The 72,089-nt window shown below is 43.7% G+C and overlaps 1 protein-coding gene across 1 annotated transcript; it reads left to right on the top strand.

Moving 5' to 3' along the window:
- Positions 1-46,773: 46,773 nt before the first annotated feature.
- On the top strand, positions 46,774-71,145 carry TXLNB (taxilin beta). The gene is made up of 9 exons (XM_056853584.1): positions 46,774-47,212; positions 48,896-48,987; positions 54,623-54,793; positions 55,212-55,406; positions 55,931-56,050; positions 62,612-62,686; positions 66,685-66,777; positions 68,438-68,533; positions 70,363-71,145. The coding sequence occupies exons 1-9, from the start codon at positions 46,777-46,779 to the stop codon at positions 70,945-70,947; spliced, it is 1,863 nt and encodes a 620-aa protein (XP_056709562.1). The 5' UTR covers positions 46,774-46,776; the 3' UTR covers positions 70,948-71,145.
- Positions 71,146-72,089: the final 944 nt, after the last annotated feature.

Below are 72,089 nucleotides of genomic sequence, written 5' to 3'. Positions count from 1 at the left end.
GTGGTGTAGTGGTTAAGAGTGGTGGTTTGGAGTGGTGGACTCTGATCTGGAAAGCTGGGTTTGATTCCCCACTCCTCCACATAAGTGGTGAACACTAATCTGGTGAACCGGGTTGGTTTCCCCACTCCTACACACAAGACCAGCTGGGTGACCTTGGGCTAGTCACACTGTCTCAGCCTCACCTACCCCACAGGGTGTCTGTTGTGGGGAGGGGAAGGTGATTGTAAGCTGGTTTGATTCTCCCTTAAGTGGTAGAGAAAGTCGGCATATAAAAACCGACTCTTCTTCTTCTTCACTTTCCACCAACATAGCACCTTATTTGCTATTAAAATAAAAATGGTCAAGTACACTACTGAGATGGGATTTAACCTGCCCCTTGTTTTTGGTTACTTGGTGTTGCCCTCAATCTGTGGTGTTCTAAATCACAGTATTTGGTTGAGAATATTATCTGGGAGACCCCATTTAATCCAGTAATCAACTGATGTTTTAAACTGTAGTTAGGATTGCAATAACTGTAGTTATTGTTGCTCTTGCTTTTCTATAGTTGCTTTTGTAATACAACACTTGTTTTCATTTTTTTGTCATTTGAGCACTATGGATTTAAAAATGTAGTCTAAATAATCATACAGATTTGTTAAGGAAACATTTGAACTTCTGGCCCACTGGCAGAGCAATCTGGAGCAGTTACACCCTTCTAAGGCTATTATTTTCAACAGATTTAGATGAGTATAACTGTTCATGGTTGCACTGTAAATCCTGCCTGTGTGGACGCAGGTCTGAGTTTGCATATTTCAAACAAAACAGAAATAATCTAATATGACAAAAGTAATGCCTATGGGGTGTTTAATGTATCCCTCGTACAGCCACTAGATGTAGCTAGCACTCTGCCCAGTTTGGATATTGGGTTATAGATTGATTTCTAAAAATGTTCTTCTATATTTGGTTTTTCATGTGCTTCTTAATTGTTATGTATGTGTTGAAGACAAGGTGGCAGTTTTAAAAGAACTTGTGTTGGGTTTCTACAGTGATTGATGGCCATAAAGGAAGTGGGACTTACGTTTCCAACTTTTGTGATTTTTTTGTCATCTGCAAGCAGAAATATTTTATTTGAAGTACATTTTAATGCCTCTGCCTCTCATTTTTTTCTGATTTAGGAATGTCTTTAAAAAAACATTTTAATCTCTTTTCCTTTGTATGGAAGGTCTCTTTGGTTAATATTAACATGTCCATTTTTAAAATTAGAAAATTGCACCGCTATGTTTTATTGGTAGGGTTGCCAGCTCCAATTCAGGAAATACCTGGAGATTTTGGGGGTGGGGCCCGAGGAGGGCAAGATTTGGGGAGGGGAGAGACTTCAATGGGGTATAATGCCATAGAGTCCACCTTCCAAGGTGGACATTGGTAAAATTATCTCTGTCACCTGGAGATCAGTTGTAATAGTGGGAGATCTCCAGCTACCACCTAGAGGTTGGCATCCCTAAACACTGCCCTCCACTGCAACCATTCTGTTTTACATTCATATAGTGGGAACAGACACAACAAGCTTTGAGGCCAAGGAAGAACAGGTTCAGAAGAAACCTGACCTGCTCCACTGGCACTGGCTTTCCTCCCCACAGGTTCTCTGTCATGTCATAAGGTACATTATATGAAGGCAAACAAATGCCCAGCTTTCTCCCATGGCTGTTTTTATGTAGTTGGACTCACTATTCTTTGTCTTTTTCCATCCTGCCTTCCTCAATGCCTCAAATCTGCAAGATTTTCTTGTTATTGTTTAAAAGTCATACACTAGCCCAGCACAGAACAGTAATAAGGCTGGGGTTTTTTAGAAACCGGCAAGGCCTTGTAGAACTGAGATTTACAAGAATGCTAGTATTGTATACATTTTGAAACCAGAAAAGAGAGTTTCCCCCTCACAAAGCTCTGCTCTGCTAGGCATAGGATTGCATCCCAGACAAGTTGTAAATCAGTATGTGCCAGATTATGGGGAAGACAAGTAAGTAAATGCCTTCTCCCTCTGTAGCTAGAAAAGCACAGTGATACTTGCACAAGGAAAAGAATAACTTTTGAATGGTGGTAATAAATCACTAACCAAAATCTCCCAAGTAAAAGTAAAAGAGTTTCAAAATGCAGGTGTGAATTCACCCTTGAAGTCTGAGATAGTGCTGAGCCAGAAGTACCACAAGCTACAGTCACACTCTCTGAAAAGGAGGTTGGCATCCACAACATTCAGCTACCAGGGTAGTGATTGCACACTGTTTACATGAGGCCACACTATGACTAGAGGGCATATGGTACACCAGCCCTACTGAAGTGAAGTGGCTCTGGTTCTGGTAAGTGACCGAATGGGAACCTTCTGTGCACTACCCTGAGTTATATGATGAATGAAGGGATGGACACAAATGTAATAAATAAATAAACAAGCACGCATTCACGTTATCAAAAGAGTTGTAATACAGTAGGAAGCCATATGAGAATGGTGTTTCTAGTCAGCCCAGCATAGTTACCATGTTACATGTTGTTATAAAAATATTCTTACTGTATAAACTAAGTGGAAAGCTCAGAGAGAATAGGTCCCAGAAGGGACCCCCCCCCCATGTGCAGGAAGCACATGCCTCACTGAAACTTCATGTGTAAATTAGGTTCTCCTGTGAATTTCTCAATCTAAATTTCAAAGCCCCTACAGATAGGAAAGACACCACCCACTGTTCTTCAGAGTCTTCCAGACATGAACATTCCCACCCCGAGGTAATTTCCACATCACTTACTTACAGCTGAGGTGTAAAGCCTTTGAAGTATACACCTAGTAATCCCTTAGGACTTCTAGAGAGTTTATGTTGGTATATTCACATTCACATTAGGACAAGCAATTGGATATGAGTAATTTCTCCACAGGTAAATGCTGCACAATTTACAGAATTTCCATTCACATTTTCATAGCACAATAAGTTGAAATATTGGCTGTCTCCAAGTCTACACACGCCTACGCCACTTCCCAGCTGTTTTCAGGGTAGACATATGGAGGCTAGCAACAAGTGAAAAGAGTCCAAAACCACCCTGACATAAGTGCTAACAGCTAATGCAAATAAAAAGCACAGTGGGGACACAAACACTCTACTCCCTCCCCACCTCTCTCTGCATGAAACCACTGAAATGCCATATCACAGGAAACCAACATTCCCACAGCATCAGTGACTTTTATTACCCCAGGTCCATAACGTGAGGTGGGATCCAATCCAGCTTTCTTATTTATTTATTCATGTATTATTTATTTAGGAAATGTGTATGCTGCCTGCTCCAGGTGGTTCACAATGAAACAAGCTCCAAGAAGAAAATAAAACAAGTTGATGAAACAAATCTCTCTCTCACACACACAAAACAAGTCAACAAAACAGCCAAACAATTAGAATAACAGAACAATAAAAACAAGCAGAGCCAATTAAAAAGCCAGAGCATAAAAGCACATAAACCAAACAGAACTGTCTAAAAGGATACTAATAAAACACTCCTTAGGCTGGGAGCAGCCAACAGCAAAAATGAAACTCCTTAGGGTAAAGAGATTTTATAGGGAATCCAACCCCATACATACCAATGACAGTGGTCTAGCCATTAATCTTTCCTTCCCCTCTATAAGGAGATCCGTTCGGCTTTTATTTTATTTTTTCCATTTATCCATCTGTTTGTAATCTTATTAATTAAAAGAAGAAGAGTTGGTTTTTATATTCCAACTTTCTCTTCCACGTAAGGGAGACTCAATCCTGTTTACAATTACCTTCCCTTCCCCTCCCCACAACAGACACCCTGTTTTTAAGATGATAATTTTAACCAGGGGTTGCTTTTATTGACCTTACACCTTTATATGTCGGGGCAGACTGTGATTCCGCGGTGCAAACCTATTGTGTCTGGAAATTTTGATGTGTTGCCACATGATTGGTCAGTCTACCGTATTAATAAACTTGACTACCAAATCATTGTCATGCACATCCTGTTTCTGTTTCAGTCTTGTGATACATTTCATTTTCTTTTCTCAGAGCTGCAAATGAAAGCTATGCTTGGAATGAATGCATTGCAGGTATTTCCAGTGCGGCCTCACATTCCAAAATGGAATGTGTCTTCATCCAAAAGTATGCTGTTCTTCCTTCTCCCAGAAGTCTAAAATTATCTGATTATATAGCATATCTAATAAAATGGGAAGGCACTGGCAAACCACCTCTGTTAGTCTCCTGCCATGAAAACCCCAAAAGGGGTCGCCATAAGTCGGCTGCGACTTGAAGGCACTTTACACACACACACACACACACACACACACACAAATATGGGTTCACAAAAAGAATATTTCATAATGTTTTTAAAACTCTGCTATGATATTATTAATTTATTTAATCATATTTCTATCCCGCCCTCCTCCCACCAAAGCAGGGCTGAGGGCAGGTCAAAACCCAGTAACAACAACATGATACAAATTTAGCAAACCAGCAACAATAATGCACTGTCCTAATAGTCAAAATTTGATCAAAATTCCAAATTCCATAAATCATGCATAACAATGATGCAGTTGGACACAATCTTCTCTTCCCTTGGTGGAGTGCACTATAAAATAGAATAACGAGCAAAGAACCCCAGATATCAGAGATGACCAAAGATGAGCTATGAGTGAAGATGATAATGGAATTAAAATGGAGATGGGAAAGGCAGGCTTCAGTGGTCAAGGGCCAGTGGTCAGATGATAACTGTTGCTGCCCTCAGCCATAAGTCTGGAGAAATATTTGTGTTACAGGCCCTGCAGAACTGAGCAAGGTCCCTCAGAGCCCGTGTCTCTTCAGACAGAGAATTACACCAGGTAGGGACCACAGCCAAAAAGGCCCTGGCCCCAGTCAAGGACAGCCGGATAGACTTTAGTCCAGGGATAACCATAGGGTTGCCAACCTCCAGGGACTAGCTGGAGTTCTCCTGCTATTACAACCGATCTCCAGCCTATAGAGATCGGTTCACCTGGTGAAAATGACTGCTTTGGCCATTGGATGCTATGGAGTTGAAGTCCCTCCCCTCCCCAAACCCCACTCTCCTCGGTCTCCACCTCAAAAACCTCCCGCTGGTGGCTAAGAGGGACCCGACAACCCTAGATTACCAGGAGATTGCTGTTGAGTACTATGCTGCCTATAAAGTCCATTACAATGGCACAATTGTTGCACAAAGGGAGAAATTTGACATAAGCCTGTTTGTATGAACTCATTTCCCATCATACAGTCTTGTTTGCCACAAACAGAAAACGATAATTTTCTAGATAATTCAAGAAATGGTTTAACAGCCAACATGGTTTTCCCATGACAAATTGGCAAAATGTGGTTTAGATCCTATTACTGTTAGGTGGCTCTGTAACTCATTGACAGATTGCACCCAAAGAGTACTTGTTAATGGTTCCTCATCTACTTGGAGAGGAGCGACTAGTGGAGTGCCTCAGGGATCTGTGCTGGGCCCTGCGTTGTTCAACATCTTTATAAATGATCTGGATGAAGGAATAGAGGGGATGCTTATTAAATTTGCAGATGATACTAAATTGGGAGGGGTAGCAAATACAGAGCCAGGATACAGGATGATCTTGACAGTCTGGAGAATTGGGCTAAAACTAATAAAATGCACTTCAACAAAGAAACATGTAAAGTTCTGCATTTGGGTAGGAAAAATCAAATACATAATTATAGGATGGGGGAGACTTGTCTTAGCAGTAGTGTGTGCAAAAAGGATCTTGGAGTCTTAGTAGACCAAATACTGAACATGAGTCACCAATGTGATGTGGTAGCTAAAAAGGCAAATGTGATCTTGGGCTGTATCAACAAAAGTATAGTGTCCAGATCACACGAAATGATGGTATCATTTTGCTCTGGCTAGACCTCACCTAGAGTATTGGGCATTGCAATTTAAGAAGGATGTAGAGAAGCTGGAATATATCCAGAGGAGAGTAACAAAGATGGTGAGGAGTCTGGAGACCAAGTTCTATGAGGAAAGGTTGAAGGAGCTGGGTATGTTTAGCCTGAAGAGGTGAATACTGAGAGGGGATATGATAACCATCTTCAAGTACTTGAAAGGCTGTCATATAGAGGAGGGTGCCAAGTTGTTTTCTGTTGCCCCAGAAGGTCGGACCAGAAATTAAATCCAAAGAGTTTCTGTCTAGACATTAGGAATAATTTTCTAACAGTTAGAGCGGTTCCTTAGTGGAACAGGCTTCCTCGGGAGGTGGTAAGCTCTCCTTCCCTGGAGATTTTTAAGCAGAGGCTAGATGGCCATCTCTCAGTAATGCTGATTCTATGACTTTAAGCAGATCATGAGAGGGAGGGCACCTTGGCCATCTTCTGGGCACGGAGTATGGGTCACTGGGGGTGTTGGGGGGAGGTAGTTGTGAATTTCTTGCATTGTGCAGGGGGTTGGACTAGATAATCCTGGTGGTCCCTTCCAACTCTATGATTCTATGGTGCAATGGTTAAAAGTGTCAAACTAGGATGAAGACCCAGGATTGAATCCTTACCCAGTCAGGGCAGTTCACCAGGTACCTTGAGCAAGTCATTCTCTCTGAGCCTAACCGCAAGTCATGACTCTCAGCAAGTCATTCTCTGTCAGCACAAGATAAGATAAAATGTTGTAAGATAAAATGGAAGCAGAGAGAATGATGTTGTAAGCTGTTTCATGTCCCCAGTGGGGAGAGAAGCAGTGCATAAATGTGTTTTTAAGTAAATAATAGAAACAAGTCAAGTCAGTAATACAGTCCAAACGTATCACAAGAAAATGTTTTTAAAATCTAACTATTATGACATGTAGGAACTACTTAAAGGGGTATTAGACAAGGATGCCCAATCTCTCCCTTACTCTATAACATCTATATAGAATGTTTAGCCCAAATGGTTAGACAAGATCCAACTATTAAAAGAATAAAAGGTCAAGTTCTGGTTAATACGATGGCATCTTATTTTCAGTGCCACCACTGCACAAATCATTGAAACCTTTAATGAATATCATAGGATATTAAAATCAGAAGATCAAAATAAATGTTTATGGGGTTTAATATGGGACAACAAGTTATGGCAGAAATATCTCAGATAACAGGATCTAATTGGGTTAATAAGTGCATTAAATACCTTGGATTAAGACTTTGGGATGGGTTAATATCACTGTTATTCTTCTTACTGTTTGTTTCACACTCCTGGCCCATGAACGCACTAGCAACTTACCTCGCAATTTAAACGTGTCCAGTACTCAAGCATCCAACATGACTTAAAATTTCTGTTCCCACAGCGACGCCTACCTCCGCTGTATTAGATAAAATCCGTATGTTTTCCCCTCGCGGCAGTATTCATGGGCCAGCTCGAAGGAGCATTGTGATTGGCTGAGGTGGTAGCCTGGCGAGAATGCCCACTCGGTGCTTGAAACAAGGACGGCAATTGGTCCAGTGTGGGCAGTGAGGTGGGGGGAGTGGGGGGAACAAGGACGGCGATTGGTCCAGCGTGGGTAGTGAGGCGGGGGGAGTGGATGGTGGGCTGGCAGCAGGAAGTGGATTGAAGACAGATTTTATGTTCGCACTTCAGGCTCCGGGTGAGGAAAACGTTTAATTTCTATTAATTCGCTGTATAAGCAAATGCTCTTAACACGGAGAAATTGTGCTCTGGAGACGTCTCCGGAATCCTTCAGAAGAGATGAAGTGTGAACATGCAAGGAAACCCCGTAGAAATCGGAGCTGCAAACGCAAAGTGCGGACATGGTCCTGGTTTGACTTATTTGTTCTCCTCCCCTCTCAATAAATGTTACTTATTTAAGTGTTCAAGTGTTTCAGGTTTTGAATGGGGACATCTAAAATCCTGTGGTCACTAACCTGGCCCTTTTTACAGCAAAAAGGGTTACAATAGTTTACATCAAATAAATCTTAACGTTGAAAAATAGTTGAAATGCTGTAAAAAAAACCTGAACGTATCATGTCTAGGCTGGATTGCTGCTTTAAAGATGAGGATACTCCCAAGGTAGCTGTTCTTGTTCTCTGCTATCTGAATTTTGATATCTAACCAACAGGCGGCAAAAGATTCAAAGAATGTTCAGCAAATATATTTTGAGACATAAAAGGATCAGGCTAAAGACAGACATTTTTCAAGGTTCTAGTGATAAAGGAGGATTATTTATTTAATTACATTTAATTATTATATTGCCTCCATGTTAAAGTTCATCATGGCATGGTTCAGGGATGAAAAGAGTAATGTGGTTTGGGACACAGCATGATATTAGTGTCTCATCAAGTCCTTGGATATGGTATACCTGGGGGTGGAAGGGGGCTATAATAAAATATTAATAATGTTAAGCTGGATCTGGCCTGGATGAGTTAAGCTTGTTGGTCTTCTTGCTTTATTCATGCTGGTGATACACAGTAAATATTTCTCCCCAGTTAACATTCCAGGAGTTTTAAAATCATGGATTGGGAAGATCAATTTTTTACAACAAGGCTGAATAAAACCTTGGGAACAGGATCAAAAAAGTGTTGACTCAACCACACTTAGACAATTTCAATATCTCTAGATCATAGGGTTGTCAATGTCCATGTGGCTCCTAGAGATCTCCTGCTATTACAGACAACCAAGATCAGTTCCCCTGGAGAAAATGGCTGCTTTAGAAGATGGACTCATTATCATTATACCTGCTGAGGTCCCTCCCCTCACCAAACCCTGCTCTCTCCAGGCTCCACCCCAAAAATCTCCAGGTATTTCCCAACACAGAGCTGGCAATCCTATAACGGCACAGATCACGATGGGTAGCTATACTAGTCTGTCAATAGCAGTAGAAAAGAGCAAGTACTCACTTCTGAAGAAGTGAGCTGTGACTCTCAAAAGTTCATACCCTGCCAGAAATTTTGTTAGTCTTTAAGGTGCTACTGGACTCTTGCTCTTTTCTCCTGCTATAATAGCACAGTAGGTAGAGTACAAGTTGTGTCTAGGCCATTTACGGTCATAGAAAAATGGCTATATAATCCCCCAGCACAAAATGGCTGGTTATCGGAACTGTATAATCTAATGCAATGAAACAAAAAAAAATTAAACATAGCTGCTGAACAAGCTAGTAGTTGGATATAAAATAAAAATTGTCCAAGAAAGTATGGAAGAATATATTTGCATATATTTCACAAATACCAAAAATGTGGAAATAAGAGAAAATGGGGAGTCAAACATACGGGAGTCAAACATACGGACCAGGGGCCAGATCCAGCCCCTTGAGAGCTCTTATCTGGCCAGCGAGCCAGCTGAGGCAGCCACCCCTCCAGTCCTGACCTGGGTTGGCAAGCCCACTGCAGGATTAGCGACTGAGGCAGTCACCCCACCCCACCCCAATCCCGATCTAAGCTGGCAAGGCATGGCCCGGCCTGGCCCAACCAAGTGACATTGATGTCATATAAATGTATGTAACAAATAAGTTCAACACTCCTGGTCTAAATGTAATTTTTAGATGGCATTATACACTAGTTAAGATAACAAAAATGTCTGTAAATATTTCAGATATGTACAGGAAATGTGGAAAGCGACAGGGTTCCTATTTTTATAGGTGGTGTTGGTGTTGCACTGTTTAGGAATTCTAGAAGGTTGTACGCATGCGCTAACTCAAGACGAACGCTGTGCTTCGAGCTCTCCTTTGAACTAAAGAATTTATAGCTCATAAAGAATCTAAATAAGGTAGTTCTAGCATACAAAACGAGATAAGTGGGGAGGAAAACAAAGAGAACCAGAAGAGATAAAAAGCTTGAAATTTCAACACCGGTAAGACCGCTTTATTTATAGCCTGACTGGGAGAACGCCTTGGGGCCACAAAAAGCCTACTCACTCTCCCCTAATTAGCTTCTAAGAATGGCAAAGAATATCAAGGAATTATCAGAACAAATATCTGCTCTTCACAACACGGTGTTAGCATTTCGAAATAAAATGACCGAAGAAATAAAGGCTATTAAGGATGATATTGCTAAAGTAGGAACAGAATTAGTAGTAATTAAGCAAATAGCTACTTCTGCAAAAGAACTGGCGACAGAAAACGAACAGAAAAATGGCCAATTAAACCCGCAAATGACAGAACTCTCTGACCGCAACAGAAGGGCTAATTTAATTATGGCAGGGATTTCTGAAGAACTTTCAGCCAAAAATTTAGAGGGGACTCTTAAGGAATGGCTGGCTGATAATGGTGTAAAGCTTCAATCAGATGAACTAGAACGTGCACATCGCTTGCAAAAAAGAGGGAAGGATGGAGCACCCCGTGATGTTATAATCAAATTCACGAGAGAAAAGCTTCAACAACAAGTATTTAAAGAACTGAAAAAGAAGAAGGACCTGAGCTTCAGAGGAAGAAGAGTGTGGGTGAGACAAGACTTTTGTCAAGAAACTCTCAAGAAAAAGAATTTAATGCGGCCCTATCCCCAAAAATTACATGCAAATAATGTAAAATTTACATGGGGCTATACATCCTCAATAATTATTTTTCAAGATGGAAAGAGGCTTATGGCACGAAACACCTCAGAAGCGATAGAACTTCTAAAACGGCTGGGAATTGATAGAGAAGATATGAGAGGGCAAGAAATGGAAGAAGAAGAAGAATCTGAAGAGGACCCTGAGGAAGGAGGATCAGGAAGAGCTGAAAAACGCCCTAGGACAGAACCACACAATGAAACTACCTAAAAGGGAAGTATACAAATATTAATTGAGTTAATGTGTGTTATGCAAGAGAGTCAGGGGAGGGAGGAGATGCGTGCACTCTAAGAAGTGGAGAGAGGTGATGCCTTTTTATCCCCAGTTGGCTTCTCTACCACAGGGTGGGAAGGGAAAGGGAAGGGGGGTCAGCAAATTATATAAAATATTCTCAGCCACGGAGCCATAAGACTCAAAGTAATAAGGAATATGGATAGGTTAATAAGATTACTTACACTGAATGTCAATGGGTTAACTTCGAATCTTAAGAGATATAGGATATCTAAACTCGCAAGAGACCAAAATGATGAAATATGTCTCCAGGAAGCACATAAGAAGAAAAATGATAAGAAGCCGCTTTTAAAAGATTCGGCCTGGGTGTCAATAGCAGAAGCTAGAAGTAATTCTAAGACAAAAGGGGTAGCAGAAGAAGAAATATAAAGCTGTGGAAGTAGAAAAAATAGTAGATAGGGATGGTAGATACTTATTAGTTAAATTTAAATTGGAAGGTAAATGGTATACAATATTAAATATTTACGCCCCGAATAAAGGACAAAAGAAATTTTTACATAGAATTAAAAAAAAAAAAAATTCAGAACGGGAAATTATTATAGCAGGAGATCTTAATATCAATATTACAAAAGATAAAACAATAAATTTGGGAGAATGGGGTCTGAAAGAAGTGCATGAACTTATGGGCTTACAACCCAAACCCAGTCACATATCTAGTAGACATAAAACGGCATCAAGCATAGATTACATAATCTTAGGAAAGAACAGCAATATGAATATAAAAGGAATTATAACTCACCCAATTCTGATATCTGACCATGCTCCAATAAGTATTGAAATAGCGATAAACTAAGAACAAAAAAAAAGTCACTGGAGGTACAATAATCTAATAATGGTTAGGGAAGAGGATAGACAATATATGAAAGAGCAGATAAAGCTGTATTTTGAGGAAAACAGAGGATCAGTCACTACTAATACCTTATGGGATGCGGCAAAGGCGGTGATAAGGGGATATTACATTAAAAAATAAAGAATTATAAAAAGAGAGTGGTATTCAAAAAGACAACTTAAAATTCAGGAGTTGGTAAGATTACAGAATAAACAAACAAACAGATATAACCCTAATATACAGAGACAAATTACGGAACTTAAAAAACAGATAGAGGCTTTAGATCTGACAACAATATGGAAAAGGGATGTTATGGTGAGGAATTAATACCAAAGAAATAGCATAAACTCAGCAAAAAGACTGGCTAATTATTTTAAAAATAGAAAGGAAAAACAAAGAATCAAAAGTATAAAAGTAAATAACCAATCATCACAAAACCCTAAAGTAATTATGGAGGTGTTTGAGTCCTAAATTTATATAAGAAAAGGGACACAGTAGGATTTGAAGAAAACATTAACTTAATATTGAAGGAGACAGAGATAGTTAAATTGGAAGAGGATATCACACTGCAAGAGATAAGAGATGTAATCAAAGACTTAAAAAAAGGCAAATCACCAGGTTTTGATGGGTTTACAAGTGAATTCTACAAGGAAATGGCAGAAATCCTAGTTCCAGAACTTCAGGAGGGGTTTAATGAAGTCTTGAAGGGCAAGAAAGCGCCAGACTCATGAAGTCAAGCAGAAATAATAGTGATTTTAAAACCACAGAAAGACCCAGAAGAGGTAGGTTCATACAGACCTATAAGTCTTCTTAACCAAGACTATAAGATATTCACAAAAATATTGGCAAATAGACTAAAGAGGGTTATCCCAAATATAATAAAAGAGGACCAGTATGGATTTGTAAAAGACAGGAATATAGCACACCCTATCAGAAATATAATTAATGTCCTGCAACATGGCCAACAAAAAAAATTGGCCCTCTTAAAACTAGATGTATTCAAAGCCTTTCACACTCTGTCCCAAGAATACCTGTGGAAGGTTTTGAGCAAAAACAGAATAGGGAATCATTATCTAAATGCAATACAAGAGTTATATAGGGATGGAACAGCTGTGGTTAAGGTTAACAATGATCACTTGAAAGTCTTTCAGATCCAGAGAGGTGTTCGTCAGGGATGCCCGCTTTCGCCACTCCTATTTATCATAGCGATAGAACAACTAGCAGAAAGGATAAGAAATAGCGCAAGGATAGAAGGCTATAAGACTAAGGAAGAAGAAATGAAAATTAATTTACTTGCTGATGATATCATGGTTATTATGACAAACCCTAAAGAAGGAATAAAAGAAATAAAGATTATATTAGAAGACTTTGAAAGGTGTTCAGGATTAAGAGTCAATGCGAATAGGGATGAAAAAAGAGATTAATAAAATTACAAATATAGGATTGGGAGCTAAAACATTTAAATACTTAGGTATAATATTACAAAAGAATATTAACAGAATAGCAGAGGTCAATTATAATAATGTATGGACAAAGATAGAGAAGGATATGAAAAGATGGAGAAATAAAACTTTAGGAATCTCCTCTAGAATTAGAAGTACTAAAATGTTCTGGGTGCCTAAGTTAACGTATTTATTTCAGACGATACCACTAGGAATTAGTACCAAAAAAAATAGAACATTGGAATAGAATGATAAGAGGGTGGCTAATCGATAGCAAAAAATGTAGAATTCAAAAAAGGTTGGTATATAGCCTTAGATCAGAACTGGGTTGGGGAGCCCCAGATTTGAATAGCTACTACGCCGCATTTCAATTAAAGTCATTATTAGAGATAGGAGAAGAAAGTGACCAGAAATGGGTTAGATTTGAAAATAAAATTAACAATGACATAGGAAGATTTGGCATTTTCTCAAAAGTCTTAAGTAAAGATTTAAAATTAACTATAGGACCCAGACGCACAGCATTAGAGGTATGGAATAAATGGCAACCTTTATGGCTAGGTTGGACTTCAAGATGGGCCCCGCTAGAGACTATACACACTGAAATGAGAGAAAGTAAATGGTGGGAAACCCTAGAGTCAAAAGGATATTATAGATTGGAGGAACCCTAAAACCTGTACAGGAGATAGTAGAAGAGGTAGGCAAACAACATTGGCTAAAAACAACAGGCCTTTATAGAAGGGTTAAAATGTTTAATGAAAAAGGGGAAATATGGTCAGAGGAACCAATGGAAGAAATATATAAAGAAATGCAAAAATCAAAACAAGGATTGGCAGGAAAAATTTACAGGAAAATGTTATCAAATAAAGACAAGACAATATCATATTTACAAAAAACTTGGTGTAAGGAAGGTCAGATATCAGAAAACACAGCAGGTAAAATTATGAAAGGTCTAGAGGAAATTAAAGTGATTAAATTCAATGAATTGGAACATAATTTTTTTACAAAATGGTACAAAACACCAGCACAATTAGCGAATATGTTCCCAGGACTAAGCCCCATGTGTTGGCACTGTAGACAATCTAAGGGATGGTTCTCCCACATGTGGTGGGAATGCCCAGAGGTTAGGGACTTTTGGACACAAATACTAAAAATTATAAGGAGAACATGTAAAGTATCCTTAACCATAGATTTTAAACTAATGTTAATGAGCACAACAGGGAACTCAGGGTAAACAAGAGGGATCAGGCCATATTCAAGGCAAGCAAAGCCATATTAGCAAGCAAAGCAGTAATAGCTCTGGGTTGGAAGGATAAAAGTAAATGGACTATAGAAATCTGGTACAACTATCTGTTTGAATTTATACAGTCGGATATCGTCGAGATGTTACGCCAGAAGACAAGAACAGGGAAATCACGAGTAGATGGAAGACCTACTTAGAGTGGGTATCAACGGAAGGAAGAAAAGACATTCGGTGGAAGATCCAGACTTTGTGCTCATGGCTGGGATCAAGAGACTAAAAATTATAAGAAGACGGCGTGGGGCTAGGGAGGGGATGGGAGGGATGGGAGGGAATGAGAAAAGTACAGTACACAAACAATGTATGTAGAATAAGGAATATGTACTTGAAACTTGTATAAAAAGAAACAATAAAAAAAGGAATTCTAGAAGGAAGTACAGAGAGGAATAAATGAGATCACGGGTACAGTTTTACCAAGATCACCATCATTCAATGCAGAACAACTTCCTAAGCCTCACTGGTATTTGATAATGTCTCTGTTGATGGCAGCCAAAATGATATTGGCCTAGAATTGGTAGCCACGCATACTACCACAATTGGAAGTATGGTATCGAAAACTGTGGTACATGATGTTAGTGGATTAAATCTCCATTCTTAAACAAGATTCATCCCAAAAATCACAAGTTCAGAATACTTTTGCACAACAACAGCTGCCTTTCATCACTTTTTAAGCAATACTTTTCTGCAAGAACTGGTAGAAAAGGAAGCATTAGATTGGATTTGAGAAATGGGTTCAGATGGACCAGGATATAATAGTATATGTAGTACATAATTATTTGTTCTGTAAGTATGTTTTTCCACGTTCCTACAAACATTTAAAAAAGCCAGATGGCTCTAGGGCTGTTGATTCGGTTCGGCCCGAACTGAAAAACAGCCGAATTTCCCCTGATTCGGCGGTTTTTAGCTCAGGACGAACCGAACTCAAAAATGGCGGGAAACCGGGGGAGCCAAATTCAGCGAGTTCGGGAGTTCACGAATAAATTTGGCAAATTCGGGGCGTCAGTAAGCAGCATAACCGTCAGTAAGCAGCATTCTCCTCCCGCAGCCAATTGGTGGCCAAGCTGAGTCTTCTTCTGGCCAATCAGTCAGGATTGAGTACTGGAGGAATCAGCTGCTGCGCGGCTGGGCCGGGGAGAGAGAGAGAGAGAGAGAAATCCTCATGGGGGGGTGCGTGTGCACATTCGCTCCTTTCCGTGGCTGCAGGGGGCGCATTTTTGGGGGTACAGACCCCAACTTTCAGCGGAGCTTCAGACGAGCCTTCTTAAGAAACCCCCCAAGTTTTGTAAAGATGGGTTCAGTGGGGGCAGAAATATGGGCTCCCCCCTTTTCTCTTTCCGTGGCTGCAGGGGGTGCATTTTTGGGGATGCAGCCCCCAAACATTCAGCATAGCTTCAGACGAGCCTTCGTAAGAGACCCCCCAAGTTTTGTAAACATTGGGTCAGGGGGTCCCGAGATATGGGCTTTCCCCTTTTCCCTATTGGGATGAATGGATCACCTGATACTGTATGCATCTCCAGAGCAAAACCTTCCGTGCTTAAATGGAATCATATTGGATTACCCAGTCCTCCCAGCCCCTCCTGATCGAACAGAAGACAGCCACAGTAAGACCCCCTTGGGGGCTTTAATTTATAATATTTCTCCTGTGTGTGGGGGGGAAGCAGAGTCTTTGTGTGTGTGTGTGTGTGGGGAGGGAGGGAGCAGTTTCTGTGGGTGGGGGGGAAGCCAAAGGGGGCTTTCGCCCATTCTGCCTGGGGTGTGTGTGCCCCCCGAGTCTCTCTCTCCCTGGTTTGAGGGGAGGCTTCAGTTGTGTGTCCTCAGGTTTTCCCTCATTCATAAGATCGGTTAGGTCTATTTCGATGCTTGCTCAAAACTGGTTTTCAAATGGTTACTTAAAGAATGCATTTGCCTGGTCCCGGGTCCGATGCAAAAGGGGAAATTCCACCCCCTCCTGCTCATTATGCATAGCTAGCTGCCTCTGTCCCTTTCCATGGTTTGCAAACTCCCAGGTGTCAGGTGTTGCTTTGCATGGTTGCAAAGGTGTTGCTTTGCAGTTGTGGGTGTTGCTTTGCATTTGTGTTGCTTTGCAGTGTTGCTTTGCAGTTCTGTTGCTTTGCAAACATCTTAGCACCTGCCCCACCCTTGCTCTCAGCTGTTTGTTGGGGCTGGGAGCTTTGTGCGTGGGCGGCAAGCTCTGCTCAGAGATGCACATTAAGGGTGGTGGCCCCCTTTCGGGGCCCATATCTCAGCCCCCCTGACCCAATCTTTAAAAAACTTGGGGGGTCTTGCAAGAAGGGTCCTTTGAAGCTCCGCTGAAAGTTTGGGACCTCTACCCCCAAAAATGCCCCCCCTGGAGCCACGGAAAGGCGCGGTTGTGTTTTTAATGGCTTTATTCGGCCAAATTTTTTCCCCGAACTTTGAATTTGCGCCGAATTGCACGGACCCGAAGCGGAGGAGTTCGGACTTTGGCATATCCCGAATCCAGACGGGCTGAATTCGGCTGAATCCGAACTATACCTATTTTTTTTTCAACAGCCCTAGATGGCTCAGGTAAGTGACACAGTCCAAATATATCACAAGACAATGTATAAAACATCTAATCATTATGACATGTAGAGCCTTCTGGCTTCAGCCATACTGATCAGTTAAATTATACATTGAGCTCATAACTACATTCCAAGTTATGTAAGGGAATCATTATTCCAAGTTATGTAAGGGAATCATTGTATGTAAGGGAATCACTGAAGAAAAGCAGTCCAAATTAGTCAAGCCAAACAAGCTGATCCACATACCACAAGGCATACAGAAGGGCAAGTGAGAACATCTGGCCAGGACATGTAGAACATAGGAACAAAAATGAATTTCTGTGGCCTCTCACTCTGACCCATATTCCCAGTGGCTTTAATTGAAACAATTAACGTATAAGGAGAGCCCTTCTGGATCAGACCAGTGCTCCATCTGGTCCAGCATCCCATTTCCAACCGTGGCCAGAAAGATGACACGGGGAAGCCCACAAGCAACCACCCTCACCTACTGACAGCCCCCTAGCACCTGGCAATCAGGAGCAGAATGTCTTTGAACCCAGAGTTTTCATTTGACTCTCATGACTGACAGCCAAAAATACATGAATCTGCACAGTGCCCTTTTAAATGCCTCAGTGGCCTTCACCACAACTCATGGCAGTGAATTCCACAAATCTCTTCTCACAAAGAGTTTTTCAAACAGCACCTTCCTATTTCCAGAGTAAATGTCAGGAGAGATGCTTAACTATGTCCCCAGTGGCCACTCCCAGTCACCCCTTCAGCAGCTTTTTTTCATGGAGTTCCAGTTGTATACTTGCAAGGATATACACATCTGGAACCCCATGAAGGGCAGACAATTGGGGATAGGAAAATGGCTAGTGGGAGAAGGATAAAACAACCCTCATTTCCTCCCCTTCCACTTCGCTGCTCAAAATTTCCAATAATTTTCTTCATAAATTGTGCCCCTGGTGCTTTGTTATATGCATGCTGTTTGCCCTGAGATAGCTGGCTGCTGAAAAATGACCCCCCCCCATTTGTTAGCTGCTTTGCATTGCCTCGCTTTTCAGAGGCAGCCCTTAAGTAGGCCAACCAGATGCTAACGAACACATGGGCTCTTCGATAACTACATGAAAGAAGGCATTTCAGGGGGTGCCGCTTTTTTCTAGGTGCACAGCAAGACTTCCTGAAAGTCTCCCTCCATCGTACACTACCATGAAAGGCACCAGAGTCCTGTTCTCTTTCCTTCTGCATCTGGTGCTGGGAAGCTGGCATCCACACTCCTGCTATGTCATCCACTCCTCCCCTCTCCCTGGTCAGGGAGTTCCTCCCCTTCGCTGTGGCAGGAACAGAGGACAAGTGTCCCATATCTGTTCTTTCTGCCTCTCTTGCTCTCATTAAGCCCTCCTCTTGCCATTTTCTTGCTCCCGTTCTTTCTCAGGTAAGTGTGAAAGTGGCCTTGCTATGGCCATTCAGTAGCATGGCTTGGCAATGACAGTAGTTGTTTTTAAAAGAAAAATTGTGGGTGCTGCTTGTTTCATTCCATGTGCTTTAAATACTTTGCATGGCAGCCTGTAGGGAAAGTGGAGCAGTAACAATATCACTGGTAATTCCATTTTTAAAAATGACAAATAGAGTTGACATTTTAAGGGGGGGAAGTCAAAAACAGATTTAGATGAAAGCAATCTTTGTGTGATATAATGATTTGTATTGCAAAAATAGTTAACTAGGGTTCAGATAAAACTCAAGACATGAGATAGGAGCTTAGCATGTCTTTTTTTAGAGATGGCTTCTTTCTGCTTTGGAGTAATTTTTCATTTTTATACTATGGATTTCACATATATGTTGAATTTGCAATTGATATGTCACATCTATGGTCCATTTTGCAATATGATTCCGTGGCTAGGAATTATAAATATCACACATTTGTAAAGAGACTGATCAGCATACAACACAGAGAATTGTGTTTTTTTTTTCCTATGAGATTATAATTTAGGCCTGGTTTTTATTTTTCACTATAACACATTTATTCAGCATTCAGGGCCTGCCATATTATTGTAATGGCCTAAACATAGAGCCCTTTTCTTGTTTGTTGCCAAATATCAATAATAAAGTCACTATCAAGGGCAAACACTACTACTCTTCCCAGTTGTGATTAAAATAACTTGTGACTTCAGAGCAGGTGCCATGTGTTTCTCTGCTGCATTCAGGGTGGGCAGCCGAACTCTAAAAATAGACATACATGGCAAATTCTTAAACTCTCCAACTAAAAGGGGGGATCTGTTCTTGTCACAAGGAAAGTAACACTTTTTGCAGTCCACCCCTGCAACAAACAGCAAGAACCAAAACTTATCTTTAAGTACAACTGTGTGGTTGGCCAGTTGTTCCAAAACTATAAGTACCGAGTATAATGAATTGGCAACAGAAGTAAACTGCGCGTGTGTGCTCTGCCACTGATGGAGAGAGAGAGAGAAATATCATGATTGTTAAATCAGGGTGCTTTTATCCTTTCAGGAATATTTTACACAGATGCTGCTTTATTTGTTGTAAACAAACCAGGCTCATCTACAAGATTCTTAAATGTGTCAAGTACCCACCAAGACCAGAGATTTCTTCACTCTGTCTAAATAAATTGTGGGATCAAATTCCCACAGCTGCACATGGGGTGTGATGCCATTAACTATGGTCAGAGAGTGGATGTGGGTGCATAGAATGGAAATGAACATCATTTATTTATCTGTTCCGTATCTAAGCCTTTTTAGCCTAAACATGTACCCAAGGTAATGTACAAACGGTAAGCAAGCTAAGCACCTCAAAGTTTTACAGGTGTGCAACTTTCACTTCTGTGGTAGTAGCTACAAGAGAAGTCTGACATCCTGTAAGGAGGCCGCAAACTTTTCTTTCAGGGCCCAACTATACATTATGTTTTCCTTGCATCCTCCCTGAGTCCATGTGATAAGGCATGTGGGAAGGATTGCCAGGTCCCACTTCACCACCGGTGGGAGGCTTTTGGGGCGGAGCCTGAGGAGGGTGGGGTTTGGGGAGGGGAGGGACTTCAATGCCATAGAGTCTAATTGTCAAAGCTGCCATTTTCTCCAAGTGAACTGATCTCTATCGGCTGGAGATCAGTTGTAATGGCAGAAGATCTCCTGCTAGTACCTGGAGGTTGGTAATGGTAATAAAGAAACAGTGCAGGCAACTATATCAAAAAATCTATTCAAACTATTGGAAACATGCAAACAGTCAACAAGCTATAACAGTGCAAAAACAACTAGTGCTAACACATATCTAATACTAATAAATATATACACATATATACACAAGTAGTCAAATTTGACCAACAACAATATAAGCAGCACAATGGCTATATCCAACGTCGTCAAAGAAAAAGTCCAAAGTTCTTTTAAGCCAGCGTCTGAAGAGTCAGATTCGCTTCTCCGTGTAAACTCGGGGACGAGTGAAGGAGGAAACGCTATTTCGGATATTCTTTTAGCGCTTTCACCATACGCTTGGCTTCATCAGCCTGAGTGTGAGGGTCTCTGTCTTTGTGTCTCTGCTTTCCATCACCTGCGGTGTTATCAGTGAACTCGTAAAAGCAGTTCACACCTTCTGGTCTCAGGCGCCAGGCCTGATGGCCCATGTATCTTCCCCCCCGCTGTTCTTCCTGCCAGTACTCCCTCAGGCCGGTGCGGCCTTGGAAGTGTGATAGCCGCACCAGACTTCCTGGGATCCGTCTGATGTTTTGTATTATGCCAAGCTTGTAACTTCCCATAACAATAAGTGTGAACCCCAGTGCCCCAGTGCCCTGGAGTCAATATATTCTGTAAACCCGTATAGCCCCTCACTTGCAACTTTCTACCTGTGCCTGTCTCATCTCCTGAAGGCTTCAATAAATCTATTGTTTCTGTATCAAAGTCTGAGCAACTGATTTGGAGAAGCAAACTCAGAGAGGGGGATCTCTCACATTAAGTTGCAAGTCCTTGCCTCTCGGACTGCAGCTGTACCGCTTTGGACAGAATGTCAGCCGACGAGGACACCACCCCTAACCCCGATGCCCCCAAGGAACCGGACGAGCCGGAGAAGCCGGACCCGAAGGAGGAGGGAGCCAAGCCAAAGAAACCGAAGGATCGCGCCCCCGACCAAGATCGGGACGGACGTCCCCGGGGGCTTACTTATTGGCTGGACTCTCCCAAGGGCTGGTCGCTCTCGCGGACTGCGGCGAAGGATCGCCGGTTGGCCTTCCCCAGCACGGGACTCGAAGGGGACCCGGCCCGCAAAGAGGCCCTCATGGAGGAGGAACGAAAGCAGTGGCAGGAAGACCGCCGGGCTATGCAGGAGCAGATGGAGACCATGCAACGCGTAATGGGTGAGATGGCCACGGCCCTAGATGCGCTGAAGTTGCAACCTCCAGCCGGTGCTCCCCCAGACGGGGCGCCGGTAGTTCCGCCCGCAACCCCTGCCCCCCCGGCCCGTCGGGACCTGAAAGTCACGTATGACGGGTCGGGAGACCAGTTGACCTTTTTTATGGTCCAAGTAGACATTTTTATGCGGGAACAAGGCCGAACCTTCGTTTCTGAGGAGTCCCGGGTGCAGTACGTGGCTTCCTTACTGCAAGGGGAGGCGGCTGCCTGGATGGTGTTGCAGTATGAACTCCGCTCGCCGGTGCTGCGAACCCTGGACGAGTTCATGGTAGCACTCCGAAACCGTTTTGAGGACCCGACTCTGGGTGAGCGGGCTAAAGCCTCCCTGATGCAACTGCGCCAAGGGACTAAGTCGGTGGCGCAGTATGCAAGTGAGTTCCAGTCACTGGCTAGCCGAATTCTGGACTGGAGTGAAGCTACCTTGGTACAATGTTTCAGGGAGGGTCTCAACCCAGACCTCCAACATTGGGCCTTCATGCAAGGGAACCCCCCGGATGTGGAAGGTTGGGTTCGCCATGCTGCTGACATCGAGAATCGCAAACAACTCCTGAATTTGTCCAAGCAACGGCTTGGGCGAGACCCCAGGCCCCGAGGTGACCGTGGCCGGGAACTCCGGCAAGGGGGTGGCGGGGGTCTCTCGGCCGCGGAACGCCGCAAGCGGTTCGAGGCCGGCGTCTGCCTGATCTGCGGGGGAAAGGGTCACTTTGCATCGCAATGCCCCTCTCGCTCAGGCCGTCCGACCCCCCCCCGCCAAACCCAGGCCGAGCCGACGAAACCAGCCGCCGACAGCCAGCCTCGCCGCAGAAGTGGACCACTGAGCCGGCGCTCCGGCGCACCCTCCGCTCTCCACGCGCGCCCCCAGGATGGGGCCTCCGACTCTACGGTCCCATCGGGGTCCCGGATTACAAATACCGTCTTTGATTCGGACGGCTCCCCGGAAGCCACCACCCCGTCCCCCTCTTCCAGCGAGGAGGAAGAGTGGGAACAGCCGGCAAAAAACGCCGTCGGTCTGCTGTAGAGGGGGCTCCGCAGCAGACCGTCCCTATCGTTGTGCAAGGAGCTCCACCGATGGTAAGCGCCCAAGAGGACAATGTATTTGTGCGTGTTCATTTGTCCCTACCCAAAGGGGGTCCCCCGTTAGAGGTCCCCGCGTTGGTCGACTCGGGGTGTGCCCGCACCATGATAAATGAGGAAACTGCCAAGAAGTTGGGTGTCCGGCGCAAGCGGCTTCCGGGACCCCTCCGTTTTTCCCAAATGGACGGGAGTGACTTTAAACGGGGCCCTGTGACCCACAGAACTGCAGCCGTGATTATGTCCGTGGGGGAACATTGGGAACGGTTGTATTTCACCATCGCCCCTATTGTAACCCCTGTGGTGTTAGGGATGAACTGGTTAAGGGGACACAATCCCTCCATTGATTGGGTTAAACGGGTGCTTTCCTTCCCCGAAAACCCCTGTGGGTTGCATGACAAGGAACGGGTACTCAGAACTCCAGCCGCCGCACTGGTAGGGTCCCCCGCCCCAGTCTCTCCTCAATTACCCTCTGAGTACTCGCAGTTTACTGATGTTTTCGATGTTAGAGAGTGCGACGAACTGCCTCCCCACAGAGAAACGGACTGTGCCATCGAGATTGTAGGGGAAGGCAAACTGTCTAAGGGAAAGGTTTACCCCATGAGCCCTAGTGAAAAGACTGTATTGCGAGACTATCTGGATGTCAATCTGGCGAGGGGTTTCATACGCCCCTCCAAGGCTCCTTATTCAGCCCCAGCTTTCTTTGTAAAGAAAAAGACGGGAGATTTAAGACTGTGTATTGACTTTCGCAGACTGAACGCAGTCACCCAGTCTAATGCTTACCCCCTCCCTCTTATTCCTGACCTTCTAGCACAATTAAAGGAGGGCCGAATCTTCACCAAACTGGACTTGGTAGAAGCCTACCACCGCATTCGCATCAAAGAAGGAGACGAACCCAAAACGGCCTTTTCCAGTTGTTTTGGGATGTTTGAGTACCTGGTCATGCCGTTCGGACTTTCGGGGGCTCCGAGTGTCTTTATGCAATTAATTAATGAAGTTTTGCATGATTTACTGTTTCGGGGGGTGGTGGTATTTCTCGATGACATTCTTATTTACTCTGAGACCATGGAAGAACATGTGCGCCTAGTGCGAGAAGTGCTCCAGCGGCTGCGGGAGCACAAACTGTATGCTAAGGTGTCCAAGTGTGAATTCCACCAACCTTCTATTACATTTCTGGGGTATGTGATTTCCCACCAAGGGTTGGAAATGGACCCCGCCAAGGTCCAGGCGGTGCGGGACTGGGAAACCCCCACTACTCGCCGCCAACTTCAACAGTTTTTGGGGTTTGCCAACTTTTACCGGAATTTCATTCCCAACTTTGCCCAAGTTGCGCTTCCCCTCACTGCCCTGTTGCGTACCAAGGACAGGGGGGCTAGCGCCGCACTCCCCTCAGCCCGTCTGCAATGGTCTCCCCAGTGCCAGCAAGCTTTTGAACGTTTAAAGCTACTTTTTTCATCCGAACCCGTTTTGGCCCACCCGGATTGCACCAAGCCCTTCGTGGTGCAGGTGGATGCCTCGGATGTAGCCATGGGCGGGGCCCTATTGCAGAGGGATGAGGGGGGACGGTTGAGGCCATGCGCCTACTTCTCCAAGAAGTTTTCCCAGTCCGAAATCAACTGGGCCATTTGGGAGAAGGAGGCAGCAGCGGTCAAACATGCCCTTACCATATGGAGACACTTCTTGGAGGGGGCCGAGCTGCCGTTCGAAGTGTGCACAGATCACAAGAATCTTGAGGCTCTCAAGGGAGCTAGAAAACTCAATGCCAAACAAATTCGGTGGGCCCAATTTTTTGCAAAATTCCGGTTCACCCTCAAACATGTCCCTGGCAAAGAAAATGCCCTAGCTGATGCTTTGTCACGACTTCCCCAGTATCGCAACGATTTCGATCGCCCCGTCGACTCCCTGTTCACTCCCGAACAGCGAGGGGAAGTCCCTGGCTTGGCCGTCACCACCCGATCCCAAGCCCGCCAACCGGAGACCCCCCCTACGCTCAAAGGTATCCCGGAAGCATTCCAACAGCGACTCCGGGACGCCTCCTTACAGGAGGAGGAGCACCATCTCCTCCCCACTGGCTTGGAACGAACCAACACTTGGTGGGTGCAAGGGGGGAAACTATATGTCCCATCTTCCCTTCGCAAAGAAGTATTGGGACTTGTACATGGGGCCAGGCTAGCGGGTCATTTTGGTTTCATAAAAACGCTTCACCTGGTTCGAAGGCAATTCTGGTGGCCCGGTATGAGATCTGATGTAGAGTTGTATGTGCGCAGCTGCCCCACCTGCGCCACAGCCAAGAAACGGATGGGAAAACCCCCGGGGCTTCTCAAACCGCTTGAGAACCCCTCCCGTCCCTGGGAAGTCATCGCCATGGATTTTATCACCGACCTACCTCCAAGTCGGGGGAAAACGGTTCTCTGGGTTATCACAGACCTCTTTTCCAAACAGGTTCATTTCGTTCCATGTGCAGGTCTTCCTTCAGCCCAGGGCTTAGCTAAACTGTTCATCACGCACGTCCTCAGGCTACACTCGATCCCGAGGAAGGTCCTCTCCGACCGGGGGGTCCAGTTTGTTGCCAAATTCTGGCGGGCTTTCTTAAAGTTAATGGGAGTGGAGGAACAGGGCCTTTCTTCCGCCTATCACCCCCAAACGGATGGTCAAACGGAACGAGTAAATGCGGTAGTAGAATGTTATTTGCGTTGCTATGTAAATTTCCACCAGGACGACTGGGTCGACCTGCTGCCATTTGCCGAATATGCGTACAACAATGCGCCTCATTCCTCTACCGGCTTTAGTCCCTTCCAAGTTATCTACGGGACGGATTTTGGCCCTTTCGGTTCTGCCCCCGTCTCGCCAGAGCTCCAGTCTACCCCTGATCTTCAGGAGTGGATTCAGGTGGTTAAATCCACCTGGCCATGGTTGCTCAAAAATCTGGAAAGGGCAAAAAGCAAGTACAAGGAACAAGCAGACAAACACCGGTCTCCGGGATGGGAACTCAAGGTGGGGGAGCAAGTCTATCTGTCCACCAAAAACCTCCGCTCTCTTCGCCCCTGCAAAAAACTGAGCGACCGTTATGTAGGACCTTTCCCCATTACCAGAGTAATCAACGAAGTTACCGTGGAACTGAGTCTCCCTAAGACTCTCAAGGGAGTTCATCCAGTCTTCCATATAAGCCTCCTCAAACCTTATGTAGCAGCTCCCCAGTTCCACCCCCCTCCCGCTCATGAGATTCCTACCGTAGTAGGAGGGGATACCCATTTGGAAATATCCAAGGTTTTAGATTCCAAATGGAAGAAAGGGAAACTGTTTTACTTTGTTCGCTGGAAAAACCTTGGCTCCGCTCATGACGAATGGGTGGCCGCACCCCACATGGCAGCTCCTCGCTTGGTCCGAGAATTCCACCTCGCTTATCCCGATAAGCCTCGTCCTCTCGGAGGGGGGCCTTAAGGGGGGCAGAATGTGAGGGTCTCTGTCTTTGTGTCTCTGCTTTCCATCACCTGCGGTGTTATCAGTGAACTCGTAAAAGCAGTTCACACCTTCTGGTCTCAGGCGCCAGGCCTGATGGCCCATGTATCTTCCCCCCCGCTGTTCTTCCTGCCAGTACTCCCTCAGGCCGGTGCGGCCTTGGAAGTGTGATAGCCGCACCAGACTTCCTGGGATCCGTCTGATGTTTTGTATTATGCCAAGCTTGTAACTTCCCATAACAATAAGTGTGAACCCCAGTGCCCCAGTGCCCTGGAGTCAATATATTCTGTAAACCCGTATAGCCCCTCACTTGCAACTTTCTACCTGTGCCTGTCTCATCTCCTGAAGGCTTCAATAAATCTATTGTTTCTGTATCAAAGTCTGAGCAACTGATTTGGAGAAGCAAACTCAGAGAGGGGGATCTCTCACACTGAGAATGTTATAAAATATAAATACTGTATCTATGTAACTAGAGTCAACAGAACGGAACGGAACAATTCCAAAATAATTTCAAAATAATTGTCTCCTTACCTCAGTTGTAGAGGTTAAAAGCCCACAGTTTAAACTTTCTGGGAGTTTTCTTCAGGTAAAGTATGTTTATTTTTATTTTTTTATTTTAATTTTATTTATGATTGATTTTAAGGCTCCCACATGGAGTGGGCTGCTCAAGTTTGTATGGAAGATTCAGCGTTCAGCACATATACTTCCTAGGATCAATCACATGTCTAAGAGGAGTATGGTACACGTTTCTCTTAAGGGGGACAGAGTTCATTTCAAGTCAGCTCGGATAGGAAAGGAAGGGGGGAATTACAGGAAACAGGATAAGTCAATTTCATTATTCAATTCATATGGTATTAAAGAATTGAACAAATGGATAAATCTCATTTCGTGTTGCAGAAGGATCTTTTGCGTATCATTAGTGTCATGAGGATGGTCCTTATACACCCATAGTACAAAGAATCTTAAATCATTTTCTGAGTGTTTTTGCTCGAGGAAATGGCTGGTGAGTGGGGCATCTAAATTGCCCGCCCATATTCTGGACCTATGTTCACCTATGCGTAATCTTATTTGGCGAACAGTACTTCCGATATAGTTTTGCACATTTGCATGTGACCGCATAAACAACATGGCTCGTAGAACAATTGGGGAAATGCTGTAGTTTGAACCTAAAATTTGAGGTGATAGAACTAAACTCCTTTACAGGGAGGCTTAAGGGACAGACAGAACACCGTCCACATTTAAAATGGCCGACTGCTGAGGGGTGTTGTGTAGGTCTGTATATATCTGAGTGAACAAGTCGATCACGAAAGGAGCTGGTTCTACGCATTCCAAAAATTGGTGGTGACTCGCAGCCTGGTATGTTTTGAATGACATGCCAGTGTCTTTTGATCACTCGCTGTATTTCATGTGAGTGTTTACTGTATATTAGAGAACAGAAGATCTTTCTATTGTTGCTTGATTTATCTTTGGTAAGACTACCAAATAATGTGGCATGGTCTCTGTTTCTGGCTCTCAGGCGAGACTCCTGTATAACTTCCAGAGGATAGTCCCGTTTGGTTAAAGCAACAGTCATTTTATCTGAGGCAGCTTCAAACTCAGCGTTGCAGGTTGCGTTGCGTTTAAGTCTAAGGAAATGGCTGAACGGCAAATTATTTTTCAAAAAGGTGGGAGGTTAGAACGATAATGTAGACCTGAGTCCTTAGCCATATTTTTTCGGTAAGGTTTTACTGCCAGTTTACCAGTAGACTGCACATAGAACGTCAGATGTTCATTGATGGTAGGGCTGTTGAATTAAAAAAAAATTCGGTATAGTTCGGATTTGGCTGAATTCGGCTCGTTTAGGTTCGGGATAGGCCGAAGTCCGAACTCCCCCGCTTCGGGTCCATGCAATTCAGCGGGAATTCAAATTTCGGGGGAAAAATTCGGCTGAATAAAGCCATTAAAAACACAACCGCGCCTTTCCGCGGCTCTGGGGGGCATTTTTGGGGGTAGAGGTCCCAAACTTTCAGCAGAGCTTCAAAGGACGTTTCTTGAAAGACCCCCCAAGTTTTGTAAAGATTGGGTCAGGGGGGGCTGAGATATGGGCCCCTAAAGAGGTTCCCCCACCCTTAATGTGCATCTCTGAGCAGAGCTTGCCGCCCACGCCCAAAGCTCCCAGCCCCGACAAACAGCTGAGAAGTTTTTTATGAATGAGGGAAAACCTGAAGACACACAACTGAAACCCCCCCTCAAACCAGGGAGAGAGAGACTCGAGGGGGAACACACACCCCAGGCAGAACCGGCAAAAGCCCCCTTTGGCTTCCCCCCCCCACCCACAGAAACTGCTCCCTCCCCACACACACACACACACACAGGAGAAAAATTATAGATTAAAGCCCCCAAAGGGGTCTTACTGTGGCTGTCTTCTGTTCCAGCAGGAGGGGCTGGGGAGGACTGGGTAATCCAAGACGTTTCCATTTAGGCACGGGACGTTTTGCTCTGGAGGAGATGCATACAGGATCCCATTCATCCCAATAGGGAAAAGGGGAAAGGGGAAAGCCCATATCTCGGGACCCCCTGACCCAATGTTTACAAAACTTGGGTGGTCTCTTAAGAAGGCTTGTCTGAAGCTCTGCTCAAAGTTTGGGATCTGCACCCCCAAAAATGCGCCCCCTGCAGCCACGGAAAGAGAAAAGGGGGAAGCCAATATTGCTGCCCCCACTGAACCCATCTTTACAAAGCGTGGGTGGTATCTTAAGAAGGATTGTCTGAAGCTATGCTGAAAGTTTGGGGGCTGTATCCCCAAAAAAGCGCCCCCTGGGGGAGGGAAAAGGGGTGGAGCCCATATCTCAAGACCCCCTGACCCAATGTTTACAAAACATGGGGGGTATCTTAAGAAGGCTCATCTGAAGCTCCACTGAATGTTTGGGGTCTGTACCCCCCAAAATGCGCCCCCTGCAGCCATGGAAAGAAAAAAGGGGGGAGCCCATATCTCGGGACCCCCTGACCCAATGTTTACAAAACTTGGGTAGTCTCTTAAAAAGGCTTGTCTGAATTTCTGCTGAAAGTTTGGGGCCTGTACTCCAAAAAATACGCCCTCTGCAGCCACAGAAAGGAGTGAATGTGCACAAGCACCCCCCCACACACACACACTAGGATTTCCCTCTCTCTCTCTCTCTCCCCGGCCGGGCCGCACATCAGCTGATTCTTCCAGTACTCAATCCTGACTGATTGGCCAGAAGAAGACCCAGCTTGGCCACTGATTGGCCGGGGGAGGAGAATGCTGCTTACTGACGGTTATGCTGCTTACTGCCGCCCCGAATTGGCCGGATGTATTCGTGAACTCCCGAACTCACTGAATTCGCCCCCCCCCCCCGGTTGCCCGCTATTTTTTAGTTCGGTTCATCCTGAACTAAAAACCACTGAATCGGGAAATTCGGCTGTTTTTCAGTTCGGGCCGAACCGAATCAACAGCCCTAATTGATGGTATTAAGCCATGCTGCAAATTCATCAAAGGCTCAGGCTGAATCAAAAATGAAAAATAAATCATCCACAAACTGTTTGAACAAAAGCATATGCCGAAGGAATGGATTATTTTGCAAAATATGTAAGGTCTCAAACTGGATCATGAATAAATTGGCTATTGCCAGGGTGCAAGCAGCGCCCATGGCTATGCCTTTAATTTGCAAAAAAAATTCGGACTCAAACCTAAAAAAATTGTATTCAAACAATAAGTCTGCCAGCTGTAAAAAAAATGGGTAGGAGGAGATAAATCTACTCGGGAATCAAGTGTTTCGGCAATAATAGTCCTAGCCTCCTCTAGCGGCACTCTACTCCTCTAGTACCTGGAGGTTGGAAACCCTACATGTAGGGCAAGTTAATTCCCAGGCACATGCCATCTGATTCAGATGGGGATCATGACATGTGGGGAGAAGGGACACAAGCCTCGCCCCACCCTGCACCAGCTTTCAGACCTGAAACCAGGCTGCTTCCAGGTTTTGGAGGGCCCTGGACAGAGAGTGCCCAGGGGCTGCCTCCTCTTTGATCCACCACCAGGCCCCCACTGGTATCTCCTTTCCCATCCACCTGCCTATCTTTCTTCTGCCCATGAGCCCTCCCACAAGCTCTTTCTCCAATGCAACTGGGCAGCATGTGGCTGGGGAGAGGGTGCTTGGGGAGAGGGTGCCTAAGCCTCCCCTCTGTACCATTTTTCACATCCTCAAATGTTAGGGAAACTTATGTACATGCAGTCCTGATCCAAACTGGGCCCACATATGCCTGGGAATTAAGTTTCCAACATGAAACTCTCAATGCAGGTCTACTGCGTAGACCCAGGGAGGATGTTAGGGAAACATAAGAAGAAGCTAGGCCCTCAGATTCACTAGACATCTGGCATTCAACTCGAGTCTAGACTACTATAACGGAACTCCAACCAAGGCTGCCCTGCCCTCAAGGACTGCTTGGAAACTGCAACTGTTGTAGAATATAGTGGTGTGCATCTTACCCCTTTATAACTTGGACCCTTTTTACTATAGAGATTCTCTTCTGCCTTCTTTGTCAGTCTAGACTATTGAGAAGTTGCCCTCAAAGATAAATTCTACAGCATGTAAAAACATTTTCAGTGATTTTAAGCAAATTATAGCTGATCTTTCCAGTGAAAGAATGAGATCTTACTGTGTTTAGATGCAAACTCCATTAGGGTTGCCAGCTCTGGGTTGGGAAATACCTCGAGATTTGGGGGGTGGATCCTGAGGAGGGTGGGGTTTGGGGAAGGGAGGGACTTCAATGGAGTCAAATACAGGAGTCCACCTTCTAAAGAGGCCATTTTCTCCAGGTGTACTGATGTCTGTTGCCTGGAGATCAGTTGTAATAGTGGGAGATCTCCAGCCACCATCTGGAGGTTGGCAACCCTAAACTCCACAATGCTTATAAGCTTTTCTTTCCCAACACCAACGTCTTGAACCAGCACCAGAGAACTACTGCAACAGTGAGTATTCAGCCACATTACTCAGGGTAGAGTGTCTGCTTGGGATGCAAGACACGAGATAGGAGCTTTGCATGTCTTTTTTTAGAGATGGCTTCTTTCTGCTTTGGAGTAATCTTTCATTTTTATACTATGGATTTCACATATATGTTGAATTTGCAACTGATATGTCACATCTATGGTCCATTTTGCAATATGATTCCCTGGCTAGGAATTATAAATATCACACATTGTAAACACAGAGAATTGTTGTTGTTGTTGTTTTTTTAGATTATAATTTAGGCCTGGTTTTTATTTTTCACTATAACACATTTAATCAGCATTCAGGGCCTGCCATATTATTGTAATGGCCTAAACATATGGGGTTACTGCATTATGTATTCCCAGCGATGTATTAAGAGTTTGAAAATGTTATTAAAAACATCGCTTTAAAAGGGTTTTTGGATGCCAAGGCTAAAAAATGGTTGGAAGACGTCTTCACAGCTAAAGGGGACAAACAAAGTGCGAACAGTATTTTTTATAACATTTTCAAACTCTTAATACATCACTGGGAATACATAATGCGGTAACCCCCATAGAGCCCTTTTCTTGTTTGTTGCCAAATATCAAGAATAAAGTCACTATCAAGGGCAAACAGCTGAAGGTGACTCTCCTTAGAAGTACCCCCAAGTATGGTAAGATTGGGTCAGGAGGTCCAATTTTATGGACCCCCACTGTTTCCAATGGAGGAAAAATGTGAACTCATAAAATTGGACCCCCCTGACTCAAACTTTACCAAACTTGGGGGTTCTTGTAAGGAGAGTCACCAGCAGATGTGTCTCTACCTTAAACAACAGCCCCCAGAGCCTTGCAAAGATTTCCCATAGGCCTTTAAATTTTAAATGCTTTCATTACACTGTATGGGGAATCTTTGGCCGTTAATAGTAGACGGCAAAAGCCAAAAAGCCAAAACAAGCCAAATTTTTCAGATTATTTGGATTCGGCTTTTCTGGCTATAGTTAAATGGCCCCTTTTCCAGTTCAGCATATTCAAATGCACACTCCTAGTATCAAGTCACCCAGAGGTTGCTTCCAGGCCTAGGATTGCCAACCTCCAGGTGGGACCTGGAGATCTCCTAGAATTACAGCTGATTTCCAGATGAAAGTGATCTGTCCCCCTGGAGAAAATGGCTGCTCTGGAGGGTGGACTCTATGGTATTATATCTGGTTGAGGCCTCTCCCCTCCCCAAACCCGCCCTCCACAGAATCCACCATAAATTCTCTAGGAATTTCTCAACCTGGAACTGGCAACGCTAGTCAAGCCTGGCCCCAACAATTCCTCCCTCAAAGGCTAAAATGGGCCTGTAAAAGGCCATGGCTCCCCCTGACTTTTACTGACAGAACCAAGCCTTGGAATGCTGTGGTTGCCTAGCGATGATCACTGTTGCTTAAAGATACAGGCGCTCTGTTTATCATTCAGGGGGTGTTAAAAAAAAAACATGTATTTTTATAGATTTCGGGTTTTTCTGCAAACCTGGGGCATTTTTCAAGTTTGTAGAAAGATCTTTCTTGCCCATTCACTGCTCCAGTCTCTGGATTTAAGTATCCTCAGATCTGGCTGACTTCACTATTTGTATTATAGACAAGTGGGAATTTGTAGAAGGCATCTAATTTCCCCCTCTAGAAGGCATCTAATTTCCCTCACTAGTTCCTCTTTCCCTTTCCTGAAAGCCTCCGTAGCCTTTCTCCTGCTTCCTTATCTCCTTCCCACCCAACAGCCATCCTATCTTTATCTGCCCTTCTGTCTTAAGCTTTCCCACCATGGTGGCCCAGAACCTCTCCCAGAGTCTGCAACTGCTGAGGCCGAGCCTGGAGCCTCTCTGGCGTCCACCACCACCACAACCAGGCGTCCACCACCACCAAGGCAGCCAAACTCAGAGCAGCCATTTTCTCAGAGCAGCATCCTCCACCATGGCTGCCAGGCCCAGAGTGGATTCCGGTGGTTCAACTGTTAAATGCATTGTCTGCACATGTGCAGACAACCCCCTTTTTTAATCGGGGGGGATTTAAACCCCCAATATATATTTTTTACTTTTCAGATTTGTCTACAAACCTGGGAAATACCCCAAGTTTGCAGGAAAATCTGTTTAGCATGATGGGGTCCTGTTCCACGGATTTAGGTATCTGTAGATGGGGGTCGCATGCCACTATTAGATATATGGATATATCTGGGAGATATATAATTTATTTGCTCTACAGAAGGTATATTTGGTTATTTATTATACTGAGTTATTTAATGAGATAACTGGTGTTGTTTTGCAGCTTTCAAAATCCACTTCCACAAACATATGTTGTGGGGGAAAGGCATCAGGTTCTTCACAGCTTTGAGAAACAGTTCTGGATACTCAGAACAAACATGCAGCCAGCAGTCAGTTAGGTGCTTTTAAACTCTCCTTTTAAGTGGTAAATTGGCTCCCAAAAGAGCTCACAGATATCAGAATCTAACACCAATAATTATTAAAGTGCAATGCAAAAAGATTCCTGTGGAGAGAACCTTTAATTGTGCTGGATAGAGGCACAATCAAGGATTGTCTGGCTGCTCCTCCCACCCCACTGGCCTTACTAGCATTTGGGTTGGAAGAAGGGGGGCCTCATCTACAAAACATGCTTTCAGATCTCTGGACATGTGTTGAGCTGCAGGTCCTTTCCACAGCTGATAATGCAGTGATTACTCATCTAGGTGGCAAAATAAAAATGAGATGTCCAATTGCACCTTAACAAGTAACAACATTTATTCCAGCATAAACTTTCTTGACTCAGAGCTCACTTCAGATGCATGAACTGCACATCCATTAGGCAGAATAAGTGGTTTATTTCTAATCAGAAGTTGCTGATAACATTTAAAAATGCTTTAACATGAGGGTGTGGTGCGACTGGAAAGAAAATATGGGAAGGAAAATATAGCAAGTCTGAATTCTAGTACTCCAAACGGGGTTAAGGCTGATTCCTGAAATCCCCGCCAGGAGCCAATATGCCCCACCCTAGTCTCTCACAAGGAGTAGTTTTCCTTGCAAGTTGGCAAGCAGACCTGACTGGGTCAGTGTACACTTGGGGGCTGGCCTGATGCTGCCTGCCTGGATGGGGGCACAGAGCAGGAAGACTCCTTTGGGGAGGCATCGCTACGCAGCAGCAAGTTGGCTGGCGGATGAAACCCGGCTGGCCTGGCACAGATTTGGGGGTCATGGCCATCATGGAAGTGTGCCTGGGAGAAAGGCAAGTGTGAGCAGAGGTGGAAACCTGCCCAAGCTGGATGGATATGTGGACTCCACAGTCCATGAGGTGTCCACAAGGCACAGGCTGGGAACCACTGATTTAAGGTGCTATTAATGCTGTAGTTGCTTCATGTCTGAAAAGCATATTTTGCAGTCTTTTTTTAGTACACCAAATATCTTTTCTAGTATGAAATGGACTGACAGCTTTGTGATCCTAGGAAATGGGATGCATTAGTAGTTGTCCATTAAGGTAGCATGGTTGATGTCCCTATGCCTCAGCTCAAGTATCAAGATCTCCACATGACTGGTCACCACAGCCCTCCTATCCGCCACAGAGCTCATTAACTTCCCTTTACTTTGTTGAATGCCTGGGGGGGGGGGGACTCAAGTTACCATTTTGCCCTCTAGCTTTCCATTTCTGTCTCAGCCAGTTAGCAGAGAGAATAGTATGGCCAGTGACTGCTTAAGCCAGAGTATTTGACGGGGATTAATGGCCTTTCTCTGGTGACAACAACAAAAAACTGTTGTTGTTTTCTGTGAATAGTACATTTTTATTAGTGAATACACAGTGCCAATATGAGAATAGACAGACACCACAAAATGAAGGGTACATAGCTTGCGTACAATCCCTGGCCTATCTAGAAAGACTCCTGTCTCCGGAGCTACAGTAGACAGCACTGGACCAGATGAACCAATAGTTTAGCATAAGGCTTTTGTCAATATTACATGAAGACTCAAGTGCTATAAGGGAGAAGAGTCTAGACTTCACAGAATTATTCTTCAACTAGAAAGAAAAATGGAAAGGGAAGCATTTCTGTGGAGGAGGAGATTGCCTTGGTGGTGATCTAGGGTTGCCAACTGCCAGGTAGTAGCAGGTGATCTCCTGCTAATTCAACTGATCTCCAGCCGATAGAGTTCAGTTCACCTGGAGAAAATGGCCGCTTCAGCCATTGAACTCTATGGCATTGAAGTCCCTCCCCTCCCAAACCCCGCTTTCCTCAGGCTCCGCCCCAAAAATATCCTGCTGATAGCAAAGGGGGACCTGGCAACCCTATGGTGATCCCTCCTATTTTCTAAGGGCTGCATTTGTGTTTCCACACTTAAGTGGCACGCTGCTGAAATTTAAAGGATAAACTTTTAAACGGCTCTGTCACATGGCACGCACACCGGGAAAGCAGTGTTGCCTGTGATTGTCAAATGAATGGCTTGGAGTTTACCCACAAATGCTAAGGAAGTAAATCTCTTCCCTCTAGCATTTATTCTCACTCTGAGGGAGGAGGGCGTCTTCAGCTCGGGTTCTTTTCCTCCTGTTGCTAGGGAAGGCAGGAATAAAATTCTTTAGATCTTCCTGTCTCCAGGAGGAAGTGACCCGCTCCTTCTTGAGAGCTCCAGTTAAATTTCCTGCCTAGTTAGGGAAGCAGTGCGGCAGCGTCTCGCTGCCTCTTTAGATTTACAGTTTACTAGAATTGGAATAGTTTTTACTTGTTATAGTTAGTTCGTTTGTTAGTATTTTCATTCAGTTGTCGTCTCCCCCTTGTCCGTCCTTCGTTCTTGTCCCTGTCTCCATGTAAGTAGATTCCCCTTTTTTCCCACCCCACCCCAAAAAATGGCGGAGTTCCCCACTGACAAGTTCATCTCGTCAAGGGATTTAGATCCTGGGCTCTGAGTGGCAGCAGATCAATCTGGGCAAACCCCTGATAAATTTACCACTTCGCCCATTGCTGAGGCGAAAAGAAAGAAGGTGCCGAACACTAAGATCAGGGGGGGGGAGAGGGGGAGGATCACTAGTGCAGGCTCTTCAAAAAAGGACAAGGGGGAAGGGAAGAGAAAGAACAAAAGCTCTGCGGGAGCTACTTCAAGTGCAGGCACGGCTTCTAGCCGGCCGCCTGGATCCACCGCCACAATCTCTGTGGTGGAGCGAGTCAAATTAGGCGTGGCTGCTAGCCGGACGCCAGTTGCAAGCGCCCCGTCCCCCAGGGACAAAGCAGAAGGCGGGAGAGCGGGCGTGGCTGCTAGCCGCCCGCCCGGGACGAGCGACGCAGTCTTCAACCAGCCCACTTCAGCGCCGCAGATGACCCCTCCACCACCTAGAGGAGCTCCCGTCCCGCAGCAGCAGCCCAGTATCAGGACTCAAAGTTCCAGTGGAAACGTACAGCCGCTCGCGTTACCTTCTCAAGGCTGGCTGCGCTAAGGGCTGAACTGACGGATCTGATCCGCAGCGTTTTTATTGAGGGCCTTCAAGCAGTGCAAGTTTCTCCTGCCCCCTCAGTCAGAGGTTCACATACTGATCCCTTAGAGGGAACAAGCCAGGACTACAGGGGTCCCCAGGTTAAAGAAAAGCACTGTAAGTCTCAGGAAACCCCTCACTTTCAGCCTACTGAGGATGACCTGTCTCAGGCTTCCACTGACGAGAAGGAAAGGGAAGAAGGCGAGTTCTCCCCAGACGAAGGGGAATTTCCTCCAGAGGAGAAACAGCTACGGCTTTTTTCACAGGAAGACTTCCCCTCCTTACTCTCCAAGACCTTGGCAGCCCTGGACCTCTCTGAGGCACAGGAAGCTCAGACTGCTGATAAACTGAAGGGGTCTGTTGAATTTTTTCATAGGCACAAGGTGCCAAATAGAGCCATCCCAGTCCCTGATTATTTCTCCACCATGATTACATCTGAGTGGGAGAAACCCCTTGGGAACAAACAGCTACCGGCTGGAGTTAAAAAGTTCTACTCTTTGACGCCCACCTCTACCCAACTTCTTCAAGTCCCAGTTGTTCAGGCCCCTGTTACCGCTCTTCACTCATTTTTTTATAAAATATTTTTTTATTTTTTTTATTTAAAATGTCAACATATAATACACTCATCCAATGTTAAAGAATGCTAATAATACTAAAAAGTCAAATAAAATTGCTAAATTAATCACAAGTTGACTTCCCCCTCTCCCTCTTCCGTCTAAAAATAAACTGTATAATCTTTTGCTAACGGAACTAATCCCAATACTATTTTAATTAATATATTCTTATCCTATCTAACATTATTAAATCACTACCTAATATAAAATTGATAAAAAAGTGTAGATAAGGGATTAGATCAAAGAATATCTTTTAAATGGTCCCATTAAGAATTACATTTTTCCAAAAATATTAATTACATAGTTTAACAATTGATAAAAACAATAAAAGATAAAAAGGAACCATTATTAAGAATTATTAAGAATATTTATATATAATCAATGGTATATTAATTTCCCCTACACCTCCCTCCATTTCCATTAAAAATTAATTATTCTGTAAGTCCTTCATTTCTCCCTAAATTCATTTAAATCATATTATGATTGTAGTAAATTAACATATATGGTTCTTCCATTAAAGCCAATCCTTTTAACCATTTCCTTTTAATCCTTTCCACACAAAAAATCTGAACTCTTTTAAATTAGTCCCTTAGCTCGAAATTTCCAACACTTCCTTATTTTCTCCATTAATAGTAAGCATCAAAGAACGCCCTTGGAGGTTAGTGGTATCTTCTCTTCCACAAATGGATGGTCTTCATAGTATATCCACGTTGCAGTGTCTTCCATCTCAAATTCAAAAAGAAGGATCCTGACAGCTCCAATTTCACTCCTCATTAAGTCCTCCAAGCAGGTGTTGAAAAGGTCGTCCGACAGGTTGAAGAAACAGAGGTCTAAGTCACTCACTTCCAGATCCAGTGTTGCCAGCTGGGTTATTGCAATTTGTTTGCTGTAAATCTCCATTTCCTCTGCAAAATTCTTCTGTTCTTCATCTTTCTTGTCAGCTAGAGGGACATTTTTAAAGTCTTCTGTTGTCATATTCATTTTTCGAATGATTGACTGGGTAAAAATGTTCATCATGGTAGTCATTTGTTCCATCTGTTTTGACGTCTGCTCTTGTTGTTTTGTTCATATTGTTTTGTAATTGTCTCACTTTGTATAGCAAGCATATCTTGGATTTTCTTTTCCATATTTACTTCATGCAAGGATCTTTAAATTTAAACAGTTTTGGCAGGTCTTGAGAAATGTTTCCAGAGTGTGGGTAGTTTAAGGTCTTATGCTGAGCAAAGTCGCTTAAATATTTAAGCACAAATCCTCCAAATCTTCCAAAGTGTAGGTAGTTTAAGAACTTATGGTAAGCTCAATCGCCAAGGTATTTAAGCTTAAAACCTCAAAAACAGCTTAAAAAGACACTTTTAAAATTTGAAGTACCGTCAAGTTTTCAGGACGCTCTAGGTAGGCAAGCATACAGGAAGTAGGAAGTCGGTCGGAAACGATGGAACCGCGGACCTTTTGTCATCCCCTTTCTGTAGTTTTTAGTAGCAAACCTTTCAATTGGTACACCAGGGGATTCACTTCCGGTCCTGCAGTGCCTCTGTCCTTCCTGTCTCCCTGTTGTCGACGGTCTTCTTGCAATGCAGTAGTGCTATTTCCTAGAGGTCTTCTGATACTTCAAAATAAATCTTGAAAACGTGGCTGGAGGACCTTCCCTGCCTGGAAAAGGTAACGCGACCAAGGGGTAGGAGGGTTTTATTTCGCCTTTCCCCTCAAACGTCACGGAGCCTGATTGGTAGTTGCCACATCAATCAAATAGTTCACTTGTTTAGTCTACCCACAGATCAACTTGATAGCGTCCTTGCCACTTTATCTGATGTCTTATCTTGGTGAAAAAGTATTTATGCGATGGGGGGGAGAATACGGGGTTCCCAGTTATTTTTGTTAGCCAGTTCAAACTTCTACTCCCAGTAAGATCAAAAGAATTCTTGTTACTCACTTAGATTTCGGAGGGTGAGGTTTTTCTTCTTTAAAGTAGTTCATAAGATGGTTATGGGTAATGGAGGTCTAAGCCTAATGCCAAAGAAACGCTTGTGGTGATGCAATCTCCCCTCAATTCCTAGTGGGACACCATCCACACCTCCGGGGGACTTAAAAAAGCTCCCTCAGAGAGTATGGGAGTCACACCGCTTTCTTCGGGCTGCAGAGGAATTCCTGTACCCCGGTCCACTATTTAGAACCGGGTTGGTGTGTTAAAAAACACTCCATTCAAAGCGTTTCTTGGATTCCCTTGGGAGCTTCCCCAAGAGACGAGTGCTGGGACCAGCTCAGTTACCGGAAGTCCACCGCTCTTCACTCATTTGATCTGGTGGCAAGAGACAGAATGGGCTCCATACGTGATCCACTAGATAGAAAGGCAGAGTTAGCCCTTAAGAGGGCTCACGAGGCATCAGCTCTAGCGGCTAGTGCCTCCATTACTTCGGCTCTAGTGTCCCGCACAGCCATCGTTTGGACCAGAAAGGTGCAGCAGTTGATTCCTGAAGGAGATAGGAATTCCCTGGAAGGCGCATCTAGGGTGCTAAAGGCTGTTACTTTCTTAGCCGATGCAACTCTAGACACCTTTTTATACAAGTTACTATATTAGTTTGAACTTTAAATACAATATCATGTTGTTATTTTTTTAAACAGTTCTACCTTTCAGCATCTGCATTTATACCTAACTATAACAAGACTACTGTTGAATATGTCTCATACATTATTTCAGTTCAATTACATGTCTTTGCTTACTTCATATATCCCCTTTGCCACTTGACAGATTCTCATTTTCTTAATATGATATTCATATTATAATATTATGCTGAGCACTTTTTAACCTTTTCATTCATTCACAATTCTTGTTAGTATAAGATTCCTATTACACTGATTTGGTCTTTGGTAAAGGCTGCCCTGCTTTTGAAATCATCCATGGAGGGAGGTAGTCTTTCACCCCTCAACCAATTACCAAGTTAAAGTACCTGCTGTTACTGAATCCCACTGGACTCAATTACTAGACTGCTTTTAAACCGACTCTTTCAGCTTAATTGAATCATGAATGCTGTAATTTGAACACATAAAGCTGCTTTATACCGAGTCACAGGGCCAAGCATTATTTGAGAGGGGCACAGTACAAACTTGTAATATGGGCCCACACACACACACCAACACACAATCCCTCCTCCCATGCATACAGTATCATGAGCCATGAAAAAAGTTTGTTTTATCTGAAGTTACTGTTACTGAAGTTACTGTTACATATTCTACATTTCTGAAAAATGCCTGCCTTTGCTATGTGTATGTAAAGTGCTGTAGAGGCACAGACAACTTATGGCAACCCCTCATGGGGTGTTCAAGGCGAGAGATGAACAGAGGTGGTTTGCCATTGTCTTCCTCTGCATAGTGACCCTAGACTTCCATGGTGGCCTCCCATCCAAGTAATAACCAGGGCCAACCCTGCTTAGCTTCTGAGATCTGATGAGATCTGGCTAGCCTGGGCCATCCTGGTTATAGGCCGTGTTTCCTACATTTGGTTCATAATAACCAGGTTGAGTGTCCTACAAGTAGGGCTTTTGAATTAAAAAAAATTCGGTATAGTTCGGATTCGGCTGCATTCGGCCCATTTAGATTTGGGATATGCCGAAGTCCGAACTCCCTCGCTTCGGGTCCATATAATTCAGCGCGAATTCAAAGTTCGGAGAAAAATTCGGCCGAATAAAGCCATTAAAAACACAACCGTGCCTTTCCGTGGCTCTGGGGGGGCATTTTTGGGGGTAGAGGTCCCAAACTTTCAGCGGAGCTTCAAAGGACGTTTCTTGAAAGACACCCCCCCCAAGTTTTGTAAAGATTGGGTCAGGGGGGGCTGAGATATGGGCCCCGAAAGGGGTCCCCCCACCCTTAATGTGCATCTCTGAGCAGAGCTTGCCGCCCAAGCACAAAGCGCCCAGCCCCGACAAACAGCTGAAAAGTTTGTAAAGCATTGCAACACAACTGCAAAGCAATACCACAGCAACACCTTTGCAACTGTGCAAAGCAACACCTGACACCTGGGAGTTTGCAAACCATGGAAAGGGACAGAGGCAGCTAGCTATGCATAATGAGCAGGAGGGGTGGAATTTCCCCTTTTGCATGGGACTCCAAATGCATTCTTTAAGTCACCATTTGAAAACCAGTTTTGAGCAAGCATCCAAATAGACCTAACCGCTCTTATGAATGAGGGAAAACCTGAAGAAACACAACTGAAACCCCCTCTCAAACCAAGGAGAGAGAGACTCGAGGGGGAACACACACCCCAGGCAGAACCGGCAAAAGCCCCCTTTGGCTTCCCCCCCACCCACAGAAACTGCTCCCTCCCCACACACACACAGACTCTGCTTCCCCCCCCACACACACACACACACACAGGAGAAAAATTATAGATTAAAGCCCCCAAAAGGGTCTTATTGTGGCTGTCTTCTGTTCCATCAGGAGGGGCTGGGGAGGACTGAGGTAATCCAAGACGATTCCATTTAGGCACGGGACATTTTGCTCTGGAGATGCATACAGGATCCCATTCATCCCAATAAGGAAAAGGGGAAAGGGGAAAGCCCATATCTCGGGACCCCCTGACCCAATGTTTACAAAACTTGGGTGGTCTCTTAAGAAGGCTTGTCTGAAGCTCCACTCAAAGTTTGAGATCTGCACCCCCAAAAATGCGCCCCCTGCAGCCACGGAAAGAGAAAAGGGGGGAGCCAATATTGCTGCCCCCACTGAACCCATCTTTACAAAACTTGGGTGGTATCTTAAGAAGGATTGTCTGAAGCTATGCTGAAAGTTTGGGGGCTGTATCCCCAAAAAAGCGCCCCCTGCAGCCACGGAAATGGAAAAGGGGGGAGGGAAAAGGGGTGGAGCCCATATCTCGAGACCCCTTGACCCAATGTTTACAAAACGTCTCATCTGAAGCTCCACTGAAAGTTTGGGATCTGTACCCAAAAAAATGTGCCCCCTGCCGCCATGGAAAGAAAAAAGGGGGAGCCCATATCTCGGGACCCCCTGACCCAATGTTTACAAAACTTGGACGGTCTCTTAAGAAGGCTTGTCTGAATCTCTGCTGAAAGTTTGGGGTCTGTATCCCAAAAAATACACCCCCTGCAGCCACAGAAAGGAGCGAATGTGCACAAGCGCACACACACACACACACGAGGATTTCCCCCTCTCTCTCTCTCCCCGGCCCGGCCGCCCATCAGCTGATTCCTCCAGTACTCAATCCTGACTGATTGGCCAGAAGAAGACCCAGCTTGGCCACCGATTGGTCGGGGGAGGAGAATGCAGCTTACTGATGGTTATGCTGCTTACTGACTTCCCCGAATTGGCCGGATTTATTCGTGAACTCCCAAACTCGCTGAATTCGGCTCCCCGGTTGCCCGCCATTTTTGAGCTCGGTTCGTCCGGAACTAAAAACCACAGAATCAGGGGAAATTCAGCTGTTTTTCAGTTCGGGCCGAACAGAATCAACAGCCCTACCTACAAGTTTAATTGTTTTGTGACATTTTGGTCATTAAAAAGGGCTTTCAATGGCTTGATTTTTCTTTTTTTATTATAACTGACCAATGTGGCTGCAACATTAAGCCAATTAACTTTAAAGCTTTGTTTTTCTGGCATTTTTCATTGCAAAATCATGAATTAACCTCCAAAGTCAATTTATCTTGCATGCTGTCAAAAGATAAGATGGCTAGGCAATTTAACTGTTCTTGCCCCATTGTAGAATGCCTGCAGTTTTTAATGAGTGCCAGTTTGCTGAAATGTCTTTCAGCTTCTGCCAGTCACTGGCAGTGAACAAAAAAATATTTAGGGCTATGTATATTTCAATGAAAATTAGTTGCCACAGACTCAGTCTCTATATGGAAATCATTTTCATCTTGATTTTGTTTTTTTAACTGCACAAGCACAGTCTCTCTGTTCTAGAGAAAGCCCTTAGGTGGGGCAATTCAGAACATTGCTTGAAATCGTTGCTCTGATACTGCTTCAGATGAGTCCAGTAAATCTCACAAGAGATCTGGACAATAAATAGATAGAAGGAAATAAGTTTCTATAAATATCCTCAGATATGAATGTAAGCACTTGTCCCGTGGTAATCCCACAAACAGCATCCAGAGACAAAGATTCCAAAAATGAGCTGATTTAATGGAAAACATACAGGTATGCAGAGCTTACAGGTACATTGGCATGAATGGCAATTGGGAGTGCAGGGTAGGCATATAAGGGAAAGTATCAGTCACAACAGGTCAAGGCGCCCCCCCTCTACTGAGGAGCCATTCCCACGGGAAATAGCACTGGAATATGAATTCAGCGGTTAGCCAGTTCGGCCTTGAGAGGCACCTGGTGGAATCGAAACTAAAACAGTCAGAGTCTGACAGGCTGCTTAGAGCTGTGGAAAGCAGGCCTGACATCCTGCCCTCCTTTAGGCCCCCTCCCCACCGGTCCATGTGGAGGCGCAGGCTTGTCAGGGTAGGCAGTGTGGAATTGGCGGACCAAACGGGGTGCAGACACGTCACGTGCACGTACCCATTCATCGTGGGCGGGACCAAAATGTTTCCAATGGACCAGGTAGTGGAGAGACCCATGACGGATGCGAGAGTCCAAGATTTTTGCAACCTCAAAATGTTCCTCCCCCCCCCCAACCATCACTGGTACATCAGGAAGAGGTTCAGGATGCCACTCAGGGGAAGGCACGTGTGGCTTTAGCAAACTGACATGAAAGACAGGATGGATTCTCCTGAGTGATTTTGGGAGTGAAAGTTCCACAGTGACTGGGTTGATGATACGAGCAATGGGGAAGGGACCCACGTACTTGGCACTGAGTTTGTTACACGGGCGGTTGGACCGTAGATTCTTGGTGGACAAATAAACCATGTCTCCCACTGAGTAGTCCTTGCCCGGTGAGCGATGCTTATCAACTTGACCTTTGTATTTACGTTTAGCTCGCTCCAGGTTACGTACCAGCCAAGACCAGGTTGTCTGAATCGTGTGCACCCAGTAAGCAACACTTTCTCCCCCCTCCACCCTGGAGACATCGTTATGGCTTATGGGACCAAAGTCCTGCCCATAAACGGCCCGAAAGGGGCCAAATCCAGTTGACTGATGCACAGCATTATTGTACGCATATTCAGCAAAGGGTAACAATTCAACCCAATCATCCTGATGATAGTTAACATAACAGCGCAAGTAGCATTCCAACACAGCATTCATCGTTCGGTTTGGCCATCAGTTTGGGGGTGGAAAGCACTTGAGAGACCTTGTTCCACCCCCACTAATTTTAAGAAAGCTTTCCAAAATTTAGCCACATAGTTGCTTCCGCGGTCGCTGATCACCTTGCGCGGAAAGGAATGTAGGCGGAAGACATGTGACACAAAGAGGCAGGCCAGTTTTGGGGCGGATGGGATACCTGCACAAGGGACGAGATGCACCTGTTTAGAGAACAGGTCCGTGATTACCCAAAGTACAGTTTTTCCCTCGCTGAGGGGGAGGTCAGTCATAAAATCCATAGCAATAACCTCCCAAGGTCGAGTGGGGGTCTCTAACGGCTGCAACAATCTGGGAGGCTTCCCTTGGGCCCTTTTTACCGTAGCGCAGACTGGGCAACTGCGAATGAAGGAATCCACGTCAGTCCGCATTCCCGCCCACCAAAACTGCCTCCGTAATAAGTGAAATGTTTTTAGAAATCCAAAGTGTCCCACGGTCTTGGCTCCATGGACCAGCTGTAGGACTTCTTTTCGGAGCTCTTTACGCATATACAGCTTAGAATCTTTGTACCATAAACCTCTACATTCAATTAGAGCGGAGGGGAGGGTCTGCTTAGAGAGTTCGGCTTGGCACGCGGAACGAAGTGAGGCTAAAAAAGAGTCTGTGAGATCCAACCCATCTGGCGGTGTGGGCTCTGTGGTGGAGGGAGGGAAAGTCCCTGAGGGGGGTTGGACGGCTGGATTGTCCGAGTGACTGGGCGCCGATGGAGCTGGCGAAGGAGGCGAGGGGGGTGGCGCGATCGGGCTGACCGGTGTGGTTGGGTTTGAAGTGCCCCCCCTTGTGGGGGTTGCGGTGGGAGCCAGGTTTGCGCTCGGGTTTTGACTGCTAGAGTGGGTAGCAAACCCCTTTGAGCAGGAGTGAACAGGGACTCCGTGGGGCGTTCAACCTTGGTTGGATATTGTGGAAGTCTGGATAGAGCATCAGCCAGGACATTTTGTTTCCCGGGTACATGTTTCAAAATGAAACAGAACTGAGCAAAGAAGTCCGCCCAGCGAACTTGTTTCGCGGACAGTTTCCAGGCCCCCGTGAGCGCCTCCAGGTTCTTGTGATCGCTCTGCACCTCAAAAGGGACTTTGGACCCTTCCAAAAATTGTCTCCACACCGTAAGGGCATGGTGGACGGCAGCCGCTTCCTTTTCCCAGATTGGCCAGTTGAGCTGAGATTGGGCAAACTTCTTAGAGAAGTAAGCGCATGGATGCAGAAGACCATCCCTCCCCCGCTGTAAGAGTGCCCCCATAGCCACGTCTGAGGCGTCAACCTGCACTATAAACATTTGATCAGGATCGGGATGCGTTAACACTGGTTCAGAGGTAAACAGTCGTTTGAGAGTATTAAAGGCGGTTGGGCACTGGGGGGGTCCAGTTGATTTTGGCTGAGGGCAACGTGGCAGCGGTGCCCTTCCCCTTAGTCTTAAGGAGATCCATGATGGGGAGTGCGATTTGAGCGAAGTTGGGGATGAACCCCCTGTAGAAGTTAACGAACCCAAGAAATTGCTGAACCTGCTTACCGGTGGAGGGTGGTTCCCAATCGGTTACCGATTGCACCTTGTCAGGATCCATGGTAAGTCCATGGTGCGAAATTATATAGCCTAGGAAGGTCAACTGTTTTTGGTGAAATTCACATTTAGACACCTTAGCATAGAGCAGATTGTCTCTGAGGCGTTGAAATACTTCTCTCACCAAGGCAACGTGTTCGTCCATTGTTTTAGAGTAAATAAGAATATCATCCAAATAAACCACCACGTCCCTATACAACAAGTCATGTAGGATCTCATTAATGAATTGCATGAAGACCCCCGGGGCCCCTTTTAATCCAAAAGGCATCACTAAGAATTCATACATGCCAAAGCAAGTGGAAAAGGCAGTGAGAGGCACATTGCTCTCTCGAATCCTGATTCTGTAGTAGGTTTCTACCAAGTCAAGTTTTGTAAAAATGCGCCCTTCATTTAATTGTCCCAAGAGGTCCGAGATCAGAGGGATGGGATAGGCATTGGATTGGGTGACTGCATTGAGTTTTCGAAAGTCGATGCATAAGCGCAAGTCACCCGTCTTTTTGCGCACAAAGAAGGCAGGGGCCGAAGAAGGGGCGGTAGATGGCCGAATGAAACCCCTCGCTAAATTCTTGTCCAAGAATTCACGTAACATAGTACGTTCGGTAGCGCTCATGGGGTAAATCTTACTTTTGGGCAGTCTTTCATTTCCCACCACTTCGATAGCACAGTCTGTCTGGCGGTGGGGGGGGGGGCAGTACATCACATCCTGTACATAAGTCACAGCTGACTTATGGCAACCCTATAGGGTTTTCAAGGCAAGAGATGTTTGGAGGGGGTTTGCCATTGCTTGCCTCCGGATGGACTGAGATTCTCAGAGAACTGTGACTGCCCCAAGGTCACCCAGCAGGCTTCATATGTAGGAGCAGGGATTAGAACTTGGTTAAGAGTCCGCTGCTCTTAACCACTACACTACATTGGTTCTCTTCTTGTTCTTTTACCAACAGAGAAACTTCTTGGAAAGAATGTGGGGGCTTTGTAGCCCAAAGAGAGCACTTCTCCACTGGCTGTCCAAGAATAAATTGCCAATTTTCTTGTACTGATACAATGCTGATCTTTATTCTTGATTACCAAAGTGTTTGTCTAAAACCCAGCTTTCATTGTTGACAGGTACAACTTTTTAAAAAATGGAGAATAACCAACCTACCAGTCACCAACCTGAACAACAATTGCAAGTTCCTATAAACTGCTCTGAAATTTTACCTACTCAGAATGGCTTGGAGAAACTAAATGAAGAATCAACTTCTGTGCCTCCATCCCCTGAGAATGCAGCACATTCTCTGCCCGAAATAAAACTCTGCGATATATCTGAGGAGCTGAACCGACAGCTGGAGGACATTATTAAAACTTACGGGTCAGCTGCCAGTCTGATCGAGGAAAGAAATACTAAAGGAACAGACAAGCCTGAAAAGAGAGAATCGTTTAATAATGATGATGGAGAATATGAAGATGCCCATGATGAGGCCGAGAAAGAACAGGCAGCTTCTGGGGATGCCTCTGGATCAAAGGAATCCAGTATTCATAAGGAACAGAAACTAGAAAAGAAAATGCTGAAGGGACTAGGCAAGTAGCTGCTTGTGTATCTGGAATGCAGAACTGAATATGATTCACTGGCTATATCTGGAAAGGCACTGCTGTGGACTGTTAGCCTTGCAATGCTTGACAGAGATAGCACAAATTCTTATCTGGTCAGCGGCGAAAAGTCATGACTGTTAATAACAGGGCTTTCTTTGAATAGCTAAATGCCTAAAAAATGGAAGTAACTCAAGACTGAATCAGGGAATACATGGCAATTGACTGTTCTGGATTACACCAGTCTGTACATATCAAAGCCCGATTTTTGTATGTTGCAAATGCAGCTGGCTGGTCTGGGATATATAAGAATTCTCCCATAGCCAAACTACAGCTGGAATAAATAGTTATTTCATCGGTTCTTGTAGGTTATCCGGGCTGTGTAACCGTGGTCTTGGTATTTTCTTTCCTGACGTTTCGCCAGCAGCTGTGGTAGGCATCTTCAGAGGAGTAACACTGAAGGACAGTGTCTCTCAGTGTCAAGTGTGTAGGAAGAGTAATATATAGTCAGAAAGGGGTTGGGTTTGAGCTGAATCATTGTCCTGCAAAAAGTAACAAAGGTAATGTGCTAATCATTGTCCTGTAAGTATCCAGATAATGTGCTAATGAGGGTGTGGTATGTTAATATGGAACCATTATATCCTGAAGTGATCTGTTAATGTGTGAAATCCAAAGCTAATCTGCATGGCTATTGTTGACTGTAGTCTTTGTTAGTCTGGAGGTTTTCAAGACAGGAAGCCAAGCCTTATTCATTCTTAAACTCTCTAAGAAAATACCAAGACCACGGTTACACAGCCCGGATAACCTACAAGAACCAATGAACTCTGACCGTGAAAGCCTTCGACAGTTATTTCATCATTCCTCCAGCTTGTCCTTACACAAAACATCACATCAATTTTAAAAATGCATGAACAGAACCTCTGCAACAATGTAGAACAACCCATTAAAATAGGTACTACATAATCCCTCCGGCGTAGATTTTTAAAAGAAATTTTGCATGCAAAATGTTGTTTGCCTTTCAAAGTACAGAAACAAAAACAATGATCAACTTGAAGTTATGCCTAACGTGTGTATTCACATGAAGGAGACTGAGGTGGCAGAACCATGAGGGGAAAGAATGGACTGTACCACTTTAGACTGCTCATGGAAGGCTCATACAAGAGGGGCCGTGGCTCAGTGGTAGAGTATCTGCTTGGCATGCAGAAGATCCCAGGATCAATCCCTGGCACCTCCAGTTAAAAAGAGCAGGTAATAGGTGATGTGAAAGACTTCACCTTGAGACTCTGGAGAGCTGCTGCCAGTCTGAGTAGACAATACTGACCTTGAGGGACCAAGAGTCTGATTCAGTGTAAGACAGCTTCTTGTATTTGCATGTGTGCACATTTCAAACACTGTCTTACATTAAAAATTCCCCACGCAGAGAAAATCAGCTCAGCAATGAAAGAGAGAGGGTAGGAGTTTTCTCTCTGCTGTGCTTGTTTTCAATTTGCGCTGAATTGTTTTATGCAAAGGAATATTCAGAGCTGGAATCCTCCACCTGCACTTTATTCTGCCACCACAGGGCTCTGCCATCTCATTACTACCATTCTCCTGCAAGTATGACCCAAGATGGTTACAGTCCAAAGTACAGTCTGTAAGGTGACCTTTTTTTCTTTCCTTTGTTACTTGCTTCAGGGAAAGAAGCTACCCTGCTGATGCAACATCTGAATAAGCTTAATACACCAGAAGAGAAGCTGGAGATTTTATTTAAGAAGTATGCTGAGCTGGTTAGTATAGCACTTATGGAAATCTGGGGGTGGGGAGGTGAACCCTTGGCTTGAAAAGATGTAGCAGAGATTAATGCTGTACTTTTAAGATCCTACTTAAGTGACAGAAGAGGAAACCGTAGTCTCTTTGATCCAGTTCTGTTATTCATTCTCCTCTCTTGCCTGATATGGAGACACCTGAAAGTCTTCACCTGGAAAAGAAGGGAAGGATGGACCGTAGAAATTGCAGCTCATCCTTCACAAGCGACCTGCAGTAGAAAGCACTAAACTCTGGGTTGCTATCTAACAGCTTTAGCTGCAACTCTTGAATATAGCTGCATACATAACAAGATTAACATACTGATGATGAGCCTGTATATTCTGGGGTAGGGGTAGAGTGCACAATAACAAATGGGGAAAATGTTTCGGTGCATTTTGGAAAGTCTGAGTCTTATATCTGCATGTGTGACCCTTGCTCCTCATGACTGCTTAAATCTGACTGGGTCTAAAAGGTAGTAAATGCCTCCTTGTCATCCCTGCCTTGAAACTCGTGGTGGTGCACCCACTCCTAAAGAAATCTTCTCTGGGATCCAGGAGATTTGTATAACTATCATCCAGTCTCATAAATACCATTCAGTAAAGTGACTGAACAAGTGGTGGTGGAACAGCTGCAAGGATTCCTGGATAAAACAGATCCTTCCCAATGCAGGCAGGCCGTGGTCACCCTGGTGGACGACCTGCACTAGGAGAGTTATTGGGAGGAACGCAACCCAGTTAAACCTCTCGGTGCCTTTCAGTACCATCAATCATGGTATCCTTCTGGATCACCTTTTTGGGTTAGGACTAGGAGAACTGTTTTGCGGTGGTTTTGTCCTACCTTGAAGGAAGGTTCTAGAGTGTGGTGTTGGGGGACTGCTGCTAAGCCCCTTGATCTCTGGCCTAGGGAGTCCTACAAAGTTCCATCTTGTCCCCCATGCTTTTTAATATCTACATGAAGACTTTGGGAGACGTCATCCAGTAATTTGGGCTATGTTGTCACCAGTATGCGGATGATACTTAGCTCTGTCTTGCACTTCCAGCAGGTTCCAGGGAGGCTGTGGAAAATGAACTAGTGCCTACAGGTGGTTTTGGAAAGGATGAGGGCTAATAAGACAAAATTTAATACTGACAAAACGAGATGCAACAAGTGGGCAGAAGGACTGACCCTGTTCTGAATAGGATTGCACTCCCCCTAAAGGAGTAGGTTTCATAGGTGTAAACTATGGGGGGGCTGAGGGGCTCGAAAGCACAGTCAAGTCATAATTCAGCTGAATTATGGCAACCCCATAGTTTAGCCTCACAAATAGCTGCTTGTGCCCCTCCCCCCAACCATAGTTGTCAACCACAGGCATAAACGATGGGGCAGCTGAGGGGCTTGAGACCCCCCCCCCAAACTTGGCCTGGGGGCTGAACCCCCCGGGCAACCAGTGCCTACATGAGGGGCTCAGTTACAAGGGCAGCTGAAGCACAGTCCTGTCCTACCTTCCTGTTGTATCATATTACAATTTCCATGATTCTTTGGGGCTTTGTTCCTGTTTGCTAGTATGTATTTGTGTATTTATTATACAATTTATACACTGCCTTAAAAAACCTGTTCCTATGGCCCAAACAAAGGATCTTGCCACTGAACTCTGCAGGTTTGTTCCCATCCACAACTACTTCAGGTTTGGTGAGGAGTTATACCTTCAAATCAGCGGCACAGCTGTGGATACCCGCATGGCTCCACAGTATGCCAATATTTTCATGGCGGATCTAGAACAGCATTTTCTGAACTCCTATCCATTGACACCTCTCCTCTACCTGATATTAATTGATGACAATTTCTTTGTCTGGACTCATGGCAAAGAAGCCCTCAAAAGATTTCACCGGGCTTTCAAAAACTTCCACTTCACAATCAATCTATGAATTTGTCTGAACAAGAAATAAGTTTCCTAGACACCACAGTATGGATACACAAGGGACACACAAGCACCACATTATACTAGAAATCAACAGATCAGCAAACATATCTACATGCCTCCAGGTACCACCCCAACCATATCCAACAGTCCATTGTATATAGCCAAGCCCTACACTATAGTCATATGTGCTCCTACCCCTCAGAGATACTCACTTGAAGGAGCTACAGCAAGCATTTTTGCCACTACAGTATCCTGATGATATAGTAAAAAAGTTGATTGGAAAGGCCACAATGATACCCAGGCACAGCTTGCTACTAGACAAACCCAAAGAAAATGACCATAGAACACCTCTGGTGGTCACATACAGCTCACAACTCAAACCAGTCCAACCTATTGTTATTAACGACCTACAACCAATTCTGCATTGTGACACTTCCGTCTTCAGAGAAGAGAGCTTCTAATGTGAAGCAAAAGCCAGGCCGACAGTACCAAGATACTTGGAAAAGAACCTATGAATGCCTCTCTTATGATGTGGCAACGGAAAAAGCATATTGTGACATCTGTCGCTTAGCAGCAAATGACATGAATGTTCCTCTTCCAAACACATCAAGAGACAAGGATGTGCATGAAACTTTTGTTCAAAATGGCTTCTCGAACTGGAAGAAGTCACTGTTTAGATTTCTGAACCATCCTACTTCTAATTTGCACCGTGCAGCTGTCCAAGCTATAATCTCTATTAAAGCAGGAATAAACGTACAGAGCAATTTTTCAGAAGGCCACCAGAAGCAAATGCAAGAAAGGCACTGCTGACAATTTTAGCATCAGTAAGGTACCTTGCCTGTCAGGGCATTGCAATATGCAGCCACGAGGAGGAAGAGTCAAACCTGAAACAGCTCTTGCTACTACGTGCTGCAGACGTTCCATAGCTGAAATCATGGTTGAATCGTACAAACTACAAATGGATTTCACCTACTATCATAAATGAAATGCTTGAGATCATGGCTCACAATGTTCTATGTACACCAGTGAGAGAGATTAAAGCAGCTGTTTATTACAATGTAATTGTTGATGAGACCACAGATATCACCACACAAGAACAGCCCCGCGCAATCCAGGGGCCTTCTTTCCTCTCCTTCCCCCCCCCACCGCCATTCCCACTTTCAGCTAAACACTTCTCTGGGCACATGGATGCAATTCCTCCCCCCCCCATCCTGTCTATCATTAAAGGGCAATGGGTTCCACACCTATAGAAAATAGAGGGAAGCTTTGAGGAAAGCGCTGCCTTGCCCCCCCCCCCCCAATTTGGAATCTGACTGTTCCAAAAGCAGAACAGAGCAAGGGTGGAAGAAAAATGGAGGAGACCAGAGGGACTGGGGGTTGTTTTTTGCACTGGGGCTGGTGAACCGCACGAGGTAATCTGGAGTTGGGGCGGAGCTGGGGGCAGGCATAAACAATGAGCCTGTTGGAAGGGGAGGCCTCCTGCAAAAGGGACAGACCAAACCGTTGTCAAATACAGCGTGCTTTGTTCCCATGAAAAACCAAAACTACAGATAATTGACGGGGATAAATCGCGGCCATGAAAAAAACATTTAAAGCATGTTTTTTTTTAGTCCGTGGCAAAACAGAAGCAAAATCTACCGTGAAAAATGCCCCTTTGATTTAGAGAGTTCTACTGTTCCTAGTGCAGAAAGCCTGCACAATGTGATCCTCATCAGTTTCAATCTCCTAAGGATTTCTACAGGAAAATCTTTTATGAAGTCATTGATAATAACTAGAGCAGTTTACACAATCACTTTTCTTCAGAAGTGAAGCAAAATTGAAAAGTTTGCCATAGGAGAGGATGATAGTACATACATTCTAAACTTTTACAAAACTGCCTTGGATGCTGCCCGACTACAGCTTCATTTGCATATGTTTTTGGATATTGCAAGGGAGAATATTTGATTTTACTTTAATTTTAAAAATGTAAATAAAGAAACAGTTTGCATTGTTAATTAAAAGTTAAAGTTGTATTTCAGCTGTCTTAAGAACATTTGTTGAAGCCCCCCAAAATTTCTGGGGAGCCCCTCCCTAACTCCCCCATAGCCCCTCCCTGTGATGTCACTGGCTCCTCCCCATGATGTCATAGCAATGTCTCTTTCCCAGCCCCAGCCCCCCCCCCCCCCGGGAAATTGGAAAGTCTATACCCCTGGCCTGAGTTTTTTAAAAAGTCGCAATTAAAGAGCTCCCTGAAATGTGAGGCAAGGGCGATCCGACTTGGACTTGACTTCTAAAGTGGGAGGTTATCATGAAGCCAAAAAAAGTGGGCCACTTCAGACTGGAACACGTGGGTAATGACCAAGCACAAAAGACCAGAATTTCCCGACAGAGTGGTTCCTCAGTGGAACAGGCTTCCTTGGGAGTTGGTGGGCTCTCCTTTGGAGGTTTTTAATCAAAGACTTGATGGCCATCTGACAGCAATGCTGATTCTGTGAACTTAGGCAGACCATGAGAGGGAGGGCAGGAAGGGATGCGTCAGTGCTTGGTTCTCGTGGCCCTTTTTTTACATGCCTAAGTTAATGCCGATTATTACTTTGGGGTCAAGAAGCAATTTTCCTCCAGGTCAGATTGGCCAGGGATTCTGGAGGGTTTTTGTTGTTGTTGTCATCTTCTGGGTGTGGAGCAGAGGTCACTGGGGGTGTGGGGGGGAGGTAGTTGTGAATTTCCTCCATTGTGCAGAGGGTTGGACTAGATGACCCTGGAGATCCCTTCCAACTCTGTGATTCTGTGATTCAAGATGGACTAGTAGTCTTACTCAACATGACAGATGGTGATATGCAAACATTAGCATATGTTAATACTAATCTCTGTGACATGAAAAGGTTCACTTGCTGATTTGTGGCTACCAAACTGTTGTTAGAGACACAGGACCAGGTCAGGCCACATTTTCTGGCTAACTGGAGACACAATTCATGGGGGCACCAACCGGTAGTGGAACCCCCAGCACAGACATGTGTGGCTCTGATATACATGTATCAGAGAGGAAAACTTAAAACAATAATGCTTTCTAGAGGCAAAAATTACTGTTTGCCAACAAGAATAATGGCTAGATTGAAGCACAACAATGGTTTAACTGGAGCACTTGCTATGACATCATCATCTAGGTAGATGCATGAGATCCGATTGATCCACATGGGAGAAGAATGTCTGGAAATGCCTTAAATTATACCCTAAATGCCACTTTTTTTATTCTGAAAATATTTAGGCATGAATAAAGATGTGCATCTTTTTTACAAAGGTATCTGGCTGGATCTTATGATTCAGTTCCACTAACAGAGGAATGCCCTGGCCTGGATGGCAGAGGCAAGCCTGATCTTGTCAAATCTCAGAAGCTAAGCAGGGTCAGCCCTGGTTAGTAATTGGATTGGAGATCACAAAGGAATTCCAGGGTTGTTGTGCAGAGGAAGGCAATGGTAAAACCACTTCTGTGAGTTTCTTGCCTTGAAAACCCTACAGGTTTGCCATAATTTGACTGTGACTAGATGGCACTTTATACACACAACAGTGGAACCTTTTTTTCATTCAAGGAGCCTTCCAGTTCCATCATCTGAATGTGTTTCTTCTGTCGACACAAAAATAAAATGTTCTCTCTTGCAAATCAGAGCTCATTTTCTTTTAAATAAACCACTGTTGCTGTTTTGCTTGTTTATGATTGTTGTTGTTGTCTGATTGCGTAGTTGGAAGAACATCGTACTGAGCAGAAAAAGCTGAAGTGTCTGCAGAAGAAGCAGGCACAGCTTATAAAAGAAAAAGACCAGTTGCAGAGTGAACATAGCAAAGCCATCCTCGCCCGGAGCAAACTGGAGAGTCTCTGTAGGGAGCTCCAAAGACACAACAAAACCCTGAAGGTGAGTCAAAAAAGAACATGTTGATAATACTAACTTGTTTAAACTGTCCTGGCTCTCAGTTGAGGAATCCTTGGAGTTGTGTGGTCCTTTGATACAGTTAAGAATTCCAAGAAGTCTTAAGAAAACATGAAACTCAATGGTCTCTCGTATGACCCATGTCTCTTGTCTTTAAAACCCAGTGGGGTCTCCATGAGTCAGCTGTGACTTTACTGCAAAATATATATAGAATGACATCATACAACTATCATATGCATCAGATTCAAACACAAGCACCCTTTCAATGTTACAGTGACCTACTGGAGCTACTCTTCCTCGCTGCATCTGCTCTAGCATTAATCCGGTACAATAAAATAATGTGGGTGCTAAATATTCTAGAAATTACTAATATTCACGTGGTTTTTCCCCCCTCTCGATATAGGAGGAGACTCTTCAGCGGGCAAGGGAGGAAGAGGAGAAAAGGAAGGAAATCACCAATCACTTCCAGGGCACGCTGAACGATATCCAGGCACAGATTGAGCAGCAAAGTGAGCGAAACATGAAACTGTGCCAGGAGAACACGGAGCTGGCAGAGAAATTGAAAAGCATCATCGACCAGTATGAAGTCAGAGAGGAGGTGAGAGCACCGTGACTCTCAACACACGCGACACACAAGGGTGAACTTGATTTGGGTCTCTTGCCATGATCTCCAATGCTGATTTCCCTTGCCAGCCATAGGCTACTCTAAAGCAGCAGAGAGAGCACAGGCAATGTATCTATTCAAATAACACTTCTCATTTCACTACATATTTGCATAGCAGCTGCAAAAAAATATTAAAGTATACACAGCAAAACCAATTTGCTTGTGTCACAAATGTAGGCTTATTACTTTGATGGTTAATTGTGTGGATTGCAGAATGTAGCATAGTTAGAAATGTATTCATAGATAATTTTTAAATCTTTGTCAAGTGTTTTCTACTTTTACTGCCTGTATGTAAGATTAATATTCAGTCATCATTTTGAAACATTTTCAGTAATATATGTCATTATGTCCTGTGGTAAAAGGGATATTTTCCCCACACACGCACACTCACTTGACTCTATAGGTGCCAGCATTGCTGAATTTAAAAATAAAGTGCATGATTATCTGTTTTCTTCTAGCACCTTGATAAGATATTTAAGCACCGAGAGCTTCAGCAGAAACTGGTGGATGCCAAGCTGGAACAGTCACAGGAACTGATGAAAGAAGCAGAGGAGCGGCACCACCGAGAGAAGGAATATGTACTTACCTGTTTCATTTTTTTATGCATCGGTCCGCTCAAATAGCCACTTGACATTTTAATTAGTCGTCCCTGGTAAGCTGAGGCAGGCTTATGTGGGACTCTCAGTGGTCTTCCGTACAGCCACTCTCAGGCCCACGTTGGGTTAGCTGCATTGGTGTGGATATATGACACTGCTTTCCCAGAACTGTCCACTCTTGGTGGTGGTGGTGGTCTTCTCTATCTCCCAGCCATGCTTTCTGAGATCCCTTAAAGGGAGGCATGAGAGACTGAACTGGGACCAAGGCATATGCTCTACCACTGACTAATGATTACTCTCCTAATTAAAAGATTAGATGCTCCCTTGAAGAATCCCATATACATATCTCCTATCCTTCCTCCAAGGTGCTCAGGGCATACCTGACATTATCCAATTTTATCTCCACAACAACCCGTGATGTCAGTTAGGCTGGGAAAAAGTGATTCGCCCAGGGTCACTTCGTGAGTTTCATGGCTAGGAAAGAATTTGAAGCCCCAGCCCCAGTCAATAGGCCTCTGACCCTGCTGTAGGCGTGGGCCCTGGGACATTCAGAAATAACAGCCACCCAAACATTAATTTACCAAAGGACGAAAAACATTGGGCAGTGTTTTAATGTCTCTCATTCCATATAGACAGACATTAAGGTGGTCTCTGATTCTTCTTCCCAGAGTATCTGCTGTCCCAACCATTAGTATAAAGTACAGTTATGATTTCTAGAATCCTGGCTAGGACCAAGGATTGGATCCATCACAAACATTGCAGGCTACTTTTTTGTTATGTGTTTGTCATGAAAATGTTTTAGTGTGCCATAATTTTCAAGAACTCACCTGCACCCTAAGCAGATTCTGCATCCTCCCTAGCACTTTGCAAATCGCATGCACTTTTCCTCTCTTTCTTTAGAAGAGCTAAAGCAAGAGCCATCGGCAACAGAAGAGCTCTGCTGCCTCCCAGTGGCCTGCTTCCTCTCTACACACTCCCCTTAAATATTTCTGTGCAGTTCATCATTGAGAAAGCAATGAGAGTCACATTACTAAAATGAATGTACAGGGCAATGCACTTATCCTTATAACCTAAACATCCTTTGGCACACATTTCCAGTGATTCACATCTCTTGCTTTTAGATGGTTTTCCTGGACTCCTAGCATATGACACATATTAATTTCCAACTTCCCAACTGTAAGTTGCTGCTAGCTGGTGAACAGACCTGCCTCAAATTTCCTTGGTATGCCAAGATTCAGTTTAGCATCAGTGCTGAGAGAATATGAAGTAACATAAACCAATCATTTCAGGAAGCAGATTCCTAGGATCAGCTCCAGGTTTTTACTTGTGAGAGCGCATACACGTGCACACTCAGATAGAGAGCGGGCTGATCCCAGAATATTAGCCACCAGACCAGTTCAAGCCTCACCCAAGGCTGCCAAGAGTCACCATAGGACCTCAGTCAAAGATTCCCACTTGAACCCCCCCAACACATACACATGCCCCATCCAGAATCAACCAAGGCATGACATGAAAGCATAATTCTCCATGAACCCCCAGAGTGACCAGGACTCCCAGGAACTTGTTCCCCCTCTCTCAGGGACTATAGCCTTGTCATGAAGCTACACAAGCCTTTAGGCACCATGACTAGTCGTTACTGATGGACCAGGGTACTTTAATGATATTGTTCATGTGGCCGATTCGGCCCTGAACAATATCACACTGAGACCAAAATAAAGAAAAGAATCTAAATAACCCACAAGGAAATTCGTATTTTTTAATCTTAATTGATTGGGAAAGAAATTTGGCGACTGCCAATGTAGTGTTAAAATCCACACCTGCTAAAAGAACCCTCAGATTATCCAGGTAAGAGACAGATTCCTGAATAAAAGGCTTTATCTATCTGTCTGTCGCCTTGTTGAGCAAGTCACAGCTAAACAAGAAATGCTGAAGAGTGTCTATTTGGCCAGAACCACATTGACATACTCTCTCACAGTACAGTACCCTGTTTAAATGACCTATTAACTCCCCTGATGGGATGGCATTCAGTCTAGCCAACATAAATAATCGTCTGTATTGCGGGATTGTCAGGAAATCAAAGTACATTGGGAAGGATTGCGGCAAGTTTAGACCTAGGTAAGAACACCCTACATGCTCTTATTATACTACTTCCAGAATCCAGTTTTTGCAAGCAGCTCAAGATGGAAGAAAGAGCTGACGATGACCCATGCTCTTTTAGGTCAGAAAGAGATTCCTAAAGGCTGGATATGACTTTCAACCAGTTTACTCCACGGGGCTTGATAGGAATCAACTTGAAGGAGATGTAAATATCCATTCAACTCCGTGGAGAAGTAAATCTTAACCCAGAATCTAAAGGTCGCAGCCCAAATCCAAGCTTCAAGAGAGCTAAGGCCCAGTTCAGCATGCAGTGATACCCTAGCAATACAGTTAGGAGCACCAGTAATTTTACAAAGAAAATAATTCAGAAGGGAATCAATAGATTCTCCACAAGCTTCAACCCAGATAGATGCATTGTATCAAAACTGTGATCCTATTTTATTGTTGAATACTGTGATGGCAGCTGGAATGTATTGGCCACCTTTAGAGTAGAAGAAGCTGATTATTGCCTTTATGGCAGTGAGCGCTTTGATCCTTGCATTTCTGATATGAGTTGTCCAGAACATATTGGACTGGAAATAAACTCCAAGATATTTAAACTGAGTGATCTGATCAATAAGGTTACCATTAACACGTCAAAGATGTCTCTGCTGGCATGAGGACCCAGAGAACTGCATCACTTTAGATTTACTGTAGTTTATAGTCAACCCCTCTGAGCAGCAGTATTCTGTGAAAGCGCTCAACGTAGACCCACTAGGGATCTAGAAAGTAGCAGTGTATCATCAGCATACAGTAGGAGTGAAATAGGAGTTTGCACCAGTACAGGGAGATGGAACTGTTGGTTATTTAGTCCAAAGGCCATATCGTTGATATAGAGACTGAACAATGTAGGGGCCAGCAGACAGCCCTGCCTTACTCCCCTTTGAATAGAAAAGGAATTGGACAGATGCCCTTCTGAACAACAGCGAACCTGGGCAGCCGAAGATTCATATAGTTTTTGTATTAGCCACAAGAGTCTCCCGTCGATTGTGGTCCTCCTTAATTGTTCCCATAGATGCTTCCTAGGGACTGAATCGAAGGCTGTTTGCAGATCGACAAAGGCCACATATAGGCATCTTTTTGTAACAGTCGTGTATTTCTTAGCTAGGTGATATAGCAACATGCAGTGATCGATGGTTGATCATCCTTTAATAAAGCCTGCCTGCTCTGGGCCAATAATGTTCTCTGTGGAGATCCAATCAAGTAAGCAACGCAGCAGGACAGAAGGAGGATAGAAGCATGAATTTTCCCCAGTACTGATAGTAGACTGATAGGCCAGTTGTTACTCGGATCATTTTTGTCCCCTTTCTTATGGATAGGGACAATTATTGCACTTCACCTTATGTTAGGGATTTGACCTGTTTGATTAAGATGGACCAGTGTGTGTGTGTGCATTAGGTGCCGTTAATTCACTTGCAGACTGAGGGCTGCAGCTTCCTTTATTGAGCCAATCCATCTCATGTTGGGTCTTCCCCTTTTCCCGCTGTCTTCAACTTTTCTAGCATTATTCTCTTTTTTAGTGAGTATTGCCTTCTCATAAGGTGACCAAAGTACAGTAATCTCAGTATAGTCATTTTATCTTCTAGGGAGAGTTCAGGCATGGTTTGATCTAGAACCCACTTATTTGTCCTTTTGACGGTCAACGGTATCCATAAAACTCTCCTCCATCAACACATTTTAAACGAATCAACTTTCTTCAGGTTAGCTTTCTTAATTGTCCAACTTTCATACCCATACCAGCAATACATCCTTACACTTAAGAATCTTTTCTAGCTTTTCTTTTCTAGTTCCTTCATGGCTGCCCTTCCCAGTCTCAATCTTCTTCTGATTTCTTGGTTACGGTACCCTATTGGTTGATTATGGAGGCAAGGAACTCTTGAACAATTTCAAATTCTTCATTGTTGACCTTAAAGTTGTGTAATTCCCCTGTATTCATTACCTCTTGATGTTCAGCTGTAATCCTGCTTTGGCTCTTTCTGCTTTAACCTTCATCAGTAATAGTTTCAAGCCTTTGCTATTTTCTGCCAGTTATGTGGAGTCATCTGCATATCTCAGATTGTTAATGTTCCTTCCACCAATTTTCACTCTGCCCGCTTTGCTTATGATATGTTCTGCATACATATTGAACTGATAGGAAGATAAAATACATCTTTTTCTGACACCTTTGCAAATTGGAAACCATTCTGTTTCTCCATATTCTACCTGAACAGTAGCCTCTTGTTCAGAGTATAGGTTGCCCATCAAAACAATCACATGCTGTTGCACACCCATTTCTTTTAAAACCAACCATAGCTTTTCATGATACACATATGAAACACAAACTGATTTTCTTGTGAACTTTCCTTGTATGCTCCAGTAACCAACTGAAATTTGCAATATGATCTGATGGACCTAGCCTCCATGAATCAGCCTTTTTAAAGCCATCTGTGCTCGTGACCATCATATGTAACAATAATTTCAGACAGCAGATCCCAGGCTCATTTTTCTTCCTTCAAGGTTATTTAAAAATATATTGAGTAGAAATTATATTTTAAGGGTTTTTCTCCTAGCTTTCAGATGCTCTAGGAAATTTTACTTTTGCCATGCAGTGGTATTAGGGAAGGAGCACCAGGGGCCTGTGAAGATGAAAAAGTTGTATTCCACCCCTAGTTCCTCAATGGATTGCCACAATAGATAGATACAGACTGTCATATTATTCACCTGATAACTGCAGCAGTTTCATGATATCCTGTATCTTTAGCGAATCCTGGTAAAATCTCCTATGTCTCATGGAATGGGGAGGAATCTGCCTCATGGGGAGATTGTAAATTCATGAATGGCTTGTTCAGTGTCCTTATGAATCCAACAATGGAATAAAGCTGGATCCATAAGAAACATGAACTGTTGCAATTAAAAACAAAACAACAACAAACAAATGAGCAGCCCTGTGTTCAATTATTTCTTTCCACTTTCATAACATAGTACAACTTAGCGGTACCCTGATGTCATCATGCTATGTGATTGCTCCTCCCAACACCAGTTACAGGTATGGGAATGGGAAAATGCTTAGTAATAAGAGAGATGGGCCCGAGGTCTCTCAGTGAGCTTCATGGCCAAGGGAAAAGTTGAACTCTAGTCCGACACTACATCTGCACTAGCTCTAATACACTGTACCACAACTACAGCCTGGAAGGTGAGAACACAACATATATTGGGTGACAGCCCTGTGTTACTATGCTCCTATCCATCTGGGAGTCTTATGACTTACAGGCTCTGTGTGTCCCCCTTATTCCCTACAGCTGCTGCAGCATCTGCTACCATTAGAAATCCAAATGATTGTTGAGCTCCACCAACTGATATCATGCCTTTGGCCAAGTTTAATAAATCCACATGTCTTGATAGTAGTCCCATAGGGCCTATTAAAAGCAATGAAAATTGTTTGCGAGCATAAGTTAGAATTAAAACTTTTTTCCCATTGGTTACTTACTACATAGTGTCTTTAATTAGTAAGCCAGTTTGGATGGGGATGTATGTGAGGGGGGAGAACAATCCTCTGGAGGTCAAACTAAGCCTAGCCTCAAGCAGTGGAATCTTAACAAGACTCTTTGGGCATTTTGTGAGTCCAGGCACAGACACCAACCTGTGTGTGTAGAAACTGCATTCAATAGTAATGCATTCTTTATGAACTGGTTTCTGCTTTAAGTCCTCCCTTGTTTCTGCTTCATATTTTATAATAAAAAAATACCAGTTTCATCATCTGGCTGGCCAGGTTGGTTTCCAAATATTACTTTAAACACACACACACACACCTACCTGTTGGTCCAGAGTGCCTCTTGAAGTTTTGCTTCTCTTACAGGCTAACTTCTGGTTTTTTATTGTTCTTTAGGAATAAATACATTTGTTGTGGGACATAAATAAGAAAAGAGAAACTCATTAGTAAGCCACAATGGATTACATGCATAAATGATTTCTGCCTCATCAGTTCTGTCTGGTTATGGCGGAGGCCTTTTGTATCTGGCATGAGACCTCCAGAGGGTCCCAGCTGGAATATGTGACAACACAGCCCTGGTGAAATTTTAAGTGATACTAACACCCAGGCAGTTGGCTGGATTAATGACTAGCTTGAAAACCAACTTGGCCCGAGGCTATTCAGAGTTTTGTTTCATACCATTAAACACAGCCAACTTGTAATTCCCCCACAGGATTTCATTTTAATCTCTGCTGTTTTTCCTCTAATGAAGGAAAGAAGAAGAAAAATCAAAACCGCATGAAAAGCCCTTTTATGTATCTAGCTTACCTGCATTGACTTAAGATTTAGAGTGGTTATTTTGAAAGATACTAGACAATATAAGGACTCTATGAATTCCAAAAAAAACCTTTTAATTGCAATGAAGTGCAATTTTTTTTCATTGTTTATTCCAAACCCAGCTACTCAACCAAGCTGCTGAGTGGAAGCTCCAAGCAAAAATGCTGAAGGAACAGGAAACAGTTCTCCAAGCCCAGGTGATTTAGGAGAGGAAATAGCATGGTGTGCTTTCATTTTTCCAAATTTAATATAGCAGACACATAAATGTGGGTTCATGTAGCCGTGTATTATGCTTGTTTCTCTCATCCCATTAATATAGATCAATGCAATGCTTACAATAGAAACACGTACCAAGTTTAACACCAGAGGTATTTGCATGGAGCAGTCCATAATGTACGTTATATGTTGTGGTGAGACAAGAGGGAACACATTTGTGATACTTTATGATAAGGGAGGGATGGAGTATTGATTGTTAGGAATATCACATTCTTATATTTGTTGATTTTTAACTTCAACCAATCGGTTTCTTACGTTGAGCCTAATCCCAACATCCACTGATTCTTGTTCTCCCTTTGTTTAGTGCAAACTACCTTAGTTAAGTGTGCTTAGCAGTCACCTTAATTTGCAGCAAGTCCATAACTTAATTCTATGATCTTAAAAAACCCTTATGGTTAACAGAATAAATTATCAAATAGAGACACTTTCCTTTAATAAAGCACTCCATATTGATTGCCTAGGAGTATATATCCCAAGTTGAGCATCACAGTAATCATACAAAGATGCCTTCTACCTAGTTAGTTCTTCTAGCTCAGTATTGATATTGAGGAGAGAAAATCCTTTCCCAGTACCTGGCTCCTGAGAGTCAAAACAGGCATGACAAAGATCATAGATCTCCATCCAAAAAGTAAGTTGTGTATCGCCTGATTCGGGGAGGGGAGAGGAGGACCCTGTCAAAGGATTCAACCCATTCTGGGCTTTTCCACAGATTTTGCTGTACCCTGACTTGTTAACTGCATCATAAAATCATAGAGTTGGAAGGGACCACCAGGGTCATCTAGTCCCACCCCCTGTCCAATGCAGGAATTTCACAACTACCTCCCACACACACACACAGTGACTCCTACTCCATGCCCAGAAGATGGCCAAGATGCCCTCCCTCTCATAAACTGCCTCTCAAGAACTGCCTAAGGTCATAGAATCAGCATTGCTGACAGATGGTCATTTCGTCTCTGCTTAAAAACCTCCAGGGAAGGAGAGCTGACCACCTCCCGAGGAAGCATCATGTTTTCCCTTTCCCTACACACTGTATAGGGTTTTTCTCTCTCAAATTTTCCCCAACCACAGCCTTGGTCTGATCCAGCAGGGCCTTTCTTATGTTCTTATGTTCTTAAAGGCGACCTGAAAAAAAACACAGGGAAAACTCAAAGAAAAGAACAAGAAAGCAATGAACAGTGAATTATACGGTGTGTCAGGGAGAGGGGAAACTGATGCAGTTATGAAGTACAGCTTCTACCAAAAGCTCAGTATGGAAAAGTACTCTGTACCACTGAAACCAGACTCCCCCACACGATACTACCATTTTAAAGTGGAGGGGAAAAAAGCCATGATCTCTGTCATCTCTTCTTTGGCTCTGATCAAGCCTGGGACCACCTGCATGCCTAGCAGGTACTCTACCATTGATCCACAGCTCCTCATCTAAAGTAACAGCAGTTGCTTTAAGAAAATGCCACCTGTGTTAAGTAAGGTGCTTTTGTACTTATGTTAAAATAGCAAAGTGAAAAATGAACCAGGTTTATGGTTTATTGTAAGACAGGAAAAAGAGGTGAGGGGAATCAACAATATGGTCCATTGATCAGGAGAAAGGGGGAGCATGGTAAAAGCAGAAAAGTTCCTGGTGCTGACTACTGTCCCTCTCTACCTGGGCAGACATTGCCCTCTCTTATTTAAGCTTAGCCAGCTCAACAACCAGAGACTTGTTCATTTTAAAAATAAAAGTTGGACTTTTCAGGAAGGTTGAATGAAATATCTTGCTGTAAGGTGAACTACCTGATCTGTGAGACTGAAGGTATGCAGTAAATAAGCATTCCTGCCTCGTTCTGTGGCCGCTCCTTCTTCAGCAACCCACCCCCACCCCAGACACCAATATTACATATAGGTGCTTTGCCAGGCTGGCAGCTGAACACAGAATTCCTGTATAGTGTTATGCAAGTTTCATATACAAAGGGCTTATAAGATTAGATCAATACACAACACTGTGGAGCTTAATACTAGAGTAGCAGTAATAGGTAGGGTGACTGGAAAAAGCACTTGCCGACAGAGAAGCCAAAGGAAGAAGGGGCAAGAAAGCAAAGAGAGCGTTCCTGTAAGGGAAAATGAAAAAGATAAATAGGAAAAGGAAAAACAGAAGGTGGAGGTAAGTGTTACTGGAAAGTATGACAAGTGAGACAAATGTAGATAGAAGAAACCAGTATAAGTTTCAAAATGAAAAGCACCAGATGAAGGCAAGGGAAAAAAGCAACAACTACCCCAAGAAAAGGCTACGTGATTATTCTGAATGGTTTGTACGTACAGAAGGCCCTCGGATGGAAAGAGAAAGGCGCTCGGGAGACTCCCTTTTTCAGAGAGCTGAGGCAGTTTGAAAGACAGAGCCTTGCTCAAGATGTGTTGACCTCCCACTTTTGCCTCTGGTAAACAGGGTTTGGAATCGTTAAAAAAAAACCACCAAACATATTTGAGCAGAGGTAACTGTGGGACAAAATAAATATGGCTGTATTTAAAGGAGTACAATTCTTATGTTAGACCACTCTAAAAACCCTGGCCATCATCTGAATAAACCAGATATATGAACTGGGAACTTAGGAGAAGATCAAGGATCTTCCTGGAACACAGGGGCAGGACAGAACATAAAGTAGAAAGTACTGCTACACAGGCACACAGGCTATAATCAAAAATAAAAATCCCTTCAGTTTAAGAAGAGTCAAGGTACTTGCAAATTCACTCATTCTCCACACATAGGAATTGTAAGCAAAGGTTGCCATCTTAATAGAAGTTATGACTTCTATAGTTTTTTTTGTAAATGGAAGAATTAGAAAGTGCCTTAATTCTTCTCTTAAACCAAAGGGTTTTTTAGATTAGAATGTTGTGTTTCTTGAAAAGAAAAATAACTGAATTATACAAACCCACTAGCACTGTGCTCCTAAGAACACTTTCCTGGGACTAAGCCCCATGGTAGACTTCATTAAGAGTCTGAGTAGACCTGTTTAGGATTTTACTGTATCAGGTATGAGGCAGCATATGTTATTTACTTTTATTTTTGCCTTTCCACTGGAGGGCAAGGGCACAAAGAGTACTCCTGTGTAACAAACAGATAAGACAGAAAATTATAGGCTGAGACACACAAATTTTATATATAATTTTATATATCGTTACAAATAAAAGCAGCAGTAAAAAATCCCTCTTCTCTTACTGCACTGCTCACACCGCTTCATCTGCATTCAGCTTGAGGAAGCAGCAGCCATTGTTAGATTGGGAAGGCATTCCATGAAAATCATTTACTTTACCAAATATGCATGGGTGCTTAACTTGAACTGACTTCAAATAATAATTTACATGGGAACCTTGAAACCTCATAGGTTTAATAGAAATTTTTCACCAAAGCAGCGAGGGTGTAGAACCTTGGAATTTTTATCAGAAAATAAACTGGCCAATGGAGGATCTGAAGGCGTGTGTGTGTGTGCGGGTGGTTTTACATTGTATTTTTTTGCAGCTTGATCAGAATACACAACCCCCATGCGGCTTTTCTTTGCCAAATTTCAGTTGGATGCAACCAATCAAAAGAGTTCTCTGGCACAATAATAGAAAAATATCAGGAAAAAAAACTAGCCCCTTCTCCCCTGGCTATAGAATCACCAAGGGGAAAGCTAAATATTCTTGGCTCTACAATTCATATGTGCCAAACAGGTTCAATTCTCTGTGACAGACCTTACTTTATCTGACTCATAAGCAATTTCTGTTTATTCTTTGTTGGGTTTGACGCAGATAAAAAATGATTCTGTAGGGCTAAAACTTAGTAGTTATTGTATTTTCATCTTACACAATAAAAGTAATTATTTGAAGTCTTTTGTGATTATCTTTAACGTGAACCCATCCTGGGATCTGTGAAACTGATCTGGTATTTCCCCCCCTGTGAATGTAGCTTACTCTCTATTCTGAACGGTTTGAGGAATTTCAGAAAACGCTGACAAAAAGCAATGAAGTGTTTGCCAGCTTCAAGCAGGAGATGGATAAAGTGAGTCGTGCGACACCTCCCTAAAACCCATTTTTATGCTGATATTTGAGTAGAGGGGGTCACTGCACTTCCTTCAGCTTCATTTGCCTTTATTATATCAAGACACTTTTGCATGCTTTGCAGGACCAGATAAAAATCGGTTACTGTTTCATTGCTATGTGCAATGGAATTATCAAGACCCAAACCCAGAAAAGAATATGTTGACGTTTTCTATATTTCTGATCCTCATTCTTTAGCAATAAAATTGAGGCAAGAGCCTATGGTGAGGACATTTCTTGCACGCTCAAGAAGGCTGAGGCAATGCAGAGCTGGCCTTCCAAATGGGCAGAAGCAGCACATGGTTTGAGCCACTTTGGGACTATACCACGTCACCTTGTATGTGAAGGGAGATAGAGTGTATGCTAGAAATGGGAAGTTTATGAAGGATATTATACCAAACACAGCTCTTCTCTTATAAAAAGAAAATTCAAAAAGTAATGCACAGTTCTGTTTTGCACTTCACCCTAAGCAGTCATTTATCAAGTGTAAAATGGACATAAATTGCCATCGCATTCAAGGTCTGTGCCCAGTAGTATACATAACTTCACAACAGTTAAGGATAGTAGGAAATATGCCGTCAAGCTAACAGCAGTTGGAGTTGCACACTTCTAAGTCCCTTGACGTCAATGGGCATGGAAGGGTGTAAGTCTGCTTAAGAAGGCACTGTTAGTTATCCAAACACAATGCATGCAAGTTTGGATGTAATTCACTTCGCCATTGTCATAGCATTACTTCTAAGAAAGCCAAATGGCCATGGCAACCATGTGGAAGGTCTACTAGTGATCCTTTGAAGCATTCTTCCTCCTAGAATCTATTTCATTTGGAGTAGAGGCTGCAAAGCAGTTGGTAGAACAGACTATGGACACGATCATGACATGATTGTAAGACATGGGCTATCTGAAACAAGTCCAATTCAAGAATCAGAATCAACACACTGGAAATGATGTCACATACATAACTCACAAATGGTCCTGTGCTAATGTAGCGACATGGCTAGTGTGGTCTTGTTTTCTCCCTAGTCAACAGCTAGTATGCTATGTACAGGACCACTGCATTGCATTTTGGGCAGGGGACTCTTGTGGGCACAGCAACATGGATTGTCTGCTACTGTGCAGCTGGCGTTGTGTATTGTACAACTTGCAGAGAGTGGTGCAGTCCTGTGGCAGCCTCAAATCCTAGATCAAAACTAATTTGCTCCACTACAGCTACTATAGCTATATTGGGCTGATGGATCAATTGGCATTCAATCATTACATACAGATTACAAATGTAGAATGGAGCCAATTAATCAGAAGAAGGGACCCTTAAGATAAAGTGTTCAATGCTTATGGTATCATCTGGGCACAGCTCATAATTCATGCAGTGTAATCATCTTTCCATCTTTCCATGCTACTGCTATATCCAGCTACCACGTGCTTGATTGTTAATATCTTTTCACTGCAGCTATTGGGTAGAGTCATTTATGTTGTGCTCCCATACAAGGCCCATTAAAATATGATGTGGGCTTCTCAAGAGCTATCTTGGAAAACCTGTAGCCTTAAGAAAAGCAAGCTGAAGCACTTGTATAACTCCAGAAAATGTCTGATATCCCTGCTGAGATGTGTACATTTCCTTTCTCTAGATGACAAAGAAGATGAAAAAATTGGAAAAGGATACAGCTACATGGAAATCAAGGTTTGAGAATTGCAATAAAGCTTTACTGGACATGATTGAAGAGGTAGGAAACAAGTTCTTGGACATTTTGTCTTTTAAGAGCATCATCTCAAATTAATTAACCCCAAAGATGTAACCCTAGAGCTTTTACATAAAGTTTTTTTTAATGGCATGTCTCTAAAACAGCCGCTATTGCGAGTATTATGGAGCACTCTCACAAGTTGGTTGATATCACTGGTTGATGAACACAAATCCAGAAACATTGATAGTTGTATACCAGTTTGGTGTGTGAGCAATTCTGGATGTGTATTTAATAATCATGTTGTATATTTATGACCGCTTTGACCTGGATGGCCCAGGCTAGCCTGATCACGTCAGATCTCAGAAGCTAAGCAGGGTCAGCCCTGGTTAGTATTTGGATGGGAGACCACCAAGGAATACCAGGGTTGCTGTGCAGAGGAAGGCACTGGCAAACCACCTCTGTTAGTCTCTTGCCATGAAAACCCCAAAAGGGGTCGCCATAAGTCAGCTGCGACTTGACGGCACTTTACACACACACATATTTATGACCACTGAGGAAGGCCTATTCAAGTCGAAATGCATATGGTCCTGAATTGGTCACTTATATTAAATGTATATCACCTGTATATGAGATTTTTGTAACTGATGTTTATCTATGTAGCCTGCATTCCAGGCCCTGTGTTTTTAACAAATGTATAGTGTATATTTTGTTATAAATATAATTATTTTGTTATAGTTTATAGTTTATAGCTCAACCTTTGAGGCTCTCTATAAATTCCTGGTTGAGTTTTTCCTTCTTCTTTGTTGTCCAAATAAAGATGGGCCCTATTCCTGAAATGGAACAGCTACCAACATGAGAGAGTGGGTAATAACTGGGGTATTTTGTGAGGACTGGGTTATGATAGTGTACAACACATCTCTCTCTCTCTCTCTACCTTTATCACGTGTTTGAAGATGTAACATTTAGTTTAAGCAAGATAAGTTAAAAACGGAGAAATTCTATAAGGCTTTTGCTCCTGACAAATGCAAATCTTGAAAACCAATGGAACTAGCATTACAATGTGGAAGTGACAGTCAAAATATATATACTACCTGCTACAGCAGTAACTTCCTCCCTCACTCTTTTCCCTAACTGTGACCCTTTCACATTGTCGTTCTAAACGGTTGCTATCCGTTGTTGGCCCAATTCCTTGTAAAGCGACATGGGGATGGAGGTTTCAGAAAACATATTTGAATCTGTTATTGACCTGTGTCTGAAGCACTCTGGCCATTTTGTGCTGTGAAAAAGGCGGGGTGGTGGTGGAGCACTTTCACAATCACCACTGACTTGTCAAACTCCTCACTACAGCAATTCAGAAACACAAAGAAGACCTGAAAACAGAAGAAAGGAGTTTAAAAATAATAAAAAAAAGGTCAGCCCCACTTTACAAATGAGACATCAGCAGCTTTATATGGAAAGGTTTTTAAAACAATCCGTTAGCAACTGGGAGCCAAAGTGGTTGCGCCTGAAATGATACACAAAAATCCGTTAGCAACCAGCTGTTAAAATGGATTACGAAGGCTGTTTGAAAGGGACCTAAATATTACTTTCTCTAAAACTTCACCACTTACATAGGTTACAATGAGGATTGAAAAGCATCAAAAGTCTAGAGAACTATGACATCTCTAAAGCCCCTACAATAAGAAGTGTACACTAGACAGTAGTGGTCAAACCAATAGTATGATGTCTCTTGTCAAGCAATTTAAAATTGTGGTGTGTGTATGAGAGAGAGGGGGGGGGGAGGGAGGGAGGGAGAGAGAAGTAATGTGCCCCCGCCCAGCCTTTCCCGTTCTATTATTTTGGCAGTAAATGCTTTCATTTCTTTATCACAGAAATCCATGAGGGCCAAGGAATACGAGTGTTTTGTGGCAAAAATTCAAAGGCTAGAGAACCTTTGTAGAGCACTGCAGGAGGAAAGGAATGTACTGTACAAAAAAATAAAAGAAGCACAGTTCCCTGGAGAGAAAAGGGAAGAAGAAGATGAGGAAGAAGACCAGACCATAGAGGACTCCAGCCTAGGAAGTGAAGCTGGTCCAAGTTCTGCTGTTACAGGCCAGCCTGAAGAGTTGTCAGTTGCTAATGAGATTGTGCTGAAGGATTTGTCTGTTGCAAATGAGAATGCCTTGAAAGATCTGGCTACGGCTTTCATGGTGACCCATCACATGGAAATGCCCCTCACATCGACCTGCAAAGAAGCCAGCAAAGAACCACATGAGCTACCAGCATGTAGCAGCCCACTCTGTTCCCCAGAGCCAGAGTTAACATCACCCACGCACCAAGATACAGGGAGTATTTCTGTGGAGCCAGTGGCATCTATCCCAAAAGCTGAGCAACAAGAAGGAAAAACTGAAGAGCAACCCGTTCAAAACCATCCAGAGCTTCAGTTGCTTGATACCGACATGGAAGAAGTTGATTAGTGTAACATGTAGAAAAAACTTTCTTTTTACAATTCCATCCTTTCTTTTTCTCCTGGAGTTATTTTTACAAAAGAAATTATGGGGCTGGAAACCATTCAGAGATTTGCTGTTCAAGACTGTGAGATTCATCTTGCCAGTATGCCATCAAGTGGCATTAGTAGCGATGGGCTTGGTTTGCCTCATCTAATCAAGACAAAACGTTTTACTGAAGTAGAGCAAAATGCAGGATCTTCCCCACTCTACCACATGCCTTTAGCAATGACAAAGCAGGAAGCCCTAAAAACCATTCTCATTCAGCCTACTCTCAAAGAACTCCACCACAAGGTTTTAAATATTAGTTTGGTTGTATGTAAGACAATGCCATTTTAAATGTGAGAAATAACATGTTTTTTGGAGAGTGGGGTGGAGGAAATAAAAGGGGTAAAACAATAATGAAGAGGTCTATATCAATCATAAAATAAAAGGAATGGTGCAAACACAAAGGTGTCCAAACCACAAACTACATGTGTACTGCCAGCATTATCACTTCCAGCTGAGGTGTACTTTTGAAGTCACTTTGTCCTAAGCAGTTCCCAAGACTACAGCCAGTACTGTGTATAGCCCTGGGATATGGATAGCTTGGCTCCACTAAATTCAATAATCCCTTGTTCACCGGGAAGAATATTTGTTCAATGTAGGTGATCCTTTGTTGGTTATAGAGAATGTTATATAAAAATAAACAAAATAATATTGTCCAATAAAACCTTTACAGATACACGAGAGTGCAGACTTACACTCTTCTAAGCCCAATGACTTCAATGTGTTACAGGCTTTGACATATAGGACCATATGAAATGTTGTATTTGTGTATTCTTAGTTAATGTGAGTGTTGTACATAGACAGAATCTTCCCCGTTTTTGAATCATTGAGGTCCCATTGAAATCCATTCAGAGGCTTGTCTCTCCCTAATATTAGTTCAAGCAGTCAAAAGCTGCTTTCAGCTAAACTTAGTGTAGAGACCTTGAAAATATGCCAAATCTTACATCAATATGTAAGGATGTCTGCTCTAGCTGCCTTAGTTAAAAAAAAAAAATGTCTCCTTCAGCTGCTAAGGAATATCTCCTTCAACTGCTCAGTAGAAGGGACTGAAAAGTGTTTAACAG

Source organism: Euleptes europaea, chromosome 7 (genome assembly GCF_029931775.1).
Source record: "Euleptes europaea isolate rEulEur1 chromosome 7, rEulEur1.hap1, whole genome shotgun sequence".
NCBI classification, from domain to species: domain Eukaryota; kingdom Metazoa; phylum Chordata; class Lepidosauria; order Squamata; family Sphaerodactylidae; genus Euleptes; species Euleptes europaea.
Note: the sequence above shows the minus strand (reverse complement) of the source record. Positions and strands in the feature narration are given on the sequence as shown.

What these genes read in the sequence shown, in the direction of transcription:
- TXLNB (XM_056853584.1), top strand. Translation starts at nt 46,777, where the DNA reads ATGGAGAATAACCAACCTACCAGTCACCAACCTGAACAACAATTGCAA. An exon ending in GAAAATGCTGAAGGGACTAG is followed by an intron (nt 47,213 to 48,895) that starts GCAAGTAGCTGC and finishes TACTTGCTTCAG; the next exon opens with GGAAAGAAGCTACCCTGCTG. An exon ending in TCAAGCAGGAGATGGATAAA is followed by an intron (nt 66,778 to 68,437) that starts GTGAGTCGTGCG and finishes TCCTTTCTCTAG; the next exon opens with ATGACAAAGAAGATGAAAAA.